Raw genomic sequence first — 71133 nt, forward strand, 5'->3', positions numbered from 1 at the left:
AAAAAACCCAGAACTAACAAACAAAAATAAGAAACCCAAATTCTATTATGACACAGCAGTGACCTCTCACACACTCATCCTACGACAGCATTGGTGGGGACCACAGAATTCCTATATAATGGCATGATCCAAATCCCACTGCAATCAATGAAACTTTTTCTCTTGTTTTACTTAATATTGAATCATCAGTAGGAATTGGTCTGAATTTAGCTAGGCATTGGCTGACAACAAGGTGTACTCTCATTTGCTTTCATTATTTGATGTAATAAGGTACACTGGAGGAAAAAAAAATCACAACACAAAAAAAAAAAGAAAAAACTTTACTAGATTTTTACATTTAGTAAACGGTACTTAAACTCCATGGACATGAAAGTAGTTTTAAACTTTACCTTTGAAATTTTACTTTTTTCAATATTTCATAGAAAAGAAACGCTCTAAGATACCGTTTCAGACCACAGAATTATTACAGAACATAAAGATTATATGCAAGGGCTTAATCCTTTTCCCAACAAAGATGGTGGCCAACACCATTTTAACTCCAAAGGGACAGGGGTCAGCTGAGGATGTGCCATGTTCCTAATTGGAAATCTCCTTTGTAATAAAAGAGTCTGGCATATACTTTGCCTTTGTAATTTGAATTCTATCAACAACTATTCCTAGCCACAAGAGAAATATTTTTAGGCAATATATTTGTATAGTTTCACAAAACTATGTTAAAGAGAGATGTGTGGGTGTTTGTGTGTGTGTGTGTGTGTATGTATTTATGTATGTATGTATACATATTTATGAGCTTGGGATGATATTCTTAAAATACTTAACTTCACTTACATTATATCTTACATTGCAAAATGTACAGACACCCAGTGTTCTTTTTAACAACATATACAGGTGAATTTATAGAGCCTTATAAAAGATTTTGTGATTCCAAATTAAAAACCATAGAAACATAATCAAAATAATGGAGAGTGGTTTATACCTCTGATAGTACATAGCGCTCATTCGGGTCATATTGACAGCTGCATCTTTGGCATTGAAAATTCCTTACAACTTTTTAGACAAAATGTTGTTGCTTACAGCTTTTTGCCTTTTTTTTTTTTTTTTTAAACAAGAAAAACAGGATCGACCAAAATACGAATTTTGAGGAAGTATTATTAAAGGTTTATTTTATTTTTGTTTTTAGCAAGGATAGCTTAGGAACCCTGAATTATCTTCTCGCTTTAGTGTATGGTGTAGACTGTATGAATCCATTTAAAAATCAACTAAGTTGTACCACGTTTTTCAGAAAATTATATATAATATAATATATATATATTTTATATTTATTTAGAAGCTTTGAAATAGTACAGTAAACACTTTGCAACACGGTGTATAAACTACAGAAATGTCTTTGATAATTTTGTGGGTCTTCAGATTAACAACATTTTTATGACCCACAGGTGAAAAGAACATGATCACAATCTCTCTTGTAAAGTTGGAATAGTTTGGGGAACACTTGATCACACAAAAATAATATAAAACAGTCAAGTTTAAAACAGTGATATTGCATTTATAATGCACATCTCTTTTATCTGTACGATTGGCTTTTTGTGGTGAATATAAACATCTAAAGGGCTCAGTGACATTTTGGAGAGAGAAAGATATATAGTGCTGTAAACAGGCACACACTGATCAGAGAGGCAAGATCAGTTGCCTCTGAAGTTTCTACAGTTCTACACATTTCAACTCATTTCTCAGGCCTGCTGAGAGGAATTAGGTCCTATTGTTGGCCAGGATGTCTCCAACAGCACACAAATCCTTCAGTTACACAGAACTGGATGGCCAAGATAATGAAGTTGAAAGCTGATGCTTTTTGTTGGTCGACTTTCTTTTGTGCAAATCATGCTGCTTCAGGTAAGTCCTGTAGAAGTGACTAGCATATCCTTTTCCGTGCTGCAGGAAAGAAAGAAAGACACTTCTGAGAGGAACAAAAATTAAAAAATCAGTCTCCAACAGTTGTTAGGTTTAGGATTTCTTAGGGTGTAGAGAAACAATCAAAACTTGTCACAAACTGACGCTGGAAATTCTTATTATAGCAAACAGTTTAATGTTGATTCACTTTTAAGAGAAAGCCTCCTTTTGAGGCTTGATAGCCTGAAACCAAATTTCATAGGCTGTTTTAGTATTCTGTCTAACATATCACGGCAAATATCCCAATGTGCCTGTACAGAATCAGTATAAGGCAAATATTCAGACTTACTGGTGAAATATTACTGAAATTTCACAGGCTAATTTTTTCCTAGTTCAGCTTGTTTTTTGAAGCAAGATCTAGAATTCCCCCTTAAATTCAGAAGCTGGTTTTCCTTCTCTTTCAAAGTGAACCATTATCCTCATCTCTAAATGACCCTTCAGTCTGGTTTGACAGATTAAAAAAATGGTGCATTAGTACTACAATTCAAATTCCAGCATTTACTGTCAGGCTGAAAAATAACTCATGTTACACAGATGAAGAAGGTCAATGCATTAGCAAAGCCATATCCTAATCCACCAGCTGCAGTAGCTGTATTACCTCAAGACTCTGGCTAATTTAACTGTAAGTGGGAGCAAAAGTAACAAATTATTTGTACCAGCATTCAGGAAGACCCCAAGTTAAATTCTGATCTCAATCACACATTAAAACAATGAACTTACTCACTTGCTCAAGTATTATAATTAGCATCAGCACTATTCCTATCTGGCAAAACTTAGCTTGATAAAATCAGGTGTTACCTTAGATCCAAATCAACTAAATCCCTACCTGCAATTCAGTCTGCTTCTCTGCAGAAGTTTTACAAGTGAAACAAAAAAGAATCTTAACTTCTGAATGAATCTTTGAATCACGTACAGGTTGATGCTTGCGTGGTGACACATAAACACATCCAGTCTCCGTTCCATTTAACATAAATATATACATTAGCCATACTTATTTCCTAGATATATATTCACTAGTAAAGGTATGAAATCTGGGTACTGTATCACAGGGAAGTTAGATTACTTACAGGAAAATGTTACTGTGGGTGTTGGATGTTTGTCTAATCTAGTCTGCCTATGCTACAGGGTGCACACAGAAAAATGTGAAATACATTTCTGTATAAGCTATCTGTTCAACATAGAGAAAATTGCCAGATGTGTTGTTAAAAATAAACATCTAATAGATGAGGTTTTCAATGTTTCAGTTCTGCAGCAAATTAGTAGCAGAATTAGAAAGAATTTTTAAAAGCTTCTGCAAGATGTTTTTTAAACAATGTTTTTAAGAATAATGAGATCAGAACCTTGAAGATATTTTGATGCAGTGCATGATCAGGTTAATCCAGTATCTAGACATCTTTTAAAGTATATTTTTTTACACTAAAAAAATAATCATTCCAATAATAGTAGTAAAAATAACAAGACTTATATTGGATCTTTAAATTTTTTTTCCCAAAGTTCAGTCATAATTTCAGTTCTCTTGTAAATATTTAGGCATAGATGTCTAGGTTGGTATCTGCCACTGAGGAACTCATGCTGCACTACAGATACAGTAGGACTTTGCTGGGAGAAAGATAAAAAGAGATGCAGCTGAGGCAATCACTGCTTTTACGCAGCACCACTGTCCGACTCCTGTCTGACACAGTGCCTTGGTGGTGGTACTGATGTGGCACCATCTTCCAGATAATGCAGAGACTGAGTTACTGGCTGTGTCTGGCCTTTTGCCATGCAAATTGATGGATTTTGAAATTTTTAATCTCCAGTTAACATGCTTATATTACAAAACAATCAAGCCCTTTTATAGCAATAACTAAATATTATGCATTAAAGTTGCAGAACTACTGCAACTCTCCCCACCTACAAAAACTGTTGTACCAAATCTTAAAATATCCTCTGCCAACATATAAAAAGCATTGAATTTTAAAAGCAACTTTTGTGCTGTATGTTTGTTTAGCTTTTTTTCTGGCTCTGCACAGAAATTTATGTGCAAGCAGATCTCTCCATTTCTACACCAGTTTCCGTCTTTTTACAGATGGGGAATATAAATCAGAGAGGTTAAATGGAAAGGAGGATGGACTCAACTTAAAAAAGCAGTGAAAGTTCTGACATCTGTTTCCAGTTCTCTGTGTGTGCATGCATGTGTGTTCATAAATAAACTTTTAAATAACAAACACTAAGCCTCTCTGTATCACAATTTCTCCATCTGTAAAATTGGAATAATATTGCTTACCTATCTCCTAGAGGTGCAGGAAGGTTTAAATCACTATTCTTTATAATCCACTTTGAGATCCAGAGATGGCAAGTGCTATAGAAATGGAAGTATCACAGTCAGTGTAAGAGCTGGAACAAGAACACCATAATTTCTGGTGCCTAATATCTCCTCTGAGATCACAGCTCTCTCTTTCATCCCTATTTTATCATCTGTTCCAAACTCTCAAACTAGTACACAGGGAACCTTCAAGTCTGTGTGAGTATGGGTAGTCAGAAAAAAAGCTTTAATCATAAGCAGTTCTAAAATTCTGATAATGTAATTTTACTAATATTATCTGAGGTGAACAAGATGATTAAAGATTCACAAGCATTACAATTAAAATTCTTAGGGTACAAGATTTGTGCTGTATTGATCCTTCCCGGAACAACAAATATTTTGAGTGTTACAGTAAGAGTACTTAATGCATACATTTTATATGAAATAAAATAAAATAAAACAAAATGAACTAAAAAAATAAGAACTCCCAAAAATATATTAAGATTCATTTGTTGCTCAATACACCCTAATAAGCCTCCCATCCACAGTGAGCTAATTCTGTGTAGACTGATAAGAGAAGACATGTAAAGACACCAGTGGTAGCTGAACAGAAAAATAAATTAAAAACACTAACACAATAAACAGGAAAGAGATAGTAAAGTATGCAGCAATTATTCCTAGTTCATGGATCAGAATTGAGCAGAAAATACTGTAAAGCCCTTGTCTCTTTAATAAATCTTCCTTTCACACAGTTGCAAATCATCCTATTGCATCCCAACTTGATGTTGGATTACTACTTTATAACTGTGAGTACAGGCAGGAGCATTTCCTCTTATGGAAAAGCCCAGAAGGGATTGCCTGTGCTTGGAACACCTTCAAACTCTCTGAATCAAATTTTGCTCCTGCTTAGCAGTGGTAGCTAATCTAAAGGGGACATAGAAAGGGCTCAGACACAGCTGGCAACCCAAGCAGTGAAAGAAAACCCATACTATAAACCCATCCCATACCTTTTATAACCATTGTCACTTTCCCTCTGGACTGTATTTAAGAGCTCCATAAGCTCCTGTAGCATTACTTCTCCTCTTAACAGAACAACTGCTGAGTCGCCCTAGAAGTGCCAACAGCCTAAAGATCCAAAGGAACTGCTAGATGATAAAATTTCCAAAGAATATAAAATACCAGGCATGCAGTTGCTGTTACAGATATACTCCTGATCCCCCTTCATTTAGGAGAAAGATGACCTAAACCCCTTTCTTTTAAATCAAAAAACCCCCGCAACAGCAGAACAGGGGTAAAGCCACTATGTAAACTCTTATCTTGTTTCAGATCTACATTCCTTAAGTTCAGGCAACATCCAAGCAATATTTGGCTTCACTCAGGCTTTCACAAATGGGCTTTTGTGCAAGCACTCAACTCACTGTCTTCTCTTGGGGGTCCCCTGTACAAATTGTGTGCCTCACCATGCCACCCAGATCAAGCTCTCCCCACAGAGCACAGCAAATGATGAAGGAACACAGGATGCTGTAACTTCCTGCATTTCATTCAGGAACAGCCCAGCTATTCTGGCTTCACTTGCAGTGAGCAATAATTTAAAAAGGAGTTAATTACTTCATATGCATTATGGCAAGGTTGGTTTTAAATCTGCATTGTTAATTTTAACTGTCCTTTATATTTTGCTGGTTTGCCTTACAGTCTACATGTTTAACTGTAGCATATGAATCATGGCTCTTTCACTAAGTCCCATCAGCTTCACCAGAGCCAGAAAATTATAATTCTGGTGACCAACCAACCAACCAGATTTCAAGTTCAGCACTCCTGCTCTACCTCTGCCCAAGCAAATAGAGAACAAGACCTAAGAAGTGGTAGAATGTATTCTGTCAGAAATAACCTGGCTGTTCCAGTCAGCTCAGAGTTCAGCAGCTCAGATATCAGCAACTATGTTTTCTGGAAAGAGGTCAACAAGTGAATGGGAATGCAGAGTAAACTACCATAGCTCCCTCACCCTTCGTAGTGGTGCATCCAGGTAAAGGGTGAGACACACGGCTGGGGCTGGGGCTGGGGGATGTAGGATGGGGATTACTCTGCTGCCACCCATGTTCTGTGGATAAAAAAGCATTCCAGTCACTGCAAGTGTCAATTCAGTATATTTTCAATCCATAAAGTGGTTTTTTTTTTCATTTAAAAGTGATCTATTACTTAAAGAAGTTTGCTAAAGCATTGCTAATAATCTTTTATTAATATTCCATTAATGGCATTATAAAAAGAGAGCGTCTTATCTAGGCCAATAAACTTTGGTACACAAATATAAAAATAGCATTTTACTCATATTTCTTTTCCTCATGAATTAGTTTAAGGGGAACTTTTTTCCTTTTCTTTCAAGGCTTTAGTGCAGAGATTTTATTCTTCAAATCTATATATTCTGTAGAGAACTCTTGGATAAAACACCTTGCATTCCAGATGCCCATGTTTAATTTTACACAATTTATGTGGGTTTTTAACTCTGAATTATATCAAATAGTTTGGGGGGGTGGGGGGGGGGGGGGGAAGGAAGATGGAACATACTTTTGCACTTGAAAATATAGATAAATAATTAAATAAGATCAAATCTCCCCTAATGCCAGTGAGTCTGCTGGCTTTGGTGATCACTGTGTGATTTAGGAGTGTGTCAGAAGGGTCCTGAAAGACACTAAAGGTGTTAGGTGACAATGAAACCACATTCTGCCTGTCAAATGCTGGCATGTGACAAGACAGGCAAGGCAGGAGAAGCTCCTGCACGTGAACCTGTCACTTGCCCCAGGGTAGAATTTTCCCCTAATAACAATATGGCACTCAGTATGGCTGAAATGTTCCTTCTGGCATCTGCAGAATCCAAGATATAAATATTTTTTCTAAAATAAACCGACAGCATTTGGACTAATGGGTACAATTACCCAGATTTCATGTGAAACAAGAAAACCAATTGTGTGCACTGGGTCTTCAGGCTGTGAATAAATTAGAATAGGCCAAAATGCAGAAATTTTTATTGCTGCACTGAAAGTTTTCTGGAAACAGGCTTGATTTTAGCTAAATAAAAAATCTCCACAGGCCACTAAAACCCTTCCTTCATTTGAGAGTATGTATTTACTTCTGGAACAAATATGATTATGCAAAAAAAATCCTGTCTTGTTTAAAGTAAACTATGTAACCACGTATATTGTGCTTTCCTTTCTCCTTTCATTGAGTGCATACATTTCCATGTCTATATACATTTATATCAATTCAAGAAAGAAGGATTCTCAACCATGCCAAAATTTGACAGTGCTGGATACTGCACTGACCACAATGCATTAAACCTGACAAGCAGTGCTACCTACTCCAGGAAAAGGGGGTGGAAGGTTTGTCCTTTGCACTTAAGCACAGAACTGCCACTTTTCAAATTTGAACATTTGAACAACAGATTATCATTATTTTTAGAAAACATTTTTAACCAAATTGCTGATTTACACATATTGCCACTTCTTTTAGCTTTGAGATTGGGAAATACATACTTAAAGAGTATTTAGGTATTTTCAATGTTTGGAACATGCAACTATTTTGATATGGCAAGTGAGATGCCTGATACAAATGTTGACACACATGACAGCCACTGAAATAATGTTTCTCTGGTGGTACTGGGTGCTCTGAGATTTATTTGCTACCTGGACTTCGCTAATCCTCTGGAAAAGAAAAAATAAAGTAAAAAAAAAAGCAAAATAAAAAAGCTTTTCAGTTCTTAAGAACAACTACTCAATTCCCAGTTCATTTAAGCAGTGACCTTAATCAACATGTGCTTTACATCAAGCACATGACTAAGAAGGATTGACTTTTGAATCAAGCCCTGGATTTTGTCATCAATGTTCTGTTGCACACAAGATACTTTAATGTGCATTTGATTTTCTGTTCTAAATGCAGAGAATTTTTCTTTTCCACCCCCAGCAACAGCCAGCAGCATAGTAGATGTCAGATTTGATTTATCTCTGGTTCTGATTATTTACTACCAAAACAATGCTTTTTAGTTACTACAACTCACCAGAGAAAAGTACTAAGCTGTATTCTATAATGTACCATAAAAACACAAAAGTCCATTTTTGCACAACATACAAGTGAGAATAAAGCTTCTGTCTTTCTGTACTATTATAACCACATTATGTACCTGAAAAGACTAAAGATAATACATGACCTCACCATTAAAGTCAGAGAAGCACAGAATATTTAAATTTGCAAGAGTTCTTATAAATATGTACTGTGTTAAGGCCTATTAAATAACTCCCAAATTAATCCTGATGTATGTCAAACTTACAGCACAGAGCATATTCCCTAAGAATATTTCCAAATTCTTTGTCAACAACTTATTTTAATTGCATACATGTTGTAGTATCAATTCACATTCTTTGCAATTCAATATAAGCTAATAATTCTGGTATCATCCTTAGTAAAACTCCTATTTGATTCCTTTCTTTAATTTTTTTAATAAAAATTGCTTATGTGTTTGTATGCAACAGTAATTTATTCTCCTCAATCTTCTTTTCTTTTTTCTCGATTTGTTTTTATTCTTTGTTTTTCAAAATTCACCACTTTTATTGCATTCTTACAAAATCTGCAGTACCCATTTCTTTCAGCTGACAAGTCTGAAAATGAACATTTCAGTTTGAGGGTTAACCAATGCAGAACACACTAAAGGCCAGCTACAATGTGACTTAAAATTTTCAGAGCCCTGGGGAGAAGAGGAGGGATATGAACCATTCCTCCTAAATTGCTCATAAGTGCCTCAGTTCCCTATAGATTCCAGGGAGAAGCAGACATGTAGATCACCATTTGGTGGCCTTCAGAGATGTCTAAATTATTCATGCAGGGTTTGGCCTGAAATAATTAAATTTACTTGTTCTAACATGAGGTAACATGCATTACAGCATTACCTCAGCATCACACTATGAATTCCTATCCAATTTATGTTTGCCATGATGTTTTTTTCCAATGGTCCTCTCTCCTAGCAGGGATTAGCTGGCATTATGACCTGACAAGTATGTTCCCATTCTTTTTCTGAATGTTTTATTCTCTGTTTCTAAAGCACACTGCTTGTCATGAGCAGCACACACTCTGATTTCAGGGAGCCTTTCCCAGTTTACCAAGATAACACACTTAAGGGTATCAAAGGCTTCTCACAAGCCTTTCAAAATTTCTCTTTTTCAAAATCACATGTTGGCTTGTTTCTATCCATAAATGAAGTGTACCCATCACCATTCTTTGTCACTTAAGACTACCAGAATGGAATGATTTATACCTACATTATTAAAATTCCTCAGCCATATCAAGCAATCTATGTGGGCCACAGCATGTGAACATATTCAATCTGCTTTCAGGAGTGGTCCCTGGCACCATGTCCCAGATGTTTTAGGGAAAAAAGCTGCTTGACACAGGCTAAAGGCAGGCTAGAGAGTGTGAGAGTACAGACCATGACATTCCAGCAGTGGAAAAGATCCTGTTTAATTCATCAGAGTAGCCATAAAGGAGTGTGGAAGTACAAAGCACACAGTCCTTTATCTCAAGTGGAGCAGAAAAAAAGTTATTACTGCATCTCATTTGTGAGGTAGAACTTTTTTAGATCTGAGTTCCTATCAATACACACAGCTGCGTGCAGCTCTATTCAATTGTCATCTAAACTCCAATTGAGCAGAGATGGATGTTAAATTAAAACCCAAATAGTCAACTAAAAAAGTCACAAAGTGACAGAAATTTACTCTGACAAAAGATGAATTCACACTATCAGCATCTATAAAATTCCTTATGAATAAAGAAAGCTTGCATTCAAGCAGTTTCATAATGGATCTTTTTCCAGGGCTGAATGCAGCTGTGATGCTGAAGGTAAAAAAGATAAAGTCAGAAGACTCAGCTCACTTGCAAAACCAGGAGTCTGTCATCCCTGTACTTCTTTGGGAGGATCTACTCTGCATCCTTTATTTTCCCTAAGCCACGCTGGTTCATCAGAATGACCTGTGAAAATGTCATGTAGAATAACACCCTTTACATATATGAAATAGGTTCATGTGTATGCAAAAAATGCAGATTTACTCTTGCAACTCATACAAAACAGGTGATTTTCAGGCAGAATCTAGGAACCAAGTTCTGAAAATTTGCTTCTCCATGTCCACTGCATTTTCTTCAACCAATAAAGACCATTATCCTAATAAAGAAATCAAATTACCTCAGAAGAGATTGGATTTTTAGTGAATCCACATCATATTTTGTTCTTCCAACAGGTAATGAAGGTAGGTATTAGGTATTGAAGTTAAAAATAATATTCTTATTGGATCTCCTACTTGCTCTCCAAAAAGGTACCCAATACCTATTTTTTCACTTTTCTGACCTCGCCATACTACGTTTCTAAAACAAATATACTCACAGCTACTTTCCAGCAGCAGTCATCAGACTACTAGCATGGAGATGTGGATTCTCAGTGGTTAATGCACAAATAAAGCTGTTTACAGGCTTTGCCAGACAAACAGCAACACAGATCCCTACAGCGTGCTTGTGCAAACATGATAAACAGATGCACTTCTCTATCTCACTGCTTATTTGCTGCATTTTAAAATGGTTTTCCCTATTTTTCCCACTTAGGTCAAGGTAAGAAAAAGTAAGAAAAAGAAAGGAAACCCTCTAAAAATTAAAGCACCGGAAATGACCATGGAAAATCACAGTTATTGTGTACAGCAAAAGACCCAAAGCAAGTATAATTGTCTCTGCTCTACAGGCCGAGGAGTTCCTTGTGCAGAGGCATGCAGAGAGGAAAAGATTTGCTGCACATGGACCCAGGATCAGGCACACATTCAATTCTCCAGCTCCTGACTGTCACAGCAAGGAGGTTTTGTACATTGAGGAACAGAATTTATTTATAATGAATACAATTTTGCCTATCAAAAATAAATAACTTCAGTGCCTTTGAAAATTTTAACTGCAAACATCTCCATGCTTCCCAGAGGGACTCATGTCCCTAAGTGGCTAAATTACTTTTGTCAGAAGATTTAAGTTGATGGGACAAAAGGCATTTTGGAATTTTAAACCAGCATAGCACACTAATCTTAAAAATTACTCTAAAGTTTCAAGCAATCTTTCTGCTAGGTTGTTCAGTCTTCTTCATACTCCACCGGTAAGAAGACAGAAAATGGTATCTCATAATTTAAAAAGAAAAATCTTCACACTTGGTATATCCACAGCACACATAAGCACTGCCAAAATTGACCTAAATGAATAAATATAGCCGCAGTCTGAGATAGCTAAGATACACAAGACTTCTATGCATTCCAGTCAGAACTGGCAAATACAGATTTTACAGCCATTAGAGGAAAAATAGCAGTTGAAATTCTCTATTTTTAAGACTAATTAAAAGTATAATTTTCTTTCAAATAAAACTCACTAATTTTTTTTTTACTTTTTCAATTATTTTCTTGCACGGTAGCTGGAAAGAACTTTAGAGTTATCTAAGATAAAAGATATTATGTAAACTCAAAGACAGGCACAATTTTTAATCAGTATTTTGTACAGAGCTGGGTACTGTTTTTTCCAAGACCACAGTTAACACAAACAGATTGAAGCAAATATCATTTAATAACTATCACCTGTGCTTTAAAATAAGAATGCATATTTCACTTTCATATATTCATTATTTCCACAAAAATTGATTAAAATAATGTGATTTATAGGCTTCATTGGGCTACAGCCAAGTTACCTCTAATTATTTATATATTCCTTTCTAATCTGGTATTCTGAACTATCCATTTCCTTTCTATTGCTGCAATAATGCTCTGTAAGTGTTCTTCCCCTTGAGCAGGAGCTGCAAGAGGAATACATTCCGAAGAAGAATGTAAACCAGTCGTGAATGTAAGATAAAAATACCTTTCAGAAGTTATGCAATAAACAGTGAACAGTTGAATCATCAGAGGGGGTTTACTCAAGATCATAAAGAACCTACTATTATGAGTAAAAGTACATCAGAGTCTTGCTCTCCTTCAATTATATTTTAATTAGCATACATGTTTAAGTGTTATCTCAGGTGTAGGGGGATTCTTGTAAGATTTATTTACCTAACAGGGATGATGTATCTGAAGTGGCAAACTTGAGATATGAGGAAATAAATCTCAGCATTTCAAATACAGCAAATATGGGAATGCTCTACTAGACTTTTTAGAAAAGAAAAAAATTCCCATTAGGTTTCTTAGCATTATTACATGGTGGCTTTTCAACTCATCCTCCATTTCTGCTGAGCAATTTTGCATGTGCAAAGCCATTCTCATCTGTGTAGATATCAGAGCTGTGGCCTGTCCCAGGGATAAACCCCTGAATATAAGTCAGGATTTTCTCTGTGACAGGATATGCAGGATATCCACATAGTTTTAACTCTCTTTTTGACCACAAAACTGTACTATTCACAAAGGAACAACTTTTTGACTATGCACGTATAACTTGTTTATTCATGCCAATAAAAATTTTGCTTCAGTATAACTTTTTTTAATCCAGCATTATGATGTTTTCTTCTTACACCAAGAACTGCACTATGCACATGCAATTTACTTGAGCCAATTTCTTCGGTTTTACTTCTGTGCCTTTTTACTTCAAGTGGGTGTGAAAATCACAAATTGAATTAAAAAACTATTAATGAAGGGATCAGACAGCTCACAAATTTATACCTGGAAATCACGTAGGCTAATTTTAAAAGCAAAAATGCAGGTAGGCCTCATTTTTTAAAATTAATCAAGTGTCCCATTCAAAAAAGCTGTTATTGATGTTTATTTAAATGGAATACTATTATGTCCATCACAGCTGTGATAAAACTACCCACAGGATTTCCAGAAATGAGATGTAGCTAAACAAATAAAAAATGAATGAAAATTCTTCTTCCATCATATTAACTGTACCAAACTGCAATTTCTTTTTTTTTTTTTTTTTTTTTTTTTTTTTGAAAGTTGTTTCAAGACAGTGAGGACTTCTTGCTTAAAACATCTCTTCAAATATTTACGTTAAACATCAGTAGAAAATGTTGTGCTACAAATCCTGGCATACAGAATTGGGCCTTTATGATCCAAACTAGATCAAAATACACAATAAATATTTACATGCACTTCTTTATTCCTTTGAAAAATAATCAAAGGATTAGGAGGCACTTCTTGTTCTGGTATAAATACACGAACATTTTTCTCCTCTAGGTCATTTATTCTGATCTAATTCAGGGATGTTGATAACTATAAGTTAAACTGTGCTTTGTGTCAGCTCTGTGGTAGATTATTTTAAATAAATTAATCATCCAATTCATAAATATTCAACTGTTAAATGGCTTTGAAAACTTTTAAATTCCATTTGTAAACCAATTCGAGTTGGATAGATCAAGTTGAGCAGGTGAAATAAATTTTGTAGAATGAAACCATCAGATTTCACAAATACTTTTACAGAAACACATGGACTTGTGCTGGGACCAAATCGTGTTCAGACCTTCCTGGCATCTCTGCTGCAGAGGGAGACAGTGGCACAGGCATGGGTTGAGGCCAAAGTTATATTTAATTTCTTTGGATGACACAAACAAGTTTCATCCAAATCCTCTGACTCTGCAAGTCCAGAACTATGTGCACCAATCAAAAGGAGTGCTGTTGTTTAGAAACCATGCCACACAAATCAAAATGTCCAAAGAAAGGACAAATGTCCACTCTTTTCCCCTTTCCAATTCACCTTGCTTAGACACCAGCTCTTTGAGTAAGAGACCAGCTTTTTTATCCTCTATGTCCTATCTAACATGATAAAATCCTGATTCATACATAAAATACGTTGATGCTGGTGGCAATACTTTCTATGATAATGATACCTTTTCATCAATGAGGATGAAAATGCCTGAGTGTATGAAGAAAATGTTGCAGAGCTAACGAGGGGGCTACTTTAGAACACAATTATTATTCCAGAATGTCTCCCTGTATAAACACTGTTATTTCATGCAGGAAATTGTGCCCTTATGTAGTTTATTTTAACCTGCTTTCAAAGGAGATTAAGAACTGCCAAAGTAATTTCTTTAGAGCAAAATAAGCACTTCTACATAGAAAGTTCAGATGTTATAGCAATTTTTAACTGGTTTTGTATATTGAGAAAATCCTTACCTTTTAATAGGAAGAAAAATTTTTCTGTCATTAATGTCAGTATGAAACTTCAGGAAAGCTCTAAAGCATTATAAAATTATTGCCCATCTAGAGTGAACCAAAAAATATATTTAAAAAAATGAAAGCTATTTCTTATTAATTATAGACCAAAATACTCCTGAGGTAGATTTAATGGTGCTGTTTCCACTGCTACCATCTCAGGACCTTGTTCAAAGCATCAGAAATAGAGCAGAATCAAACTGATCAGGTATTCATTGTGGAGATAGTCTCTGTTATATATCCTACAGAATATGGTCCAATAGAGTTTGGATCTTAGATAAGGGGTTGTGGTAACTATAGTAATATTATTTATAAAAATAACGGCTAATGTTACCACCACTGGAAGAAAAATTAGCTAGAAATGGTTAGAATTGAAAACATAGGAATTCTTTAAAAGCTACATTTTATTTTCCTCACCAGTGTTATTTCACTTATTTTATTTTCTCCAGTCAAGTTCAGAATTTCTTTCAAGTGTTATGAACATTCAAGTCATTATGAACATTTTCTGTCTGCAGAAATGCAGTGTTCAAACCACATGGATGAGCAATAAGTGTTGATTGCACAGTAAGAAGAATATATAAGTTAGGAGAATCCTGGAGTGACTCTATGAGAAAACTATTTTCAAAAATCCTACAATTTACTGATCCCATCATAACTTTCTAATTTTTACTCATAGTAATTACATAAAACTTACATAAATAAATATATTCTCCAAAATATATTATTTAAGTACATAGAAATCTACTTACATTTATTTCGTTCAGAATAATACATAGAATATGTATATTTATGTGGAAATTGGTGTATGAGTAAGTCGAATGGCTTAGACCAGCAAGGTGAAAATTTGATGATGGAAAAAAAGAAACTCTGTCAAGTGTGAGATGATGTATACTTTTCTACATAATAATTTGTAATACAGCTGCTGTTTTCACTTAACCAAGCAATGACCTAAACCTCCAAACACAAAGAACCAAATACCCAAATTCCTGCTACATTAAACCTTCATTTTCAATCACGCTGCACAAGTTCAACAGGTTACTGCAATTTATGCCAAATTGGTATCATTTCATGGAATGTGCATGATCTATGTGTATTTTATCAAATGTGTATGGTGTATGATCAAATGTGTATGATCAGTTCATGACCCTGTTGCCCTGCAGTTGTTTCTTTGCCTTGCTGCTCTCTTGCTGTTGAGCCCAGCAAACAAAAGCACACAGTTTACTTGCTCAGTTCTCATGCAGCCTCCTTCACTTCCTATCACAGCTTGCCTACATTAATTAGTACTAAGCTTTTGATATGACTTTGCACAGAGTTATTTTCAGTATTGTTGCTGCTATGCCATGTGTTTCTATGGAATGAATAGACTGTCTAGAGGAACACAGTGACACAATCCGTGTAGGGGTTTTGTAGCACTTTTTTTAGTGTATTTTCAATTCAATTCCTTTTTATAACCTGGTATTTTATTTCCCTCTTGCTGGCTTTGTGCATTGTGGGAAACTTCTCAGGGAGTTATTCCATGGTCTTTTTTTCTCAAGATTAATTCAAATTTCTCATGCTAATATGCATCACCTTCTCGATCTTTTCTAGGGTTCTGCACTGAATGCATACACTGGAGGAATCCCAGAACAGATATACTCCTGGGGTACCATGAAAGCTCCACCTAGAGCTACCAGCTAACCTCTAGAGCCATTGCCTAAGAGCACAGCTCCAGGGAGTGAGCTCCTCAGCATTCCCAGTGTGCTGACAGGGCTCTGCAGCTTTCCATTCCACAGCCAGGTCCCTGGGAAGCAGACGAGGTTTGCCCACACTTCACTGTGCATCAGGGGTATGTGCTACTTGAGAGCCAGTACACCCAAACCCCTTCATGACATCTGCAGACACTGCCCCCTTTTCCTGATTGCTGTTTCTTGATAATTCATTTTTTTTAAACTCCATGGATTTCTGCGTAAATGCCCGGGGGACTCCGATAATGCTGAAATATTCCATTTATCCTTATGATTTTTGCCTCTTAGGCACAGAGTCTGGTAATGCTTTGCCCTATGACAACACGTGATTATTTTAGGAGCTTCTTCTACTACACAGAAGCTGTGCTAAAGGGCTTTTTTGATAGTTCAAATACACTCTACTGAATAATTGTCACTTACTCTATCAAAATTCTAATAGATTGACAATCTTCCTGCATTACTTTCCTGGCCAGATGCCAGCTACTTTGTTCCTAAAACCCCTAAATTACAAATATATGTCCTATGCTGAGGCTTCTCATTGGTTTCTAATTTACACTGTTTTCTAGTACATTTTTAAGTGACAAACACAACTCCTGACGTTCTTTGGTTACTAGCTCTTGTTAGAAGCCAAAAATTAAAGAAACACAATTCACTTACTCCTTTCTATTTTGTTTAGTCAGTTTTTTCAACATCTTCTTCCATTTTTCACACATTTATTGAAAATGGTTCACTGGGAAGGGTGCCTTCCAAGATATGCCTGCCTATTTCTGTCCCTCTTCAGGTAAATATAAATGCAAAAAAAACAACTTAGAATCTCTGCCACATCCTTGTCCTCACTAACTGCAGCTCTAGAGACTCACCAATTCCCTCCTACCTTACTACACCTGGCATCTTGAAGTTGTCTATATTGTTTGCATGCCTTTGGCTATTTGCTCTAAGGTATCCCTCTTATGTTCACTAATTACTATCCTCAAAGTCACTATCTAGAATTTCTGCTCTTTTCTGATCATTTGGTTTAGAATTTTTTTTAAAAGACACCTTTTAAATTCGTTTTTGCATTCTGCAATACACTTTTTATTCTTTGCTACTAATTTTTCATGTGGCCATTTTCAAACATGCAAAGTGTTTTTTGTTTAATATGAGGGTTCTGTTTCATACATTTTAATTATTTCTTTTAAAAAGTCATTCTGCTGACAAACTGATTTTGACATGGTCTTCTGGGTTAAGAGGTTGAATTTAATTTTATTTTTAACTGCAATTACCCAGTGAATCAACTAAGGTTCCTTCCTAAATCAACTTCCTCATATACTTTTCTTACCTTATTAATTTAATACATTTTAATAATAAATTATTTACTCATTTCTACAACTAGTGCTCACTTTCTTTTTGTTGTTCCTGTTCTTTGCTATACAATTATAGTCTAAAATACCAAAAAAAAAAAAAAAAAAACAAAAAAAAAACAAAAAAAAAAAAAAAAAAAAAAAAAAAAAAAAAAAAAAAAACCCACCAAATAAGGGAAAATAAACCAGAGAAGCATTATTTTGTTTTGTAGAAATTTTAGTTTTGAGGTTCAAGGAAAAAAAGCAAAACTAAATCTGGATTCTCAAGTGCACCTTATGTAATAACACTCATTTATACTGGCTACTTCTGATATTTGACTTCCAACTGTTTATGTACCAGGAATGTGCAAAATGTAGATCAATGTCTCTGTGTAAAGACATTGTTCAACAAAACTATGTTTGTTAATGTTACAAAATTTAAAATCCCTAACCTATCAATAAAATAAGTATGTCATTGCTATTTGAAATTAAACTCCCAAGCCTAGAATAAATCGGAACAGAACTACCATTGTGGTGTCACCTGATAAAAATCATCATTGCAACATTGTGGATGAGGCCATCTAAAGATGCTACCAAACTTGTTAAATTAAAGTTAAATTTTTAACTGAGGTGACAGTGATGAAATCAATGCTGCTAGATTGTGCCCTAGTGCTGAAGAATGTTTCATAGAAATAAATGATGGAAGATCAGTTCAGGAAAGACTGAAAGTTGTTAGGCTGTACTGAAATTTCACACTGGTCATTAGAATATGACTGGATGATTGGCACATGACATTTTAGCCCATGCAAAATCAGCTGATTGTCTCAGGATAGGTTTTTAGGAATGGCTTTCAAAAATCAGAACTGGTAGTCAAGTTTAAAGTTGTCAGTAAAGTGAATCTAAAGAGTAAAGTGGTAAAAAGACCTCACCTAAATGAATGAAAATGCCAGGACAGCCAAATAAGAAGGGAGAACTGAGCTGTCTGTGCTAAGAATGATCTGTAACAAAGATCTGCACATATCAGGACTGTCAGCACACCACCCCTCAGAACAACTAAATGCTTTAGGAAAATAAATAAATTAATACCATTCAGAGAGATTTTTTTCTCTTTTACCCTCAATCTGCTGTCCTAAAAGACCTCTGTTGCTTTAAAAAAGGGTCGATATTGCAGTGTTAATGTCTCTGGCTTATTTGGATGAGACAAACATCATAAATTCTTGAAGTCAAGGAAATTACAGTCTCTAATAAAATACAGAATGCATCAAATAGAATAAAAAGACATATTAGATCAAAGTGCTATTCAAGGGTTCTGCAGCTGGTTTGACTCCAAAAGGAATTATGAAGGTCTTTCTGAGATCTATCACACTCTTTCACGCCACATAACCATAGTCAAAAGGTGACTAAAGAAAGAGGCAAGATTTTGGAATGAGATAGAAGGCACAGAGGAGCCTGACAAGAGTCAATACTGTGTAGGCTGAAAGATGATCAGACCGAAGGCTTCTTCCTTCCAAACTACGTAAACAGCTACTTCAAAATTATATACATACTGTTTATTCACAAGATACTTCTCAATTATGGAAAAAAGCTCCTAGGTCTGCTCTCTCAATTTAACTCTATATTTAGTAAACCCTAGCCTGGCAACATCAACATTTAAACCATCTACCGAAGAAAATTTTGAAAACAATCCAGCATCAGAAAACAAAACTGAGCAACTCCCCCACTAATATTAGCTAACACTTTTGTTGCTGACAATGATGTCACACTAAAAACAAGCAAGATTTTGTCTTTTTTAAAAAAACACTGGACAATGCCTTCTTCACTGGTGCCTGAATCCAAGAGAAGCTATTTCCCCCCCATTCCTAAGATTGTGTCTGTGTTATTCCTAGCATGAAAAGCAGAAAGAGCTACTTTTTGCTCCCGCAAAGGGAACGCTTCCATAGAGCTTTTTGAACAGTACTTACTCAAATATGGTGGTTTGTAAGGCGCTCGGGTATTAGACAGCAGTCCATCGAACTCCTTCCTTTCCAGACTGTTGTGAAGGGCCTTCTCTTTGCCAAAGGTGGAGAAAGACCTTTCTGCCCCGGGCTGGGCTTCTGGTGTTTCAAACACTTCAGTGTCTGGAACGGAGTCCATGCCAGGTACGTGCAGATTGCTGCGGTAATCTGCAGCTTGGCGTCCATCGGATGGAACAAAGGAAGGCATCCAGCACCGATCTGAGTGGCCCAGTGCTTTACATTCCTCTGTGCAATTGGAGAAGAGATCCATGCCTGCAAGCATGAAAGAAAAAGAAACTACAGATATAAGCTTCAGCATCATGAACAGCTGCTGACAGATAAGAAAGATTATGCCAAGGAAAGAGAAGCGGAAAGAGAAATGCAGTAAGAACTTCTTCCACTAGTTTCATTTCCTCAACAACAACATGAAAAAAAATCTAGCTGTCCAGTCTTCAGAAGCCAAAGACACCCTGTAACACGCCTAACTGAATTCCAGAATGTCACACACACACAAAAATACCACAAGAAGAGCATTGGAGGTTCTGTCTCATAAAATCACTTGCAGATCTCACTGTTTAGAACCCATTCATACAAGATTCAATCTGCTTGTAGTTTGATGTCTGTGGTTCACTGGTTGAAAATACCTGCTTAAGATCATGAAGGAATTGTTTCTACATAAATGTGTCTCTGACCAAAGAAATGAAAAGCCTGGATTTAGAAATCACAGATTTCATTTATGGAATGAAACATTAATGAGTCCTATAAAAGAACTACCTTTACATACATTGGTATAGCGATGGAGCCTATTGATATTAAAAGCAGATGTTACAAAGTAGGAACTGAACTTTCAAGCGACCAGGAGAGCTTATTCACTCATTACATCACTCCTTCACAGACCGTTTTCATTGCTGCTGCAGCAGTCCTTGCTATTAAGTCATCCAAGAAATGGGACAGAACCCTATAATAAAATACTGCAATTAGCAGTACAAAGGCAACTGTAGTCCAGTGTGATGTGGCTGTGGATACTACCGAAAAAATTGTTAATGCTTCCCCTATACAAGCAAGTAATTATCCATGCCAACACGAAACTGTTTGCTTACAAATCCTTTCATGCTTTTAAGATCTCAAATGACAAGTAATGCTGCTTTTGACTATTTTCAGATCAGCCTTCCAAAGGAGTATTTCCCGGCTAAGAGTCTCTAAGTCATTGGATTATACCTGAGAGGAATGGTGTAGGAAATCACAGGGACAGCGTAAAATAAACACCAGCATCTCCAAGTTGGTTTGTCCTGCTTTTGGGTGGGATAGAGTTCATTTTCTTCCTAATAGCCGGGACAGTGCTGTGTTTTGGATTTAATATGACAACAATGTTGGTAACACATTAATGTTTGGGTAGTCGTTCAGTATTGCTTACACTAAATCGGGGACATTTCAGTGTCCCATGCTCTACCAGTGAGGAGATGCACAAAAAGCTGAGAGGGAGCTTGGCCAGGACAGCTGATGTGAGCTGGCCAAAGGGCTATTCCACACCAGAGAGCATCATGCCCAGTATATAAACTGGGAGGTGGCAGGGAGGGGCTGATCACTGCTCAGGGCTGGGCTGAGCAGCAATCAGTGCCTGGTGAGCAAGTGTAGTGTACATAATTTCTGTTTTCAATTTCGATCCTCTCCCTTTCTCCATTTTGTTATTATTGCTATTATAATATTTATTTCCATTATTAAACTATTCTTATCTCAGCCCACAAGTTTTACTTTTTTCTGATACTCTTTCCCATCCCACTAGACCCAGGAGAATGAGCAAGCAACTGCGTGGTGTTTAGCTGCTGCTTGGGTTAAACCAACACAATCTTCAACACCATACTAAAAAGCAGAACAGTAAAAAAACAACCTCCTTTACTTGTATTTATAAAGAGAATTGAGCATCTTAGGTGTGTGTCAAAACTGAACTAAATCTGTTATAAACACTGCATTTACAAGCACTTCATTAGAATTACAAAAAACTAACACCACTCAGAAACAGGAAAAAATTTTCAAGAGCTGTAGTACAGGAGAAGAGGAACACAGTCTTAAGCTGTGCCAGGGGAGGTTTGGGTTGGACATTAGGAGGAATTTCCTCACAGAAAGGGTGACAGGGCATCGGAACAGGGAGGTGGTGGAGCCACTGTCCCTTGGAGGTGTTTAAGGAAAGACTCAAGGATGTGCCTTGAAGTTCAAGGATGTGGCACTCAGTGCCATGGTCTGGTTCACAAGGTGGTGCTAGGGCAGAGGTGGGACTCAATGATTTCAAAGAGCTTTTCCAACCTAGTTGATTCCATGGTTCTGTAATAAGATTCATGTAATGTAGCTCATTTACCAGGCAATATTGTAAAGAACTGAATTAGCACGATCTTCTGTGTGAGGATTAGTATTAAGAATTCTACACTTTTGAACTATAATTTGAATTATATTAATAATATTTATGCAATATCTCATACTACAAAAAAACAATCTCTTCAGAAAGGAGCAATGATTATGAGCTATCAACAAGTTATTGAGTAAGAAAGGCAATCATTTACACAGAAAGGAAATCATGAGGAAATGAGAAATAAAAGCTTTTGTCTCAGATTAATCTCACTTTATAATGACTTTTTAATTTTAAATTAAGCAATATACAATGCCAGGTCCAGTTTCGATTAGAAGCTTGCCTTGATAATTGGCATGCAGAAGCCTGAAAATATATTTCTGATCAGTGAACTGTGGAAGAATGCAAATGTGAACTGCAGATATGTTTAAGGAATCAGATAAAGATCATCAAGCAAGGAGAAAAATAGTGCAAATATAAATTCTGTAGTGGTAGTAGTTATCAAAATCTGAAAAGAAATATTTAGATGCAGGCTTCCCAGAACGAAATTAGTATCTAACAGTGTTTATAAAACCATATGTGTATGTGTGTGTGTGTGTGTGTGTATTTAATGTATTATCTGAAGAAAAATATTTTGCCTTTCCAAAACTTTAAGGGGAAATAAACACAAAATAGTTATTTCAGTTTTGCAGACTTCTTAGCAAAGCTATATGTAAAAAACAAATAGCCCTACATTTAATAAGAAAATGATTACAGTTCCATTTTGCTGATAATGCATCAGTGACCATATTCATTCAACCTTTCCTGAAAGACAGGAGGAGAAAAAAACTTAGGGGCAAATATTAAATTATATTCTTTAGTCTATGGGGAGGGAAAGATTAGAAAAATATTGTTTTAAGTATATGCATTCAAATATATACCCTTTTCTTCCCTTCATAAGCCTTTATTTCACCTGGAAAATTACCCTCCATTTTACTACTTTGTTCTCACATCAGCTGCTAAACTGCAAAATGTCTCTATCCAAATATTTTTTTTGTTCCCTTTTTAATACTGCTTGTCTACTGCACTGCACAGTATTATATAACAGCTTATTATAAAAGAGATGCTATAGCCACTATAAATCAGGATTTTGAATAAACAAAGTAATGAATGTAGGGGATATAAAACGTAAGCTTGTACTGCAAACTTTTTCTCTCTTTGAGAACTTGTAAAAAGAAAAAAATGTATATACATCAGAATTTAAATATACCCTGCTAGAACACATGGCTAAAGGCAAATGCTTGTTTAGAATGGGAATAAAATGTTCAGAGAGCCAAGGGTTAGGAATTGTTCCAGCTTGAAGCAGTCACAACAGTCTCTAAGAGTTTAACAGGTTCAGAACCAAGCCCTCGGGTTTAGTATTTTGACAGAAAAGAAATTCAAATTAGCAGCTTATTTTCAAAATCCCTGAGCAGCCATGCAATTTACACTGCCTGTGGTGTGAATGCTGGCTATTCTTCCCCACCTTTTTCCTGTGGGTCATAGTATAGAATTTTCTGCCTCTAATTGAAAAACCTTTAGCACACGGTTACATGTAAGGGCTATTTGCTGTTTTCCAAGAAGGAAGGACATATCATGGTAAAGAAGTAAGACACTCAGCACAGAACTCCTTCATACCCCAAGAATCATGTTCTTGATTTATAACAAAATGTTCAGTAGTTAGAACAAAATGTTCACTTCCATCTTATCTCCCTCATAAATTGAGTTATATATATATATATATATATATTTATAATCCTTCTGAACGAAACTATCCATCATAATTACAAGTACACATTAGAGAAAAATGCTTTGTGTTTTTTTTTCCCTTAGTTATGCTGTTAGACCATGCACATAAAGATAAATTGAAATTTTAAAGGTGACTCTGAATTAGGAATTTCAAATGCCCTTTGTGGATCCATACAGACAGTAGTAGAGTGCACCGAATTTCTGACAGTGATCATCATTTCACTATTCCAAATGCAGCATACATAGAACAGCTCATGGCAAAGGCCACTAGCTCACTCCTATTTTATTACCAGGGGGCCCAGTGGGAAATATGAGCCCTCCCACAATCTTGACTTTGCAGATTTTAAAGGAAAACAAATCCCTGCCTGTCCCTCAAAAGCTGCCAAGAACTAGGAAAGGTGTTAATTAAGTTTGATGTCTGAAGTACCTTAACTCAGGTATTTTGAATCACATACTTGGCAGCACTGCATTTTGGAAGTGTATTCCAAATTTGCTTCCTTTTCATATTTCAAAAGGAGAAAATCAAAATTTCTCTATGAGTTTTAATTGATTTGAAAGACTGTTTTGTCAAGGCAAAAAATTAGGTCTAAATCCATTTTTAAATAATGTGTTCTTTCTCAAATTAATTAAGGGAGAAGAACCATACACCAAGAGCAACAAGTGAACATGTTCATTACTCAGTAAAAGATGTAACAAAAATAAAAATACAAATTAAATGCTGATGAAGTATTTTTTGCAACACCATTATTGAGAGGGGTTTTCCCCCAGTGTGTGCAATTTTTTTTTCAGAACCTTGCCTTTTACTTGGAAATAAATAACATTTCTGTTTCTCCAGTGCTAGTTAGATGCAAGATAGGTGTGATGTAGGGAATCAGAGCTCCCATTCCCAGAACAACTATCCATTTGGTTATATTATCAATGAGCAAGTTACTCATTCCCCATGATTTATGCTTAGTATTGTTAAATAAGGATAATGATAGTTATCTACTGAAGAACTGGACTTTATAAAACAGAGTTATTAGCACTCTTGCTAAGTAAAAGGTGGGCTGCCTTGGATAAAACTGACTTCATCTGCATCAGAACATGAATAGGGACTCAAATATCTTGAATATTCAGCTCTTCAAAATCTTTGCTTCAAAGGCCTATCTTGACCACTGAGATGTGAACATCATTAAGCATGCAGGCCAAGGAAGAAGAGGGGGGGAAAAGCAACCAACAAAAAAAAAAAAAAAAAAAAAAAAAAAAAAAAAAAAAAAAAAAAATAGAAGTAGCACTTAGCTTCAGTCAAAGCACTTTTCTAAGCCATTTTCATGTTCACTCTCACTTTATCTGAGATAGACTTTTTGTCCAAGTGATCTTCAAAACAGGATTTAGCTGTCAGTCTGCATAGGTTGAGAGGAAATACTGGCTTTCTCTGTCCCTTTATCACTGAAATTCTTCTGACTTCTCTTATTTCTTCTCCTTACGGACACTGAAATATTGCAGCTCTTCTGCCATAATGAACCCTCTTGGCATTCAGCTAATCTGTACTGAAAAGGTGTGAGCCAATGTTTCACCCTGTGCCTTTGCATTAAACCCTTACAAGTTCCCTTTATAAAATCCAACAAGAAAAGCCTAATTTCAGGTTTCAGCTAGTCACCAATGTAAACTGTCTAAAAAGAGATCAAAAAATCTGATGCATTTTACAGGATATTTGAGGCAGTGCATCTACTTGGCTCCTCATCTTGGGCATTCCTCCCTGAAGTGCCTCTGAGATATTGTGCCAATTCCATGAAAAAAAGGGTAACACTGTGAAGGACTCTGCTTGGGAAAGCCAAGTAGCTAGTGAGCAACCATACAAAATAAATTGATGGCACAAGTCCAAATCTTACAGGACAGGTGTCTAATCATACAATTTAAATGTACACACATGCAGAGTATTAATTGGCACCCAAGCTGGCAGTTTCACAAGGGAGGCCAAGAAATTAATCAACCATGGGAAATAAACTAACCTCATGCTTGAGAATTACTCTTACAGAACACGGGTGAAATACAGCGTGTTAGTAAGAGACAGAAGTGTTGTGTGAGTTGTGTTCTACAACAAGTAGCAGCTTTTCCCTCAAACATTTTCAAAGAAGAGCTCAGGTCATTAGATCCCAGGGTTTGAGAAACCCCTCCTCTGTTTGCCAAAAGCCTCCTGCACTTCTTCACCTTCGTAAAGTAATTTTTTCAAAAAGCTCAGATTACTAACCCAGTCAATGAAATAAATATTCAATCCACAAAAAATTAGGGTCTTGAGCATCTCACTCCTTGCCATTCCTTGCCAAAAGCAGATGAAGTACTTTAGTACTTTGTCAGTGTTAAGACAGGTAAGAATGTGGATAATCTTGAGATATTTATGTGTTACTTTAACGGGAAAAATACAAATCCCTTAAATGCATTTCAGCACATTTAAAACATGATTAAATCACTTTTAAGAAAAAATATTTTGTGAAAAGGTGAACTTTGATCTAATTTCAAAACCCAAGAAAACATTTTATAATATGTAGAACAGCATAGTTCAGATTTTTCACTAAATTACTGTGCAAGATAAAGCTGTGGCAATGTGATGGATTTTCATCCTACACGTTTTTCTTCCCAGCTGATAACCGACCATGACACCACAGTTTGAATAGCAATGGACTTCTACAGAATAGCTACTTGTGTGCCACAGGACTGTTAACTAGTGACAGAGATCCTATGCTGAACAGCAAAAGGATGTTTTACCAGCAGAACATGCTGCTGACTAAGACTGGTAGGAAATGAGTTTTGTCTGCCAGTGTGAATTACCTACAAAATATTTTCAGATGCTTTTGAAAACAAATATGATGCTGCATAGTAACAGGTAGCATCTTGGAATAAAAACCAGCCCAAACTGCTGATATGTTATCAATCGGTGTGTTTTCTTTCAGTAATTTAGAAATAATTGATTATAGAGCATCAGAATGACCAAAGCAACTGAGAAGGCATTCCCTCTATATTTCCTCTAGCCATTCGAGACCAAACAAGATTTTTTCCCCATAAAATCCATCCCCAAAAGCTCATAGCAAGAGTGAAGATTTATGTCAAAGTATCTTATCCTCGCTGAGTTAAAAGGGTACATTCTCTGCATTAAGACAGCATGATTCAGCCCAAAACTTACAGGAAAAGTAGATAATATGTGTGAAAAAGATTAAAGCAGTTTCTACAGAGATTTGTATTGAAATATTTATTTGGGACTAGCATTAAAAAAAATGTTGCATGCAAATTATTCTCAAATCTCTGTACCAATATATGAAATTGGTGTATTCTGAGTTTTCAGTTCAAACTACTAATTGTGAGTAGACTAAGCCTAATTGTCAGCTTTCATTACTTATTACATGATCACCACTGAAGATACAGAAGTTCACAAATCATATCATGTTTTTAAATAATTTCAAAGCATTTAAGAATCTGGTGTGATTTGTGAAATTGTGAGTATTCTGAGTTTTCATTTCCAACTATTAATTGTGAGTAGACCAAGCCTAATTGTCAGCTTTCATTACTGACTATGTGATCACCACTGAAGATACAAAAGTTCACAAATCACATTGGATTCTTAAATTATTTGAAATAATTTAAAATCACAGAATAGTTTTTCTCCACTATTTGATAAATTAGAAATGAAGAAGAATTTTCCCCACTAAGGATCAATGCCAAATATGACAAGTATTCATAGTCTACTTCTAAAATGGAGGGAAAGCATAAAGAACAGAGGCACAACAATAACAGCACAGAATGCATCTAAAAGAAAATAGCTTTCAGTTGATGTGCAACTATATGATTATATTCCCACCATCAGTCAAATCCAGCCGCTTCTGCAGATGTTTATTCTTTTCTCTCCTGTTTGGTTATTATGGTTCATTATGTTGAAGGACTAAGCTGATTGAAATGTTCATGGAGATGACTGCTGCAGTAAAATGCGTAAAAGAAAAAAATAAAACAGGAATGCAGGGAGGGCAGGAGGAGAGAGAGCTTTTTATAACTCAGTAGCCCTGACTGCTGCATCAGAAACAGTGCAAAAGAAAGGGTGGGGGAGTCTAAATACATGGCTTTTTCAAACAATAATAAATCATACGCCATATATAGGCCAAAAATGAAAGAGGCTCTGTGTTCAGATGTAAACTTCTGGCAAGACCTGGTTTGTTGTCAGGTTCCCAGACACAAAATAGACACTCTGTTCACTTAGCATGTAGCCCTGCAAAAAGCAGGGAGCTCCAGAGACTCTTGGCTCTTCTCAAGTCTCATTAGGTCTGCATATTAATGACTTGCAGCAATAGAAAGAGGCCCTGTGGCAGCCTCCTCTTCCCCTGGTGCCTGGGTTTCCCATCGTTAAGGGCACAGTGACTACAGCAGCAAGAAAATAGGGGACATTAACAGAGCAGGCGGGTGAGGCAGCACTGCTGTGACAGCATGGGGTCCCCTGCCCTGGTGTCCCCTAATGTAGGGGTAGGGGAAAAAAAAAAGGAGAACTGACAGTATTTTGTATGACACGGTTGTAGCAAATCTTTATACATGACAGAGCATAAATGAAACAAGGGGAAAGACAGCACTGTGTTGCATAAAGATGTACCAGACCTGTGGAGGCTGTGGTAGGAAAGAAAGCACAGCATTTGTAGCTAAAATGCAGTGCGAGGGTGAGTGAGAATTCTAATGCACAGGCTCTGAACAAATGTTCCTTTCAGAAGCAAACTGACAGCATGAGAACCAAGACAGCAAGCCCTACATATGGGCATAACACTGCAATGTGTGTATTTCCTAAGTGATTCATAGTCCTTTAAAGCCTTTCTTTCCTCTGTCAAGAAAATGTATTTAATAATACCTTATTAACATGGAGACCACTTGCACTATATAGTGCCTCAATTTGAATTAGCAGACAATCCTCAGAAAATTCTAAGGTATTACACATTCAGAGCACCCAGTGTGTCTCCACTGATCCCCGGCAAAAAAAAACCCTCACAGTCTGGCTGTCATTCAGTCATTGGATTCATTCTTTCCCTTGGGAACTCCTCCTTCACTTCTCATTGCTGTGCCAGCTGAAGTGCCTACTAAACAGAATTGCTTAATGCTTTGAAATTCTCTAGATCTGCCACAGGAGAAAATGCACTATAAAATGTACCAATATCTTTGTTTTAATGTGCAGGAAGTTTTGCTACAGTGAATGATGCAGTATAACACACCAATGCCCATCCCCAACCAAATGAATAAAATAAGTTCTGCCCCGTGACCAAAAGAGGTTCAAAATTGCCTCCTTGTCCAGGCAACTGTAGCAGCAAGCTGATGTAAACCCAGCCTCCTAAAAAATAAATATGTTCGCCTTATTTATGCCTGTCTTGTATTATATTCCTATAAGTAACTGTTCTTTCTAGTCTCTCTACTTAAAGATCCAATATTTCCATTCTCTTATCAGACTTACCAGAGGATTGACCTCGATTAGTGGCATCATGATCACTGTCTCCTTGCTCACTGTCTCCATGACCACTGTCCTTAGAGCTTACTATGTCTGCTTCCTGGAATGCAGAACTAGACACAGAAACATCTTTACATTAGAATAAACATGAAAGAGGAACTCAGAAAACATTCTTCCGCCATCACATGGCCAAAAACGGTGCTGCATCCCTCCCCCCTCTCCCCCCCGCCACTCCTGCCTGCTGCACGGATTCCACCGAGGTGACCTGCCCACCATGAACAAAACGAGGAGGAGTTTTCAGACCTTGCAAGGGACAGCAAGGGTTATTACTCCTGGCTTTCATGTAGTCGGTAAAAGTAATTTGGTAGCATTTCCTTAAGTTGGTTAGATAAACTTTAACTCAGTGAGACAATGTTTTCTGGAAGACCCTACAGAAGCATATTATTAAGTATTTGAAGCACATTTTAAACAAATACAAACCGGGATTTTTTTCTTTCAGCCAGTTTTGAAAACAGCTTAGAAAAGCCATAATTCAAACTTATTTAGTGCATCTACATACATTTGACTTTCCACTGCTTTACTACCTTGTCACATCTGTAGTAAGTACATTTCTGCACACCATTCAGACTTGCTAAAGCATGCATGAGGAAACCAAGGCTATCCTACCTGTTTACTCGTCGGGGTCTGTCAACTAGATAACTGAGCTCAGCACGCTGATGCTTTGTCTAGGAGAAAAGAAATTATTGGGAGATACATAAACTATTGATATTTCTGTAACCAGAAGCAGAAAATATACAAGGGAGTAGCTCACAATATTCACTATAAATGGAAATGCTTAGCTGCAAGTAGGCCTGCAAAATCTGTTTCTAGAATGTAAGGGGGAGGGGGGGAATTAGCTCTTAGTCACACAGATGGGAAGGCACAAGGGATTTTTCTGGAGTTTTCTGAGAAAAGACTGATGTTTTCTCACTGTGCACACTGTTGAGCATCACAAGGACTCCCACAAAAAAATTAGCATAACTATTTCTAGAGTTGTGGACTACTTAGAAGGTACTGATATTGCACCACAAGGAAAAAAATACATTGAGATACCCTCAAGTCCTTAAAAAGACAGCAAAAGCCAAGAGTTTTGTAGACATTTTGAGGCAAGGTCAGTATTACAAATCAATATTAGAAATTTCACTGCAAAACTTAATGCCTTAGAACATACCATTCAAACTACCTTTGTCAGACTGGACAACATTCATGTTTTGGTAGGGTAAGAGAGAATGTGAGGTTTTCACTAGTGCACAGGTAGAGAGGTGCTGACAATATATATGAGTTAATCCAGCACAAAATGATTAATGGGGGAGTAATATGGCATGGTAAATGTTTTAGTAAAAATTCTCTACACACCAGGTAACACAACATAGGCAAGATTGCAGGGGACATTAAGTCTCAGCACACAGTTTTACAGAAACTCTTTCTTGCTGTTCTCCTTTGCAAACTTTGGGGTTATAAAGAGCTCTGCGCACAGAGCAAAGAAAAGTCAATTGTTAAACCCTAATTCACAGAGTAATTAAAGCTCCTGCTAACTACAGTGATTGTCACAGTCCCAAAGGGGGTTTCCCCCAAAGTCTTACTTGCACATGCAAAGATTTCAGGACGGAAAAAGACACGGGTTTAAAATGTTGCTTCAAAACACCCTGTGATTACACCCCACATCACTTCAGCCTTGCCAAGAGGAGAGATTCTGCAAAGAGCTGTAACTCCCGCCCCCCCCCCAATCTCTCAACCCACAGGCAGTCCACTCACAGCTACCGGTGCCTCGGGGGGATCTCTGCGCCCCGATGCTTTCCAGCCGGGGCTAGATTCCTTCAGAGGCACCGGGGGCAGGGGTGGGAGGGGGGACTCGGGGGAACACGCTTGGCTGCAACAGCTGCTCAGCCCGAGAGGGAGGGAGCCAGCGGTGAGCGAGTGCGTGTGCGTGTGTGTGTGTCTACCTTGCAATCGCCTCTGAGACCCCTGCCTGTCGCTAAAGCTTCCCAAAGAGGCGAGGGAAAAGAGGATGGATTACAGGGGAAATAAGCAGGATTGGGAATGCAAAACGCCTTTCTTGACAGGAGAGGAGGAGGAGCGGCAGCTTCTTTGAGAAGGATGCTTGGGGATGAAGTATGCGGGGGCTGGGGGGTGTGGGATGCCGGGGAGTGCCGGTCCTTACCTCGCTGGACAAAATGCTGCCGTTGGAGATGATGTCGGGCTGCTGGTCGGCGTAGCCGGTGACGATGGCCCCGCAGGGGTTGTGCTCGGCGTCGGTGCTGCGAGAGGGGCTACAGGGCTTGAGGAACATCAGGTCGGTCTTGGCGGACTCGGGGGTGAGGCAGACTTGGTAGCAGTAGTTCTGGTTGTGGTGGTGGGAGCCGAAGCTGCCCGACTCCTCCACCGGCACCTGCGCGGGGTTGCTCGGCACGTTGGAGCTCTGCACTAGCATGATGTCCGACTTGCTGAGCTTCTTCTTGCGCGCCCGCGCCTGCCGGCTGCAGCAGGGGCAGCAGCAACAGCAGCCCAGGCAGCAGTCGCTGGCCAGGCAGGTGTAGATATTGAGCTTCTTCTCCTTCTGGCAGCGCACTGCCAGGACGATCATGGCCAGAAGAAAGATGAAGGAGACCGAGCCCAAGGCGATGATGAGGATGAGGGTGAGGTCAAGCGAGTTATCCCCCCCGGAGCGGCTGGGGCGATGCTCGCCGGAGCCGCCGCCGCCGCCCCCCGCCCCGGCACCCGCGGCCGGGCCGCCGCCGGACCTCTCGCCCGCGCCGTCCACCAGCACCACCTGCACGGCGGCGGTGGAGGAGAGCGGTGGCTGCCCGTGGTCGCGCACCTCGATGACCAGCTCGTAGGGGCGCTGCGGGTCGCGCTTGGCCGGCACCCTGCGGGCCGTCCGCAGCTCCCCGGAGCGCCAGTCCATGCGGAACAGCCCGGCCTCGTTGCCCCGCGCGATGCTGTAGGTGAGGCGGGCGTTCTCCCCGTCGTCGGCGTCCACCGCCGCCACCCGGCTCACCAGGTATCCCGGCTCGGCGCCGCGGGGCAGCGCCTCCCGCGCCGGGGTGCCGTTGCGGCCGGGCAAGGGGCTGACGATGGCGGGGGCGTTGTCGTTCTGGTCCACCACGATGATGTGGACGGTGGCGTTGCCGGCCAGCGGCTGCGGCTCCTCGCCCGCGTCGCGGGCCTCTACCTGAAAGCTGAACTCTTTGAGCTGCTCGTAGTCGAAGGAGCGGAGGGCGTAGAGAAACCCGTTCTCGGAGTTGATGGAGACGTAGGTGAAGACGGACATGCCCTGGATCTGGCTCTCCAGGATGGAGTAGGCGAGGCGGGCGTTGGCGCCCTGGTCGCGGTCGGTGGCGCTGACGGCGTAGATGTAGGCGCCGGGCACGTTGTTCTCGCTCACGTACACCTGGTACACGGGCTGGCTGAAGCGCGGCGCGTTGTCGTTCACGTCGCTCACCCGCACCTGGATGGACTTGCTGGTGCTGAGCGGCGGCTCGCCGTGGTCCCGGGCCACCACGGTGAGCGTGTAGGCGTCGCCGCCCGGCTGCTCGCGGTCCAGCGGCCCCTCGGTGACGATGGTGTAGTAGTTCTTGAAGGAGCTCTTGAGGCGGAAGGGCGCGTCGCCCTGCAGCAGCTCGCACTGCACCTGTCCGTTCTCCTCCGAATCGCGGTCCGAGACGCTGAAAAGGGCCACCACGGTGCCCGGCGCCGCCGCCTCGCTCACCGCCTCCTTGACGGTGGAGAAGCTGATCTCGGGCGCATTGTCGTTGGCGTCCAGCACCCGCACCAGCACTTTGCAGTGGGCGGGCACGGCGTTGGGCCCCAGGTCCTTGGCTTGGACGTACACCTGGTACACGCTGCTCTCCTCGTAGTCCAGCTCGCCGCTCACCTCCAGGCGTCCGGTGCGCGGCGCGATGCCGAAGAGCTCCCGGGCGCGGGCCGAGATGTGGCTGCTGAAGGAGTAGATGATCTCGCCGTTCTGGCCCTCGTCGGGGTCCGTGGCGTTGAGCTGCAGCACCAGAGTGCCCGGCGGCGAGTTCTCCGGCAGCGACACGGTGTAGACGGGCTGCTCGAAGGCAGGGACGTTGTCGTTGGAGTCCAGCACCCTGACGGTGAGCAGGGCGGTACCGGTGCGCTGCTGGGGCTGCCCGCCGTCCACCGCCGTCAGCACGTAGCGGTGCACCGCCTGCTGCTCCCGGTCCAGCGGCTGGTCCAGCACCAGCTCGGCGAAGCGGTTCCCGTCCCCCTGCGTCTGCACGTCGAGGGAGAAGTAGCTGTTGGGGGTGATCTCGTAGGTGCGCAGGGAGTTGGTGCCCACGTCGGGGTCGAAGGCGCTCTCCAGCGGGAAGCGGGTGCCCGGCGTGGCGCTCTCAGAGATCTCCACGGTGAGGTCGGGCTCCGGGAAGGAGGGCGGGTTGTCGTTGATGTCCAGCACCTCGATCTCCACCCGGAACAGCTCGAGGGGGTTCTCCAGGAAGACCTCCAGGTGCAGCAGGCAGGAGGGGCTCTGCTTACAGATCTGCTCCCGGTCGATCTTCTCGTTCACGTAGAGTACCCCGGTTTCTAGGTTAAGCTCCAGGTAAGGGCTGCGGGAGTTGGGCGCCGTCTGGAAGCGCCGAGCCGAAAGTTTTGTAATGTCCAAGCCCAGGTCCTCGGCGATATTCCCCACGAACGTGCCATGCTCCTGCTCTTCCTGCACCGTGTAATGGAGCTGGCAAAAAGCCCCCTCCACCATCCAGAGCAAGGCAAAGAGGAATAGCACAACCATCTCCAGACGGAGAAAGAGATTCCCCCCTCCCCGACACCACCGCTGCCTCCTCTTCCAAAAGCCACCTCCTCCTCCGAAAATACACAGTACAGTGTGTGTGAGTGTGTGTGTGCGCGCGTCTGTGTGTGTCTGTGCGCGCGCGCGTGTCCGCGCCTGCAAGCGTGTGGAGAGAGAAAGAGAGGGATCGGGGGAAGAGGAGGGAGAGGTTGGTTTGGGGGGCTGGGGGGTGCTAGATACTATTTCTTCTGATTCATGTTAGGATTTTTTTTCTCCCCCATCTCCCTCCTTTTTGTTACGGGTATTATTGTTTCACACGCTGACCAAATGAAGAAGACAGGCGTCTCCACTTCATCTGTGATCTTCGAAATAAACGGCAAACTAAAATAGCTATTAGCCGGCCGTAGCTAGAGACACACTGTAGCCCTCTTTTATTTATTCCGAGAGTCTTGGCACTGCACCGCGGCAGCAGCAGTGGCGGCGGAGACAGCAGCAGCAGCAAATTCCAAGGAGGAAATTTTTGTATTTCAAGATTGTCCTCGGTTTGTCTTCCTGGTGGGAGCTGGTGGGTAGATGCTGCTGGAACAGCCGGTGGGCATGCCCTCTTTGGATGCAAGGAAAAGGCAGAAAACCGCGAAATTAAAAAAAAAAAAAAAAAAAAAAAAAAAAAAATTACCCGCAGAAAGATTTCATATTTAAAAAAAAAAAAAAAAAAAAAAAAGCAGCTTAGCTACCCAAAACTTTCATTCCCCGATGTCCCTCGTATTTCCTTTTCTCCTTTCTTTTTTAATTTAAAGATTTTAAATTTTTCTCTCGTCTGTCAAAGGTCTTTCCTTTTCTTCTCTTATTGCTATGAGTACGTTCATCATCATCATCACTCTGCTTTTACGGCGGTGCCGATCGCGGTGGGGATTTTTTTTCCTCTCTTGCTGCTTTCTCGCCTAGCCCCTGTGTCTGTGTGTGCTGCCGCTGCCGTGCTCCCGTCCCGGCTCCGCTCCCAGCCCGGCTCCTCAGATCTCTGCCAGCAGTTTCTGAGCGGGTAGCGCTCGGCTGCGCTGTTTTTGCGCAGCGCCCGGCTCCTGCCAACCAATCAGCGCCCAGCACCGCCCCCGGGGGCGGTGTCCCATTGGCCGCGTCGCGCGTCGAGTGCGCTGCGTCACGGCCGAGCCGAGCCGCGCGCGGGCTGGGTGGGCAAGGCGCGCAGCGCGCGCGCCGGCCGCCTCAGCGCTCCCTTCCCGCGGAGCGCCCGGGGATCCCTGCCTCGAACCCTGCCTTCTTCCCTCAGTCCCTGCCTCGCTCCCCTCCCCGGGCGATGGCTCTCCCGCCGCGGCCGCTGGATGGGGAGATCGCCGCTCGTCCCTGGCGCGCACAACACACACACACGCACTCGGGTAAACGTCAACAAGCCCCGCTCCTTGGAGAGGGAGTTTCCACCCAGCCGCCGCCAACTTTCCTTTCCAGTGGAGCTTTTGGAATAAAAGCATAAACAAAGGGAAACTTATGGTTGGTATTGTTGATGCTTTCCCCTTCCCCGCCCCTTGGTGTGTTCCACAGTGGAGAGAGCGCAACTTTCCGTCATTTATCCGTGCAGTGTTTGCAGCGCCGGCCAATTTAAAGTACCACGAGCCTGCGCCAGTATTTTCCTATTTCCATTTTGGAATTTCCGCTAGTGCAACAGGAGACCGTCAGGCACGATGGAAGAGAGAAAACGAGAAATATTGCCTGTCATTGGTTATTCAGGTGGTGGGGCGGATATCCCTGGAGTGGGGGTCTCTCAGGGATAACCAGAGGAATCCAAGGGAGACGCTCCGGTACCGGCTGCCGGTGCTGGCTAAGAGATCCGCTCCGCGCCGGTACGGCTACCGAATGAATTAAAAGTATAAAATACTTATAATTCCTGTGGGGGGGTTCTCCTCACACCACCCCCTCCCCAATGTTGCTGTTTTTTAAGAGCAGCACAAAGCAGGGACGTGCAGCTCCTGCTCTAACCCCATTACTAATCCATCACTCAGCAGCGGCTCCGTCCATACAGCTCAATGAACTACAGCTGCGTTTTTCCTGCGGAAACGCAGAAATCCATATTAGGATGCCGAGGCCCCGGCACAGGTTTCCCCGACAAGCTGTGGATGCCCCATCCTTGCAAGTGTTCAAGGCCAGCCTGCACAAGGCTTGTAGCAACCCGGTCTAGAGGAAGCCGTCCCTGCCCATGGCAGGAGGGGCTGGAAGCAGACGGCCTTCAGGCTCCCTTGCAATCCCAGCCATTCCGCGATGTCCAAGGCCGGGCCCCCCTGCGGGCTCCAGCGCCCGGAGGCGCGGGCGCGCCCCCGCCCCGCCCCTCCCCCGGCCCGGCCGCTGTCGCGGGCGGCGGGCGCCCCCCAGCGCCCCCAGCGCCGCACTGCGCCCGGCAGCGCCGCCGCCTCCGCCCCGCGGGGGACACAGCGCGCTCCGCTCCGCTCCGCGCCGGGACCCGCGCCCGGCCCCCGGCCCTGCCGTCCCTCTCTGCTCAGCCCTGCAGCGCCGTCTCGCCGCGGGCGGGGGTCACAGGGAAGCGGCAGCCGGCTCGGCGGGCAGGGAGATGCCCACTCTCCCCCAAATTGCATTCTGTTCTCCCCTTCAGGGTTGCTCCCTACCCGCCCCTGGGCTCCCTACCCACAGTCGGCGGGGCTATTCCGGTGGGTGTTTTCCAGAAAAATTGAAAAAATTCGTCAGAATGCCCCGTCTGCTCCTGCTGCCAACGGGCAGACGGCGGGGGGATGCGGACGGGGACCTCGCTGCCTTCCCTTCCCATGCAGAAGCGCCGCCGCTCACCTGCCCGTCCGCTGCCGCTAGCTCCAGGCGCGGGCAGCGGAGATCGTGCCTCTCCTGCCTGCGGGACCGGTGGATGTCCACAGGGAAGCGGCCGCTGCCCGGCACTGAACGAGACCCGGAGCAGCCTGGCTCTAGCCCTTCTCTCCCCGCCGCCGGAGCGCCCGGAGCGGCCACCTCTCCTGCCTTCGAGGAACGCGGGCGGCCCGGGCGCAGCGGGCGAAACCCGGGAGACCGAGCCCGCCCGTTTCAGTGTCCGTGCCCGTGCCCGTGCCCCTGTCCGCCTCTGCAGGCCGGAGGGAGCCCCCGAGGTAGAGGGGGGACACATCCCCGGGCTCGGTGCACTCCCCACACGCGCTCGAGGCGCGACACCCACGCGAGGCTCCTGCAGAGACGGCGTGATCCGGGGGGCAGCAGCCACGCGGGAACATACACATATTTATATCCATACACGTGTACAGGCGCGGGGGGAGCCGCCTCCCGCACTCCCCGGGGGCCTGCAGCCTGGGGATCCGATCTGGCCCCGCGATTCCAAGCTCAACCGGGTCTCCATTTTGGGTCTCCGAGCAGTGCCTGGGAAGCGGCAGGGATTCGCGGCCGCCCTCCCGCTAATGCCGAGTGACAAATCGCACTTAGCCGATACATGAACGATAAATGATTTATGGATTTTCACGACGGTCTGAGCCGATGAAGGCGACATGAATTATCCATCCTAATGTGCAATATATCATTTTCTAATAACACTGGGTTGGCCCTAACGCTGTGCACTGCTCCCTTCGATAACAGGTATCGATTCGGCACAGTCCGAGAGCCGGCTTTCCACCGGACACGTACCCCCTGCAGCACCAGCTGAGATCTGTGTATTTACCTCTTCCTAAAGCCCAGGGCTATGGACAGACCCCTGACACCGTGGCCTTTAGTTTTTTCCATCTGGTATAATTTAATTTGGCAATTACTTTGCCAAATGAAGAATAATCTTTCATATCACTGCGTTTCACTCTGTGCTGTGATTTGGAGATGGAAGGAGAGGATGCCAGGTTTGTAAATCCTCTGTGCTGATGGGCATGGCACCTGGGTGAGTCAAACCTTTCCCCCCTGACAAAATCCTCCTTGACACCCCGAGTACAACGGGGCACTTTCTAACAAGGAGAACAGATGATAAATCATACTTCTGCTCACACAGAGCTTCCCTGGCACCTCCATTTACCAAATCTCAAGGATTATTTTCAAGACGAAGTTTTTGCTTTTAACGCATGCATGGTAGGAAGGTGAAATCATCTACACACAAAACTGAATGCATGTGCATAAGAGGGGGAAGAGCTGCCAGATCTCGAGGGTGCTCAGCCCCAGGTCCAGCCTGTGCTGGTACCCCAAGGCCAGGGCATCCCCTCTGCCCCAGCCAAGTTCTTTTTCTCTTTCAACACAGAGTTGCAGTGAAGTCATGGTGACATAAGCTATGAACAATCCCAATTATTTATCCTAAATGGTTCCAAGTCTAAAATATCACTTTCACATTAAGAAGGACAAGCAAGTCCTGACCTTCCATGAGGCAAAAAAACAGAGATGGGGAAGATGGAGATAAAGGATTAATGCATTCATTTGGGGTAGGGGGTTAAATAAGTGATTACTGGGGAAGAGGTGAGGAAATGCTTCATTTCTCATTAGCCAAGTACAGCTTTTCCATTGCTCAGACACAAAAGGAGTCACATGTGTAAGGAAACATCCATATGCTGGGTTCTAGAATAAACAATCACTATCCTAACCTGCACAATTGTGTTTTAAGTTGTAGAAAGCTAATCCCCTTAGTTTAGTTGAGTCACCAAAATGATGTTCAGGTTCTATTCAAGGTTCATTCTTGGTTTCGGCCTGGGGAGCACTGTGGCCTCTTTACTATCTGGATGTTAAAAATACATCAAGAATTGGCCTCTCTTGTCCCTCAAATGTCCTAGATTGTTATTCCTTGTTTTAATGCAAATTATCTTGGTTAAAAAAAAAAAAAAAAATCCAGGTTTTCCCTCAAGGAAATGACAGCTAATGGTGAAGGAAAGATTACTGGAATCAGTGATAGGATTAGGATTGTAAATAAGAAACAAAAGATGCTATGGTTAGAAAAAGCTTGCTTCCTAAGAGGAAAATGTATATGTATTACTGTTGGGGCTTTAGGATGAAATCCTGCTTCAAAGTGAGGTCGATACAGAACAATTTCTCAAATTAACTAAGAGGCCTGGTTAAAGTATCAGAGGGGAAGGTTCACTGCCATCACTCCCTCAATGGATTTCTCTCTTAATTGCCAATGAGGAGACAGAACAGGAAGGCTAGACAATCTGGCTAATCAATAAAGAAAGCCTGTCTTCATGTTTGCCTCAGGAGCACTCTGTATGTCAGATCGATGTAGAAGCCACCAAAGATCTTGCAGGGGTCACCAGTGATTAAGACATTTTCTGATGGTTTTTAAACAACCCCAGAGACAAGCATCTGCCACGAGGTTGAAGATGTAAGCAGAACTAGAGATACAATGTTAATCATCACCTTCACACTTCTGGGAGTGCTCCTGGTGATGAAAACAGCTCGTTGTATTTATGACCTCAGACAGCTGTTTTAATACGCGATGTTCAAGTATGACTTCATTATATGCTCTGTATTACACTAGTCATCAGATATGATGGAGCCTCTCCTGGAGGTGCCAGGAGTCTAGAACAGAATGACAGGGGCTGCATCCTACAGGAGTTTCTTAAGGCCAGCTTCTGCCTCCTTTTCTTTGCCTGCCTCCAAATATTCAATACACATTTCAGGGAGACTACTCAAGCAGCAAGAAGCTGTTCAGCACAAAACAGTAGATTGGTACAGTCTGCTGCTATTATCCTGCCTTCTCCAGCTTTCAGAGTCTATCATAATGTTTATCACAAAGAGAAAAAAAATCCCAGCCTGTTTCAATGACTTGTGATTTTAGCTGATTCAAGTCTGCATTGAAATAAATAGAATAAAACTATTTTTTCCACAGTTAAGCTCTGAATATTTTCTATCAGTCAGGCCTTTTGCAGTGTCCAGATAGAGCAGCCAAGGTCCCGGTCACTTCAAAACAGTTGTTTCTGTATGCATGGCTTTACACTAACATTTGGCGTGATTCCTATAAGCTTGTCTCATGTCCCATTACTATTAATGTAATAGTCACAAATTTGGCAATTTTAAACTCCACTTTTATTGTCGTACTGCATATACATTATAAACAAATGAAAATGACTTTATACAAGGTGATCAGTCAAAAATACTGAATTTTAACTGTTTACTTGCAGAGGAGATGTGACATGTATCTAACATCACAGAAGATATTTCTTAACAAAAGACTCCAATAAGGCAAATTATTTACCATCTAGCTAGAATTTTCAGAAAGATAGTTTAATCCATATATAGAAACATGGTATGGAATCAGATGAAAAGCAAAATATGATCTCATTTTACAGGAGAGGCATCATATTTTTTTCTCTCTATAAATTTCTTTTTTTATGGTATTGCTCAATCAACTGCACCCATTTCCTTGAACTTCATCAAAATACAGTTGACCTGTATCTGAATTCAACCAATGTTGCTAAGCTTGAATGATTACCAGAGCAAATGAGGACAAAAACTACAGTGGAAAACTCCAGTTGTTTGAGACTCTGTTAAGCTTCTTATAATACACTCAAAGGCATAGGTAGATGTAGTTGTTCATGATAAAGAAAATTGCACTGTTGATTTTCTTTTCAGCAGCAAGTTCAAACCTTGAACTAAAGCACAATTTGTTTTGAGGTTCAGCTTAAAAACAGTAGTTCAAATACAAAACTTCTATTCTTAGACATAACACTCTAGTGCTTGACAGAATAAATACAAAAAAGCCCTAAATTCTAGATTGTTTGCCCGAATGAATTTGCATTCTTGGGCCTCCGTGTTCCATGTATATATAATTTCCAGCATAATTCTATCATCTGAGTCATCTTGCCAACTATGCAGCAGATAACAATAGCACCAACTAGGAAGGAAAAGGAACAAGATGACAAAAGTGATGTTATAATTATGTAGTCACTTTGGAAGAGTGTGCAAATCTGCATTTTTGTACCTATTCTAGGTGGAGCTACTTACACTACCAATATTCAAGACTGTATTTTTTGAGTCGTCCCTTGGTAAGATCATATGCTCAGGTGCTTACTTTTTCTCCTAAAATTGCATCTGTCTAGGGAAAACTTTTTCATAGTCTTATCCACCTCAATTTCAGTATTGAGGAAGTTCCACTTCAAAAGCAGTTTAGTCACTTATGAGGCAATGGACAATGATTTTTTTTTTTTTTTTTTTTTTTTTTTGTCTATGTTAAAAAAAATTGCAGTGCTCAATTCAAAATCTTACCACCTCCACACTTTGGAATAGTGACTTTAGCAGATGGAGGTCTCAGGAATATTTGTTGCCATTCTCAGGAAGAGATATCAAAGGGGTAAGTCCTCAAAATGTCTTCCACAGAAGCTGTTCCTTGAAACACTTCCACACTCAGAAATTTATAAGTTGGTCTTTGAAAAATCTGTGCTAGACACCTACTCTCATAACTGCTTAGTGGCTGGACTGTGACAGAAACTGGGCAAGTTCATATGTTCCACATAATTCCTGTGGAGGATGAACAGTTTTTCTCCGAATAATTATTTCCAGGGTTTTGCAGAGCTGGATGTAGATCTGAAGCATGTGAACACTTATCCATACACTTGCTACTCTAGATGGTTGTAAGGCAGCAGGAGAAAGTGGAAAAGGAAAAGCATCTTTATAGAACAACGTAGAATAGCAGAAAAAGGTGATCACAATTACTAAAGGATAGGGAAATAGCTATAAAAATATAACTGCAGCAAAACAAATGGTAAGAGAGAAAAATTTAAAAATAAAACAAAACAAAACCAAACAAAAAGCCCAAACAAACAAAAAAAAACCCCACCCACATTTAGACTTAAAAGCAAAAACAACTAGGCTATAACCACAAAGCTAAATACCCTACCAGATTTTTCAGCAGCTTCTGAAGTTCTTGCAGCCTAACAACAACAAAAGTTAGTTTCCTTTCCCTTTTCATTAGCAGGCTTTACATCTGCATATGGAAAAGCTCCTGTGAGCTGTTACTTAATTAGATGAAGTAGGAGTAGTCTGTGCTATAGATTTCCGTGGTCCACACTCTATTCATTATGCAAGTTGGGGCCTGGTGTTGCTACAATTACAGTTTTTCAATTAAAAATCAAACCAGAAGATTGTCTCCCTCACCAGAAGTCTGTGCAGCAGTGGGATCTCCAGAGGCTGAGCCAGCCTGGCTGCCGCTGCCTCAAGGAGCTGCAAGGTTGCTCTGATCAGCAGGATCTCACAGCTACAGGGCACAGGGACAATACACCTCACTCAGCAAAACTTTGGAAACATGATTAGCAAAGTATGCAAGTTGCATAAGCAGACTTGGGAAATGTTGGATTTCAGAGTTCCTGATGTTGTTGTTTCTGGTGAGTCTGTAATCACAGTGATCTATTACTAAAAGATCCCTCTTTGCTGTCTGTCATTCCTGCACTTTGTGCATTGGAATGAGGCACTCAAAAGGTACCCATGGGACGCTGTATTCTGGGACAAAATCTTTCCCAAGAGATCTTCTGTTTGATCAGTGCACACCATGAGCAGTGGTGCTGAATCAGAGCTGGTTCATACCTGCAGCACTTTGGCTTCTGGTACAGTATCCAGTGCAGAAGGAAGGAAAGGAAAGATCCTGCAGCTAAGGATGTTGAATGCCCTGTGTTTAACATGTGTGTTACGGTGTGTAACACGTGCCCCAATTCCTTGGTTTTAAGAAAGGCTGTAACAGTGTTGCCAAATGTATTTTGTCGTGAGTGGGGGAATACTTGGGAAGAACTTGGGCATTGTGAGAGGAGCTCCGGAGGTGATTATGATTTTAAAGGAAGTCGAGGGTTGGCACAATATGCTCTGAAGAAGTCTGCAGCCACATGTGACTGTCTCCTCACAACAAGCTATGCCCACAACAAGCTGCTGAATCACACCTGCTTCCTTTAATACTGGTTGTTTTCTCATTTTGCAGGCTTTACTATGCAAATATTTTTGAAACAAGACAAGCATATACAATCATATGCATATGCTTACATGTAATGACATGAACCTTGATGTCGAGCTTGGAGAGGAATGATAGTTCTGCAAGATGTGCAAGCGGGGAGAGAGGGGAATGTAGCTGCAACGAAGTTCAGCGGGAGCAATGGCCAGCACAAACCCGATCCTCTCTCTAGCGAAAGTCTTTTCAGTGCGCTCCTGAGCTCTCGGGAGAGGCTAATGAACTCAGCCACTCGAGACAGCAAAATGTTACCACCATGACTGGCAGGGTCACCCTGCTCAGCACAGAGCTGGATCGTGGCTGCTCCTCCCGGCTGCCAGGGAGCGGTGCAGGGCAGGGGTGCCGCGGGGAGAGAGAGCATCATTTCCCCAAGAGCAGCCTTTTGCGCTCACGGAAAGCTGCGAGCTGCAGCAGCTTCTGCTTGAGAAGGACTGGTCTGGCAAATCCTGCAGCTGTGCGTGGCAGCAGCTGGATTGCAAACAAGCCGTGTAATGTCCACGCAAAAAGAGGAGCTGTGCTTATTACACATCAAAGTAGAGGTGCAGCGTGCTGTCGTGCGGTAATGTGCGCTGCTGTGCAGTCAGGAGGGGAGTGTCTGTCTCCAGAAGGCTGAGAGCAGACTTAAAGAAGTGATCAGTTGGGAAAAAATATCACATGGGTGCTGTGAAAACTCTGTGTGAGCTAAGCATGAAGGTAATGAGATTTGCAGGAAAGGGAGGGGAAAGGAAGTGAAGACAGGAAGGACTCAAGTTGTGGGAAGTGTTAAATAGAAGAATGAGCCATGTAGATGTGATTTAGGGTAGAGTGGGAAGTTGTCAGAAATCTTGTAGGAAGGCTTGGATTTTCTTAGCTCTAAAAAGCATTTGAGAGTTTGCTGTCTTTCAGTGCTTCTCATAGATTTCCCTGTAATTGGGGGAAACTTGGTGAAAGAGGATCGTTGCTTCCTGTAAAAGGCAGTGTCAAGAGCAGAGTGGGAATATTTTGGAAGAACTTACTGCTTTTACTGGTCGGGCTCTACTGCTGGCTTGAATTGGAAAAGCTTTTCCTGGAAGGATGTATTAGGAAGTTGTCTGCAGCTCTCCCTTGCTGCTGTAATGCTGGGCAGTAGGGATCTGGGGAGCACTTGTGTCCCCCACTTTCCACCACTGTGTAGTTTCCAAGAACCTGGAGCTGACCAGGAAATGAGGTTATAACATTCAAATTGCTGGAAAGAAAGTATATAGACATTTGACCCTTTGCTGTATTTTCCTCAGCACAGAAAGGAACAAAAGCACAATTAGGAAGGAAGAAATAGCCTTTATGGCATGACCAAGGTGCTGATAAATAGCTTCAGAAATGCAGTTCTTATTGCAAGTCAAGATAGAAAATCCAAATAATAATTGTATACATTGATTTAACAATGTAGCTATATGGGTTTACAGGATTGTATTGAAGAATATTAAATGAAAATCCTTGACCAGAATTCAGAAAATTATAGCATCATCAGAAGTCCTTTATCTACAGAACTGCAATATATAAAACTGTAAATTTTAGTGCCCCTTTTAAGAATTTTCAGCAGGTAATAAATAACCACCTTGTGTTGTGGTCTCGGCAGGAAAAAGGAGAATAATCCTTGATTGGCACACTAATCTGAGAAATCATAAAAAATGGGGCTAGGAAAAAAATGTATATAACTGTATTTTTTTTCCTGCCAAAATGAGCTTTCTGGGTAATAAAGTGATACTGCAAATTTCTAGAGGTGATTGATGTAATAAAATGGGTTCCAGAGCTTATGCGCTTTTAGGGAATGACAGAAATTGTTGTTTGATGTAGTACCAATGTTAGAAGACAGGATTGTGCTCTTGCTTTGCTAGTGGTGGTGACTTAGAAGAACTGCCTTGGTCGTTATATGTGTATAATGGGCATAATATTTCTCCCCTATGAAAAAAAAGTGAATTAAGTCCATAAGAAAAAGATTCCATACAGGAATTGGACTTCATTATAGCACGTGAGCCTACTCTGAGAAAGTTTCTCTTTAAGCTTCCCTACTGAAATGGGATAGAAGCAGAAATGTGTGCTTTGGGCATCCTAAAAGCAGAAATTTGGGAGATTTTTGCAGTAACTCGGTGTGGTTTGGCAGTATGAAAAATGCAGTGTTAGAGCTTTCAGTGCTGCATCAAAAATTCTGTGGCCATGCCAAAATACAGCCTGATATAAACACATTTGGCTTCTTCAAATGTCTTCAGAATACAAAGAGAAATTGATTTTGTAGTGGCAGTTGCACTGCTCATTCCCTGTATACTGGATTGTAGCTGCCATCTGTCTTGAGGTGTAAGAAGTCAGTAGATATTCCATATTGCTTAATTTGCCTAATCTGCTAAGACTGTGACTGTCTGATAATCTGGAACCTGAAGCAGCTTGTCCAGTTTGTTATTGCTGGGTGCTGATATAGCATGTCTATGATCTATCTATCTATGTATGGAAGATGCTAATAATATCTTAGCCATCTAAAAAGCCTACAAAAAATTTATTGAAATATTTGTGAAGTTAGAATAGAGGTTTTCTTTGTACCATTTGGTTGCCAAGTGTGGCATTAAGCAATAATAGCTTTCAGTCTGTGAGAGTGGTAAAAAAAAATTATGTAGTGGTTTAACATTTTTGGCTATAAAAGCATTGAGACTTTGACATCTGTTCTAGTCCCAGTTAAATCACTGGAGTTTTTGACACAGTTTTTTTTTTTTTTTTTTTTTTTTTTTTTTTTTTGGTGTGTTTTTTTTGGGAGGGGATGATGAGCTTCTGCTTGTAGCCATGGCTTAATTTGTCCTACAAATCTCTGTGTGTTTGTCAGCCAGTTGACAACCGTTCTTTGATCATGACTTTTTGGGCTTTGTTTTTCATTTTTCTCATGAAAAATGAAAAACAGGGACCAAAAAAAAGTATTTTCTCTGTCACTCACAGCAAAACAATAGAAGCCTTGCCTGAAATTAGGAATGATCAGTATCCAAGCAGTATCCATTGTAGTTAAAATGTTCTGGAGTCATGTTTCTTGGTTTTAATGTTTGATGCTATATTCATTTTTTAGCCTTGGTCGACAGTGTAGGTACATGAACACACACACACACATGTGTACAAGTGGGAGTAAAACTCTCAGTTACAGAAGTCTGATCTTGCATTTTGTGAACATGTCAAATGATGATGAAAAGCCTGTAGGTAACTGGAACATGGACAAAATGCAGAACCGGGACTCTGGATCTGGCAACACAGAGAACATTTTCTGGAAACAAAAAGTGTGTCACATTCTCACCCCAATTTTTTGGCAAATAATTTTTGTTTCAGTATGAAACTGAGGGATAAAATAGTAGTTATTTTCACTGTGAATAATGATAAATCTCAGAATTGGAAACAACTTCTATGCCTTATCTTCATTTCACTTCCTCAAACCAAATTAATTTGATTATATTGTGGAGCAAAATGCTGAAAATGTCCTTTTTTAAAATATATGGGAAGTAAAGTAAATAGAAAGCAAGCATGTGTTCCTTTTATTGTATTTTTATGGAGGTTATAACCAGCATTATTTTCCTCCAGATTTAATCTGAGTTCTTATAAGCAGTAACTCTTATGGAGTCAGTATGGACCTGATTCAAAGTTGTTCAAGTAAAATAGCAAGATTTCCAGTGATTTCAGTGTTCTTTTGATCAGTCCCTTAATCTTTTAGAAAATGTTAAGCTTAACAGGACTATTGTATAAATGGTGCTGATGGAATTCTCTTTTGTGCCTAAAGGAGAAGAAGGTGGAGATTTACTAAGTGGTTGTCTGTAAGTACTGTTTTAGTTCATTGTCATTCTGTTCCCTTTCCAGCTGTTTTTGTATATAAAAAGTTAAAGTAAATCCCTTTTTAGAGGTTCACTATTGTGTTAAGGTACTTAAAGTTTAATGTCTTTGTGTCAAAGAGCTTTTATGAAAGAAGATTTATCCAGGCATATCCTGTAATAAACATCTGGAAACTGCAGGGATTGGCCTATGGTGGCTGTATAGCAAGAATACAGTTTAACTAGCTGGCTTTACATCAGCATTAATTTTCCCCTTGTTTTTTTGGGTTTGTTTTGTTTCTTTTTTTGGCTTTTGTTTGTTTTATTTTGTTTTGTTTTATTTTGTCTATTCATTTATTTATTTTTTTTAATCTGAATATATATGTCCTATCTTGGTCAAATGGTCTTAAATAGTCATCTGATTGATACATAGCAGAAATTTCCTCATCTGGGATTGATGCTGGGAGGCCTATATGAAAGCAGATTACATCTCTGCATGATATTCACTGATTAATTGTTTGAAGAGCAAAGTTTCTCATCTCTAAAGACAATTTCCTTTAGTACAAAATATATAGAAAAATGAGTATGTCTAGATTAGTCAAAAGAAATAGCTGCCACAGAGGTAATAGGCATCATTTGTATGTGGGCCAGAAGTTTAATTAGGATTTAGCAAAGCAAAACATTAGAGCTTTAGCCCATCTGATACAAACCAGAAGTGAAAGCCCTTAAACAGTGTGGGAGATGGGGAGAGGGAATTTCAGGTTTTTTACAAAATTGAAAGGGAAAGACAATGAATAGTTTCAGTAGTAATGATGAAGATGGGAAAAATTGCAGAAAATACCATGAAAGAATAAAGAAACAGAAGTTTGCAAAAGTCTCAGAGGGAAAATTCGGTAAGGGAAGTTCTAGCAAATAAGAAGTGGAATATGAAGTAGTAATTCCTTCACTACATTTACAGTCCTGTGAATGAACAAACAAAACCAAAATCCATATTTTGGATGTGATGATGCTGAACAGTAAGGATCTGTAATAGCAAGAGTCAACATCAAAGCTCTCAGATGACAATAGGAGGCTTTAGAAAATAATTTTAAGTGTATGACTTAATCGGTAATTCTTGGAGAATTATTATCACTGACAGTCCAGGAACAGATTAATTGAGTGGAGATCCAGAAACAGAGTTATCCTCTCCCCAGTTTAGCTGCACTTACCTAAAGTGCAGCTTGACTCTTCCAGACGAAATGGGGCTAGGTCAGTCAAGGTGAAAGTGAGCAGAGTGAGTCAGCCCTTCGACAGAGGCACAAACCTGGATTCACACTCAGAATCACAAGGTTGGAAGAGAGCTTTAAGATCATTGAGTCAAACCCATGCCCTAAAACCACCACAACTAAACCATGGCACTCAGTGCCACATCCAGTCTCTTTTTAAACACATCCAGGGATGGTGACTCCACCAATTCCTCAGGCAGACCATTCCAGAACTTTATCACCCTTTCTGTAAAAAACGTTCTCCTGATATCCAGCCTATATTTGCCTTGGCGCAGCTTAAGACTGGGTCCTCTTGCTCTGTCACTTGCTGCCTTCAAGCTTTTGAGCAATGGAAACAGTATTACCATGTGCCAGCAGTGTTTGCTGAAACAAAAAAAAAGGTTTACCAGAAGCACAGCACCACCAGGAGTACCATGGAGAAAATACTGACCAAGGACCCAGGGGAAGCTAGTTCACCTCCGGACCTCATTGTCTCTCACAACTCCCTCTGACTATTCCCCACAGGCCTTCCAGCAAAAGGAAGATTTTAAATGCTTTGAGGAAGAAGGAGAAAAATAAAGATGGAAATGAGAAATGCAAGTGCTTAGAGATACTTGCAGGTATTCACTGTAAGTGCCTTTGTTCAAAAAGTCCACAGCCCTATTTCAGTCTGAAGGAGGAAAAAATTAGCTTCTGACACATTTAAAATTAATTTTATTCTCATTTGTGTGAGAAGATAAATTGTGATGCTTATGAAACTATTTCATTTTAATTGTGTATGTGAAAATATGTTAAGCATACAGGATGGTTAGATTAATCCTTGGAAGTTTTATTTTATTACTCTGTGTATTTCACCTGTACTTCCAATCCATATAACACACATATGATGAAGCTGCTAACAAAGTCTCACTGTATTTCTCTGCTGTCTCACCTCTGTTTTTACTGAAGAGGCCTGCCTTAGGAGGCCATGCTTTCTAAGCCCATAGACTTATTAGCTCAAACTGCTAATAAAGCCAACTAATATTAATGATGGTGTTGGTATGTGGTTCACATTGGGAACAGCAGGATTACTCTTAGAAACAGAGTGGATGCAGTCTTTTGCAGCAGTATGAGCAGGTAGCGGGTTTTCCCAAGTAGGGGTCATCTATAAATAAAATTTCTCAGACCAGAACCATGCAGACTTGTGCATTTTGAAGTTAATCAGTGCTCACATGGAGCCTCTCTTCCCATCATCAATCTTCTAACAGAAAAGGGTGCAGGAAAAACCATGCACAGGCATCATCTAAGTTTTGGTTATGTTTACCCTGTCCAACTTATGGACTCATGCTTTTGTTTATATCCAGAGTCTATACTGGGAGAAGAGGCATTAACAATGCCCTTTTTCCTTTTTCCCAGCATAATTTAGATGGGATTAGGGGTATGCTCAGGTGACTTCCCTGGTCTGAGCATGTGGGGATCTGCCATAATACATGCCTCAGGCTTGATGACTCTAAGTATTTTGATTGCATAGATATATGCTGTAGGATCAAATTCTTAAAAGAATTTCATACTGAAAATCAATTGATCCAGACAACTATTTTCATTAAGGAAAAAAAAAACCCTAAAATACCTGTTTGAAACTGACTGAAACGAAATTTAGTTCTGGTTTTCATAGTTCCTGCAGTTATGTGAAATAGTGGAGTTCAGTTTAATTGATCACGCACAATGTGTTTGCACGTTGCTAATTTCAAAATCCAAGGCTTAATGTTAAAGTTAGAATTTGAATGACCTAAATAGATTAATACAAATTTTTTATATACACCAAATTTTTCACTTGCTATGATGCTAATGCTTAGACACCTTATTTAATGATAGTTAATACAGTGATACTGATTTTGTCCCTGCTGTGTTCATTATTAACCCTAGAAGGCAATAGAAATTTTATTAGAGGATAATATGTCAGTACTGGATATTAATACTGTGCCTGATGATGTTGTGAAAAAAAATGGAGAAGGAGCCTGCAAATATTTGTAAGTTAATTGCCTGACTTGGAAACCACTAACGTACATGAATAACATTTACTCACAGAGACTGTCTAGGTAAATTCAAAATCTGTCCAATGAGTAGTTGTGAAATAAAGCCATAAATCACACCTTTATGGCAAGTTTAAGAAATGTTAATGAGAAGGCACCCTCAAGGTATTATGGAAACTTGAGAAATTTTCATGAACAGTATTTTAAAATCATGTATCATTAAATAAAGGAGCTGGTCAAAGTTTGAAAATAAAGAACCAGAAGTTAAGGTTAGTTTGTCTGTATTAAAAGGAATAAATCTGGAGTGGCCATCAACTCATGGTAGCTATTTACATTCTACCTGATAACAACAGCCACGATGTCCATGTTCCTTCAAACCTGGTACACCAGACTCAGTGGCTGAGTTATACATGCCCACACATGGGTTTTCATTTATTTTTGTGTCTGGCCAGTGTTGGAGCAGAATCAGTGGGTGGGCAATCACCTGAGCCATGAAGGAGCCTGACAGTCAGTTTCATGTGGGAAGCAATGTGAGGACAAATGTTCTTGGGCCTGACTTATGGCTAGGTGAAAATTATCCACCAGGGTTTCAGCTGTGCTTTGTTTACCTGAACAGTGAATTGGGATAATGTCACTAGAGTGAGTAGCAGAAAATGACAATCTGATGGCCAAACAAAATTCCTGTCTCAGAGAAGGTGATTTCTTACATCACCTGCAGATGGTTATCAGTCCCTGTCTGGGGTGGTAAATTGGGGTGCATAGAAGGGGATGAATGTCCTTTGAGTAGGGTTAATTTCTCTTGTGACCTGAGGACCTCTCCAGCCCTATTCTGCATGCTCAAAGCCTTTCAGCACTAATTTCAGCACCTTCTTCGTAGCCAGCCAGGGAGGATGAGTTGAGGTGTGTAGGCAGGACCATCAGTGCAGCAGCCTGGGGTGCCCACTGGGGCTGCCCTGCTAATGCCGAAGCTAAATGTGGGTGAGGCTGTGTGGTGGCAGGTTCCATGCAGTCCTGTGTCCCATGGCATGATGTCACAGTGGAACACCCACAGCGACAGCTCCTGCTCCATACAGTGTCCCTGGACCACTGTCTCCGGAGAAGTCTGGGTGACACCAGGACTGCTGTCACCCGCATTCTGCCACGCAGGTCCTGTCCTGTTGCCAGGAGATGAAAGGAGGCTGTTGGCAGAGCATTGGAGACACTGCTTGAGAAGTGTTGAGGAGCAGGAGAGGAGCAGGGGGGTTTTGTTGCAGGAAAAGCACCTCTTCCCCAGCTGTTGCAGTGCAGCAGGGCAAAGATGCATAAGTACCTGCTTTATAACACTGTGGAGCCAGAGGAGTTCCCAGTCCTCAAGGAGCTCAGCACCATAGGTAAGACCCCAGGGGTCCCTTGCAGGAGCACTGTCAGTGCCAGGATCACATGGAGACAAGCTGTGGAAAGCCTGAAGCTGGAGCCATAGGTGGGACCCTTCTGGAGGGTACAGACTGCTGCAAGGAGAGAGCCCTGCTTTGTTGTGCCTTGGAGCTCAAAGGTGCCTTGGTAGCTGTGATGTCCCACCCTTAAGGAGAAGGCAACACCTAAGATTCATAGATGTGTGTGGTAGAAGTGATGTCTAAAGATCACTTGCTTTTTATATATTTTTTGTGTATAGGTAGGTCTATAGATTACTATTACACAGCTATATAGCTCCCTTTCTCTTAGATTTTAGAATAATAAATTAACCACATAACAGATTCCTGAAATACTGTTTAGTCTTATTTTCAAGAGAACCTAGAAGGACATTTTGTTTTCCAATCAGAATCTGAGAAGACACAACAAGAAGTGGAGCAAAGAAGCCCTGGACCAACTCTGATGGGGCAGTGTCCAAGGAAAAATTACATAACCAACTGCTCTTCTAATTGGACAAAGTTTGTTAGATATGATGATTTGCTAACCTTATAAAATGGTAGAAATCTGATGCCAGGTGTGTCCGTGACCACTGGGACACCTGGAAGCCTCCAAATAAAGGCCTGCTTTTTATTTAACTATTTTAACAGTGTTGCAAGGGTTTTTTTCTCTTATAATATCAGACAACAGCAGGAAACAACAAAAATCAGAGGGTCCACAAAACTCACCAAGTTGTATTTAAAAATTACAGAGTTGGCATGGAAATGTCTATGTTAGTCCCTGACTTACTGCTTTATAAGCACATGGATGTAAGTCCAGGGTCCTGGGGGCTCTGACCAGGCTTGGTAGGGGTACCTTTTATAGATAGGTTTCTTGCTTTCTACAGAAATTAGTTGAAAGAACATTTGCAGTCTGTTCTTTGAAAGAACATTTGCAGTCTGTTCTTTCACACCTTTCAGGAAATGGGTCAGAGGGCTTTGGGTGGTTTTGGTGGTCTTGATTCCCCCTATATCTATGCCCATTTCTTGACCTCTTTCCTGTTCTTGTGCTGTACTGTGTTGTGCTTATCTCCAGGATCTAGAACAAGGATGTTTGTCCCAGAAAAGTTATACTCTGCTTCCACATGGCCCCCTTCCTCTAGCCCCCTTTTTTCCTTCCTGCAGAGTGTTGATACCAACAAACCTTGGTTAGCTCCACAGCCATCCGGCTATTTATTTATTTATTTATTATGTAAATAAATAATATGTATTATATAAGTACATACTGTGTATGTGTTTAGACATACACATTATATCCATCCACAGTAGCCCAGGCCTCCAGGCACAGGTAGTGTCTAAAAGTGGAAATCACCTTTGCAAATTCAGCCTCCCTTTCCTCTCCAGGCCTGTCTTGGACACAGGGCAAGCTTTGAGCCTGAGGGCAGTCAAGAATAAAGCTGGGCAACCCCAGTCAGTGAGAATGCTTATTCACAGCAAGGGAGAGCTTGAGAGCACTCCACTGTCACCTACATGGATAGGAGCATGGGGGATGGTGGCCTGTGCTGACTTCGGAGCATGGTATGGCTTTCATTTGCTTTCCAGAAATCTGCAAAGTCTGGTCTAGAATGTCTTGGCACATCTACAGACAGCTCTTGAAGAAGAAGGTGAGTCTTGCCTCCTGCATGTGCCTCATCCTGCCCCTCTGGGGCTCCGGAGCAAGGCTCAAAGTGCCATCCCCAGCGTTATGCAAGTCATCTGGCAGCCTCCTTACCTTTGGCCAGCCCTGCCAACACTTGCTCTTGCTTGTGTTTTCAGGCAGTGGAGATTGGAGTTGGGAGTTTTGTGGTTGTCCCAACATTTGCCAGTGTGGGAGAGGGCAAAGTTTTGCCTGTTGAGAGGCCTATGTTCATTCTGAGCAAGACTCTGAAGATGTTTTACAACCTTGAGAGTGATGAAACCAAAACTCCTGGTGAGAAGATGGGAGCCTTTCCTTATACAGACCTTGCATTTTGACTCAGTGCCAACACCTCTAACATAGCAAAGACTCTTCCAACCTGCAAAGTACTGAGTGTGGGCACAGGTGTGATATGCCAGCACCCTGCTCCTCCCTGTGGAGCCAGTCTCATTTGCTCAGCTCCTGTGTGCTCCATCTGGTTGCTCACAGCAGGAGGCAGAGCTTTGCTTGGCCTTTCCTCCTGTCCACTCTGTCCATTCTGGAGATGCGGATGAAGCAGAAAGGGGGGCACTGTCTGGCAGTGTTGCCTGAGAGCTGGGTGCTGATGACCTCTAGCTTCTGAGTTGGCTGAAATGGTGGTGAGAGAGATGCCGTTACTTTGTATTTGTTCACTAGATGAGACACCTGTTGTTCAGCCAGACTTTGAAGAGATCACTGCAAACACCCACTTTCGCCAGGAAATTGTGGAGCAGTGTGTACAGGAGACCCTGCTTTGCTTTGCTGGAGCCCTCCGAGACAACAAAGAGGTGGAATTCACGTTCAGGGGCATCGGTATCCTTGCTGTGCGAACAAAAGTGGTCAGCATGACCTTCTTCGATAGCTGCCTACTGGAGATGGATACAACAGGAAACATGCTGAAAGCCCTTCTCGAGGTGAGCTTGTCATTTCTGTGGGATTCCTCCTCGCGGCTTTGTGGCAATGCGCTGTCAAAACATTCCAGCTGCCTTGTCTGGGCTGTTGTCACCTGCCTTGCCACTCAGCCTAGGCACACTCCTAGTGAGCTAGTCCAAGTCTCAGGAGTGCCTCAGCCCTTTTGAGGGAGGGGCTAATGACATCAAGGGAGAAGGTGTGTGAGGCTTTCTGAGAAGCAGCCTTTGTGTCTTTGTGCACCCAGGTGGTTTGCTGCCATTCTGAGCAACCAGCACATGTTCTGGATTTCTGCTGATCTACTGCTGTTCCCTTCCAGGACCCCAACATGATGACCATTGTTGCCTTTCCAGGCCAAAACAATTTTAGTCGGGTCAGTCAAGATGAGGTTGTCATGCTGCCAAGGTGAGCAGGATGGCTGCTACAACACTCACCTCGTCAAGCACCTGCTCAGACACTGTTTTGGGGCTACCCTCCTGCCAAGGCTCCTTTCCAAACTTGGAAGGCTCCTGCCAAACTTGGGCAAGTGCAGCCATTTTACAGGAGAGCTTCCCTCTCTACTGCTCACTCCTTCCTGGCTTTGGAGGTTGCAGACGAAGTGGCCATTCTGCTTTCAATGTGTCCCAAGAGAGGCAAGAGGGTCTGTGCAGGCAGCAAGGACAGCATGTGCATTCTGTGCTCCAAGGATTAGGCAGTACCCCCCCCAAAATGTGTGTCAGCCTCCAAGAAATCGTGCTGCCCCAGCTTTACTCAGCTGGTGCCTTCTTGTTTCCAGTTTTGTAGCCAAGACCCCGCACCAGCCATTGGCCCCGCTGGTTTCCCTGAAGCCCAGAAGAGAGTCAGCACCTTGGGGTGGGGGCTGTCGCAGAGGTATGTCCCAGCTGAGTGCTGGCAGGGATCATGTGTCGTCTGAGGTCACTGTAGGGGAATCTTTTCTGGAAGAGGCTTTGAGCTGTGGGGAGCACCTACAACCCAATTTCCCCAGCAGGCCCCTGGGATTCCTCAGTACCTCCCAGGTCTTCTCACTGGTGGGTCCCTTCTGCTGGAAAGGTATAAGAGGGAGATGAGAAAAACCATGCCCAGGGGCGGTGGGTGGCTTGGTGGGAGTTCAGTTCTGGAGCAAATCCAGTGTGGGCAAAAGAAAAGGGCCTGCCTGGAACTGTGACTCCTAGGAGTGGCAAGGATTTTCAGTAAGCCTTGTGTAGCATGACTATGCAGCTCTGCCACCCGTGCTGTCTCACATGACCTCAAAGATTGTGTGCTCTTCTCTTGCCTCCTGTTTGTAGTAAGTGTGCTGGATCCAGTGTTCCTGGCTCGGCGGAGGGTTTCTCAGGCCAGTCAGCAGTCGATGGACATGGATCACACTAGAGACAAGGAAGGTGGCCACGGCGGGTGAGCCTTGTAGAGGAGTGGTGTGGCTGAGGGCACATCCTCATTATCACTTGATAATGGGTGATGATTACCTTGTCTGGAGTGCGTGTGCTGATGCCAAACAACCCTGGAGATACTGTCCTGCTGGACACATGGTCCTTCTACTGAACTGCTGGATGGTGTCAGAGGACAGGCTGCAATCCCACAGATGCAAGCTCACACTTGGCTCCCACAAGCTCAGACTGCTGGCTGTCCTTTTTAGGTACCTGCCTGTAATCCAGGAGAAGACCCAGATGATGCTGAAGCACCCCATATCTGCAGTTCAGCAGGGGTTGAAGGTCTCTGCAAGTACTTCCCGGCCCTCAAAAGCGGTAGGTATATCCTAGGGTTTTACCAATCCTGTGTCATGGCTTGGGCTCTGGGCCAGGGCAGGAGAGGCAGCAAGAGCTGCACATGGTCCCAGCCCTCCTGCCCTGCCCAAGCTCGAGGTGGCTAACGCTGCATGTGTGGCATGGCCTTCAGAGGAGGCACCCCCTCTACACTGAGAAGGAAGAAAGAGAGCTCCAGCTGCTGCTGGTATCCAAGCGCCGTGAGGTGGAAGCTGAAGTGTATCGCAAATACTTTGGAAACCGAGCGATCGCTGAACGAGGACAGGTATGGCATGCCCCGCACAGCCCCCAGGAAAAGGACATTTTGCCTTTCTGCTCAGTGTCAGGGAAGCAGGGAAGGTGTCGTAGCACAGCAGTGGTGCCATGGCTGGGGGCTGGACAGGGGTCTTCTGTCTGCCCGCTACCCTGCAGGAGGAATTGTCCCTGAGGCTCCACGCTGGAGCGTGCAGCCAGCTGTGTCACGGGCTGTTTGCTTTGTGCCCTCTCTGCCTCATGAGCCCTGAGCCAGGCCTTGCAAGGCATGCACTTTGGCTGGAGCTTTGAGAGGAGCCCCAGCTATTGATGGCAGTGCTTTAGGGGAGCCTCATCTGCCTTTGCAGACCTCCTGCCCCTACGTGTTTGAGGATCCTTATTGCCCTTCCCACCTCTTGAGAAAGGCCTACGCCAAGAAGCTGAAGGAGATGGGGCAGAGCGTCTCGGAGGGGCAGGCAGAGTCTCAGTTCTCCAGGAAAGTACTGTAAGAGTAAGTGAGGTGGAGCCAGGGCCCACAACAGGCTCTCTAGAGCAGCGGGATGGCCTCGGCAGCACTGCCAGCGACTACCAGCCTGAGCCAGGCGTAGGGGCGTTGGGAGCCCTTCTGCCCAGCCACAGAACTGAGGGACTTTCTTCTGTTTCCTTCAGCAAGGGTGTGCAGATGGGTCTGTTGGAACGCTGAGGAGAAGGCCCAGCAACTGCCAGCCCTACCAAGAAGCTGCAAGCAGCCCTGAAGAGGCTGTTGTCACAGCATTCATCCTTTCCAACAGGAGAGCTGCCAGGAATGGGTGGCAGGGGCAAGAACTGCCTTAGCTAAGGAGCATGTGCCAAATAAAGGTTGCTGGCATCTGAGCTACGCTGGAGTGACCGTGCTGATGCCTTCATTGCCTTTCTTTGTAGCTAAGGGGCTGGGAGAGCCTCCTGCAGACCTGTGGTCAAAGAGCAAATGAGCTGCAGGTACCTGGCCCAGCCAAGCAATCATGACAGGCTGTGGGACTGAAAAAGTGGTGTCCTTTCCAGGGTAAAGAGCATGGGGGCTGCAGAGGCCTGTGGCTGGTCATGGGACTGTCAGGGCAGGTTTGATCTGGCAAAAGCAAACAGTGGGCTTGATGCTACTTGAAGAGCTACCCTTGCACAGAGAAATATGCTTCAGTGAAGACACTCCTTAGTTTAGTCCATGGCTGACCCTCAGGAACCATACAGTGGCCTTCTTAGGAGAAAGCTTATTCATTTCAGGAGGAGAGAAACTTTTGAAAGTGGGAAACTCCTTTTTTTTGTGGCAAGGTAAACTACAGCATGAACAAGGAAGCCACAACCTGGAAAGGTAAAAGAGCACTAGCAGCAGCATATGCAACTATGCCAGACCCTGTCAGACCCTGGGGTCTCCACTGGGACTGCTACTGCTGAATGTCATCTTTCTTAATACCATAGCTAGTGAGATTAAATGCAGCCTCAGCACATTTGCAGGTCTCTTGGGAGCAGGAGCCAGGCTGGCAGTTTTGGAGGTAGATCTTCACTCTGCAGACTTTATTACAGGACTTATCCAGGGACAGAGCAGACAGAAAACCTTTTTGGCTTCCTCTCCAGGTTCCCAGGCCTCCCAAAACATAATTTCCTGTCTCTGCTACTATCTGGCAGCATATCCACAGAAGCTGGTCTGTAGCTAGCAGTCTCTGGTGGCATTAGCAGCTGGCTTGACAGGGACAGAGGTGACACAGGGTTGTGAGGGCAGGCTTAGGTGTTTGAAGTCACATTGCATTTTGATTGCAAACATAGGTGATTAATTGGTTATGTGTGTCATTTTTCTTCTTTTTTTTTTTTTTTTTTTTTTAATTACCTGGGGCACCATTTCTGTTGAGAGGCTGAGGGGAGCAGGAGGTATTGGGCAGAGGTGAACTGCTTCAGCAAACAGAAGCTCAGAAAAAAAGCAGTGGGACTGGGGAGGTGAGAGCATTTTCCTAAACCTGCCCTGCCTTGCAGAGGGAGCTTGGCCCCCAGGCAGGATTCACTGGCACTGGAGAGAGGTGGCTTCCTGCCCTTCCCTGCCCTTCCCTGTCCTCTAGGAGTGCAAGCCACCAGTTGGGAAGAAGACCTGTAAAAGAGCACTGGCAGCAGCAGCTCCTCAGACCCACCTTTCATAGCTGAGGAAGGACACTTCAGTCGGGCCAGATCCCATTCATGAACCTCCATCAGCTATGTGGTCTTGTGTACCAGTCACAGCTGATTTACAATAGTGGTGTGAAAGACACCACTTGTGTTTGTGTTCAGCTAACACAAGCTGTTTCAGGTTTGTGTTCAGCTAAAATGATGGACAAGGTGTAAGGGCTGGCCATTTGCCTGCTGCTATCAGTAAGTGTGCTTTGTAGAGTTTTAAAGTGTAAAGATGGCCAGATTTGTCAGTTTGCTAAACCTTTTAGCATAGTGCACCCAAATTCCTCAAGTGATTTGTTGATATGTATTGTGTATATGTGATATGTATTAATTTTCAGCAAAGAGGAGCAGCCAGAAGGAGTAGAAGAAAGCTAGTGTATTTAGAGTTATTTTCACTCTTGTACCTTGAAAAAGAAATCTGTAGGACCATAAGAGTATCTTAGCTATCTTAGCCAGTTTTTGCTTGAAGATGCTGTGGATGATTTAAAGTAAGATAAAGGTGTGATATTTGACTGTCAAATTAAGGGCAAATACTTCAGCATTGTGGTTTAAAATTGATACCTGCTCCCACAAAACTGAGGCAGGGCTTTAAAGTGAGCTGTGTGTTTAGCCAGAAGTCCAAGAAGGACTAATAGCCTTTGGAATGCCTTGGGAAGGTACAACGCTCACTTTGGTGGAATTTAGTGTAGCAAGTTGCTGGTGAAACAGGTTTTGCTTTGATTAGCATTTTGTTTCTGATGATCAGCTCCTCGCTAGGGAGCACAGATTCTCAGACCTTGGCCTTTAAAATGTTGAACTGGCCTTTCAGAAAGGTGCATGCTCATATATTATTCTGCTTTCAAACAGCTAATGTATAATTAGCATGCTTACATTATTGGCTGTTGGCTTTTCATGTCAAGTGACTGAATTATTGCCTAAGAATGTTATGTGCTCACCTAAACAGAAGCCTTGTAGAGTTAAAAGGCAGGCATTCTTTCAAGATGTGATTGCATTTTTTAAAAAAGTAGTCCATTACCAATAGAATATGGAGCAGTAACCTTTGCTCCTAAACATAGACAGTAATCTAACCAGAGATGTAAAAACAGACTTCTTGAACAACTGGTGAAACTTCTAATCCTTCTGGGGAAATTATTGTGTGTTAATTAAGAGCCAGGATTCCATGAGGCTTATTAGCTGTCTAGCTGGATCTGAGAAGCAGAAGGTTGAGCAGAGTTGAACTAAAATTTAGAACTGTTAATTAGTCTGCTTTCTTTCTAGTCTCCTTTCTATTTTCCTGGTTTTGGTTTGTGTAGCACACTTTGAATGACCCGTGAGAAGCTACTGCTACTGTGCTTCTGACATGATAGCTCCCAATTGTAAATGCTGTGCTTTTCTAGCTGTGAAAGAATAAAGCTTTAAAAGAGCTTGGCTGCCCTTAGCTACAAGCTGGCTTGTTATGGATGAAGAAATGACAGAAAGTGGAAAAAGCAGGCTGGCTAATCTTGTTAAATTGGCTGAGTAATGTTGCATTCACAATATGTGAACTCCATGCTGCAAGGCACAGATGCTTTAATAAACTTCAGATGACCTGTCTTACTTTAGCACTCTTTACAGGGCTCAGAAAATATTTGATAGGTGCATGGAAACCTAAAAACGAAACCGCCTTCCTTACAGACCTCTGTTTTGGGAGTTACAGATATGGGACTTTGTGACTGTGCAAAGGTTGCGCTTCCCTGAGGCGTGCCTGGGCAAGATAAGGAGGGAAAGGTAAAACCTGAAACCTGTTTTATTAGGTTCAAAAGTTTGTTAAACAGCAATGTGAACTGTTTCCTGATTTTTTCACTTGGATATTATGAGTTGGTTTACATTTTGGTGGGGTGGGGTGAGGGGTACGCTAGCATACAGTGCAAAGCTTCCAGGGATTCTGATATGATGTGAGATGAACTGAACAAAACAGCTGCTATTTAACCTCAATAGCCCCTCAGAGCCCCAGTGAAACAATTTTGAGCCTGATGAGTAGGAATGATTTGAAGGTCTATTGTAACAGAATTCTACTGGAATTCTATCTGTTAATTTGTTAATTAGACTTGTCAGAGTCTGCTTTGTATTTCTTACAATGACTACCACTTCATTCTAGGGGTGTAGTTAAGCCCTTGAGCTAATTTGACTTCTGGCTTCAGTCCTTTTATATTTAATGTCCCACTTTTAGATGTTTTGTTGTTCTACTCACTGCAATGTTTGTATCTTCCTTTCAGTTTGTAGTGTGTCTCAACTAAGACATTTGCATCAATATAAATGCATTTGCCTAATACAGATGCACTGCAAAAGGGAATATGCATCAGAATGATTAATCCTGGTAACTTAAATGGGTTCACACCAGTAAGGTGTGCCTGTATTTTAGTTCAGAAATTTGGTGGGTAGAGGCCAAGTGAAAAAGGGTATTAAGTGTGATGTAGATAGCCCTCGAGTTATAAATGGAAATAGTACTTGGATCTGTAAAAATGTTCTAATCATGCAGATTAGAGTACTTGTGCTGTATGATTACAGCCATATTGTACCAAGCGTTTGAGGGTGATGGGTTTTTTTCTCATATCTTTAGTTATTTCCCCACTCCTTTAAAATATATGTTTGTTTGTTTGTTTGTTTGTTTTTATTAAGAGTAGCCTAAGAATATCTCTTAAATCTAAATTTGAGGAGCCCCTGAAACAATCAGATGCCTGGTCCTAAATGCAAGTGTATAGGTGTGCATTAGTAAGAATCCCAAAAGCTGTTACAGAGAGCACTTACTGTGTTATTCTTTTGGCAGTGTTTGAATTTTTCCACTACTAAATCTTGGGCTTGTTTCTTGTTACTACAGTAGCTTTTCTGTCAAATACACTGCACAGCATTCTGATCTGACACCCACTTGGCAAGAGTTGCTTGCTTGGAACTAAACTACATATCTCTAGTTTAATTTTGAAGTTAAAGGTTTGTTTTATAAAGGGTGATCCTTAGTCATATGCAGATAAGTGTCTTAAGTGGTGTTGTTTTGGACAACTAAATCCTCTTGTCTTTAATAGAGGAAGAAAACTACCTTTTAAAAATATTAGTGGACTTATAAGTCCAAGCATCTTTTAGTGATTGTGATTTGGAGAATATATCAGGATGGAAAGAGTTCAGCTCTAAGGCACCTCACCTAACCCTGTTTGCTTGACAAACATCTGTGCATGTATGCCCTACTGCTTACTTTGTAGGATCTTTTTTTGCTAACTTCCTGTTATGCTTTACCCTCTGAAAAACTGACACTGAACTTTCTGACATTTTCGATCTCAGGAGTTTCTCAGCATTGTTGGAATTGCCGGGATATAATTTATTCCCATTTTCCAGTTACAGGCTCTTTTATACAAAGTGTAACTGCAGGCAAAGGTACTGCATTGTTTAGAACTGATGCAGTGAGAACAGCACATTGGTAGGGGCAATGCATACTGACAAAGGTAGTTTTAAGACTACAGCTGGGTCAACAAATAAAGCTGCAATAAATTTTAATGTTTTGAAGAAACACCTTTATAGTGGTAACAGCTGAACTGTAGATCTTGGGAGGAAGCAGATGGTTAGTTTAAAAGATGGCAAAAAAAGATTATTTTAACACTGCAGGGGGAAAAAAAGTTATTTTTGAGAAAAATACTAATAACATGAATGCCTGGTATTGTAAGGCACCATTTAGAATGTGTACAGTTACTTACCAGAATGTAACAAGTGTAGACCTGAATATGGAATGGGTCTGTAAAACCTTTGGGATGATCTTGAGAAAGACAGAGTAGGTCAGTGTCTTGTTTTTCTGTTATTTTATAGTCCCCTACATTGCAGGATAAGCTTGGCAGCTCATTTGGGTGATAGCTGATGTACTTAGTGAAGAGCTATAGAAAACCATGCACATCTCTATAGATGGAGATACTGCTTCTGCAATCACAGAATCATATGGTAAAATGGTTTGGGTTGGGAAGGGTCTTAAATATCTTGTAATTCCAACCCCCTGCCATGGGCAGGAACACCTTGCACTGGACCAGGTTTCTCAGAGCACTATCCAACATGTCCTTGAACACTTCTAGAGATGGGGCATCCACAGCTTTTCTGGACAACCTGTTAAGAGCCTCAACAACCTCACAAGCAAAGAATTTCTTCCTAATAATTAATCTAAACCTACCCTTTTCCAGCTTTAAGCCATTCCCCCTTGTCCTGCCACTGCATGCCCTTGCAAAAAGTCCCTCCAGCTCTCTTAGCCTCTTTGGGTACTGGAAAGTGCTCTAAGATCTCCCCAGAGCCTTCTCTTCTCCAGGCTGAAAACTCACAACTCTGACTTCATTGGAGAGGTGCTCTGGCCTTGTGAGCATCTTGCTGTTGCAAACTTCCATTCTGCATTATTGCCTCCCTTTCCCTAATGTATGTGCTTGGGAGGAGTTTATGCCTGTTTGGCTGTAGGTCTAGCTGCAGACTATGCTTTGAACCATCTAATTATTTCTCAGTCTTCCTGAGGTTCCACTGCCTTCTCACTGCCCCATGCAGCTCAGCCACCTACAGATTCTCCACCTGGGCCCAACTTTGCAGGCAGGTTTGCTGCCTCTCCCTGCCCCAGGAAAAGGGTCTCAGTGAGGTCTGCTCTGTAGCCTCTCTCCTCTACAGCTCTCTCTGAGTGCAGGCATTGACCACAGGAAGGGTACATGGTACACATTTCCCCACTGCTTCAGCCACTCTGGGTGAGCTGGTCTGGAATTGGTGTCCCCCCTGCTCAGTGAAGCCCCTGTGTGCCCCCATCCCTGCCCTACTGTGGGACAGCCCTGCCCCAAAGCAGTTCACCTCAGCAAGGGACCAAATTCTGATTCCGCTCGAGGCTGAGCTTCCTTCAAGGATCTGGAAGGAGCCGTATCAAAAGAACACTATAAAACCAAACTCCTCTAGGTTAAAGTGGGTAAAGAAACATGAGGCTTGCTCTCCACACCTCTCTTACCCACTTTAGCTAACTGCAGTGGAAAAAAGTGTACCTTCAAAGAGGGTATTAGCACAAGAATCTAGACTGACTGTGAGTGTCCTATTCAAAAACTTGCCAAAGACACTGTGACCTTATTTCCGAAGCCTTGGTGTGTTATTAATTTGCTTGGGATTGTACCCTGTAATTCTCTCTGCTGAAGCAAGCTGAATTTCTGACTCTTTCCCAGCAAATTGAAAGTGCCCTTTCAGGATGTAAGGTAAGGATTGACCCTGTCTACTTTTCAGGCAGCAAAGAGAAAGACAATAAGTTTCATGAGGTAGCTTTTGAGTTTGGGTTGCAGCATTACCCATATGAAAACCCCATATTTATCTGAAGAGGTGGCCTCCGCTTTCTCAGTGTGGAACATAACAGTGTTGGGCGCCCCTCTGTCACATAGGGAGTATTTTAGAAATCTCTCTGCTAAAAGAAGGAGATTAGGACATGGAAGCACACCTTTGTGAACAGCTCTGTAGGGTGTAACCAAACTTAAAAATGCTCTTCCTGGAAAGAAAGCAGAGAAATCATTACAGGTTTGGTATTCAGAATAACTGAACCTGGGTGACCTAACACTTTTTTAACTCTTGCAAGCTGAAGTCAAATGAATTATAAACCTGGAAATCCTGTTAAGCTGTTTGCTTTCTAATGATTAAATGGCTTAAAGGTTTTAGAGAAATCAGGAATTTGTGAAGTACAAGTCCCCAGTGTTTTACACTGTAGTTAAAAAAGCTATATCTCTATCCCATTTCAGACCAGATGACAGATATATTTAGCCTTTGTGCCTTCATGCTAGTGCATATGAATGTGTATATAATATTCAAAATATGTGTCCAATAAAAATTGAATTTCAGTTAATATCTGCATTAAAATCATGGATCCATGATTGAAAAATTGTTCACCTTTCTTTCCTGTCCTAGAAGATGTACAGAAGAGAGCCAGTGATGATATGTTGTCAAGGTAAAATGACTTTGCTCAGAAAAGGGGAATATTCGGAGTTCCTATTTCAATGAATAACATCACTGGAATGTTCACCCCATCAGGCAGCTCTGGAAAACAAGATTTCAGAAGGTCATCAGCTCGTGTTTGTAACCTTGCTGCCATTTGTCTGGTAGGATCTCTCTTCCTTGTAAACCTGAATGCATTTATTAGGATTGCAAGGAAGAAAAAGTCTGAAGAGAATATTAAAATACTTGCTATTGTGCCAGGAAGAAATTATTTGTTTCGGCAAATAGTGGAGTCCACAGAGCTGTTGAAATGAAAGGTCATTTTTAGACTGTAGAAGCAATTAGGATATTCTTGTGAAAGAAAAGAGGAGAGATGTCTGTGTGGGGAAGTGAACATTGTTTCTGTTGTCCTTGCAAAGAATCAAAACATTTAAAAGTTAACTTTTAATTTATTTTTTTAACGTATAATAACCAAACACAGTGTTCAAGCAATCCTCCAGACAGACACAACTGGGGCTTTTTTAGCTGCAGTTTTTTTAGCTGAGTTTGGAGAAAGAGGCAGGATGAATGTAAATGCTCTTGTTTTATCTATCAAGTTGATATGAAGTTCACTAAGGCTATTTTTGACTGTGAGGGACTTCTCGAATTGAAGAAGATAAGACACCCCACTTGTACTCTGTTTTAGGACTAGAACTTAAAATTGCAGTGGAGAAAACAGATATAACTGTTGTGCCCAATTTACTTTAATAGGACTGTGCAGTTGTAGAAGTCTGGTCTTTTGCTGTCTGTGGCAGGAAAAATCTCAAAAATGTTCTTTGGAAAGTATTAAGTTTCCAAGGAAGAAATAAAACTTGGTTGTTCTTTTGGTTCACTTATTTTCTCATATATATTTATACGTTATTTCTAAGAGTGTAGGAAAAGTTTTTCAGATAAGAATTGTTGATTATAAATTGATGCTTTTAAGAGAGAGAAATGAAATTAATGCTATCCTTTTTCCCCATATAGGTGTATGAGGTATGCCTGTCCATATCAGGGGATTTGGGACAAGATGATCTTTAAGGTCCCTTCCAACCCAAACTGTTCAATGATATCTGACAGGAGCAACCATGGTTCTATAGAGAATATCTCACATATGTTTATTCTCCTAAAAGCCCCTTTTGGACCTAATTTCTTGTAATCTGCTTTTTATCAGTGAACAAGGGAGAAACGTGCCAGGAAACTCAACCAAAGCAAATTTCTTTCTCAACTTTGCAATGAAGTTCAAATTTAACAAGAGAATGGCCAAATGCTGTTCTAGTGTATATCACCTCTTTAAACAACAACAATTTGAGCCCATTAGAAAAGTCTTCTTAAGCTTATCTGGGGGAGCAGTGGGTGTCCCTAAAAAGGGTTCAAGATAGTGAAATTTGGCAGTTAGGCACCAAAATCTTCCTCTGAGAAATTTAGTGGTACACAGTGGTAGGGGATATGTTGACATCTGGTGTTGTTGATATATTCAAATTCAAAAGAACATGGGCAGAAATCAACGAGACTGTTGATTTCATTGTATTAATAGCACTTGCAGGAAAAAAAAAATCAATGAAATAAAAATGGATGCTAGTTGAAGCACTTCACTTCTTTGTTTATTCATCTGCAGGTGAACAACCTGCTGTTATATCTATTTCCTAGATGCTGTTGCCTTAGATTTATTGATACTCTCACAAAGGGGTATACCAGAAACCTTGTAATCTCGGAACAGTTTATGCTTGAGTCAAGTTTTATATGGATAAATGTGGGTGTTTGGGGTGGGAGAGACAAGTTTCATGAACAGTGCTGGGAAGGGTGGTTTCTGAAGGTGCTTGCATTGCCTCCATGGATATGGGTCATGTGGAATTAAGCAGTCTCACCCACACTCTGTGGAAGATCATCAGCAGCTTCTTTCTTTTCTTTGAAATGTAAATCATCAGTGTCTCAACCACCTGAATACTAAACCCTGCAGATCAAATGAGTGTAATGCTAGATTCTCTTTAAGTAACCTGTCTTCTGAAGAGTGCTGTTTTGTTTTATTTTCCTCACCATATACTACTCTTTCTGCTGTATCTTGATTTATCCTTTCCAAACTTGTGTTGGTGAAACCTGACAGTCCTGAAAAAGCTTTATTTTGTTAGTAGGTTTTTGTGGGCACACTATACACAAAGGTCAGTCAAACACAGATTTGCTGTTCTGCATTTCAGCTTGACACTGTGTGGGTTCCAGATTTTTTATGTAAATGGTGTTAGGATAGTATATTTATTTCCAGCGAAAAGGCAGCACAATCAATTTAAAAAAGCAAATGGTGCTGCACTTGATCACACACTTTCATGGCTAAAAATAGCAAATAAAATGCTGGGAGTTGCTGAATGCTTTCAATCCTCACTCGAAGGTAAAATTGCAAATTAGGAGTTTTTCCTAATTTAGATTTAACAATCTACTACTTTCTGGGCTTAAGTCTTTTGTTATATGATAAAATAGTTAAATCTCAATGCTCTGGAAATACTGGCTGAATATTTCTGAAATTAGCAGTGTATTTTAGAAAATAATTATAAGGTAAGATCACAGGAGCTCTTGTTCTTTCCAGAACTGTGTTTTTGTAACACCTGCTGAGCGAAACAGGATCTCTAGGTCTGTAATAGCCTTTAAACTCCAACCTTTTGGTATGTAAGAGAACCACCTGGCTAATCTAAAGACATTCTAGAATAAATAATGCATTTTCTCCTGTGGATTAGCAACAACCTTTATAGAGGTTGCACGCATACTTTCTCTTCAAGGTTATTATGCTAATTTAATTTTAACATTATTTTCCTCATACTATAAAAACACATAATAATCCCATTTATTTTGTTTATTTTAAAAGTACTGAAATGCTAACCACAGTATAAAAAGTGGAAAATACATTGCTTCCATCAGCTTCATTTTGTGTGCTAATGACAATGAATTTCAAGTTACCCATGCCAACTTTTCTTGGCTGTAAACTGCTAATAGAAAAAGGCAGTTGAAGCAGGATTGGTATTGCCTTGGAAGTAAAAGAACTGTAGGTGCTAGGGAGAAAGAAACATTGCATAGGCTTTTTTCCTCCTTAAATTAATATTTTTCTTTTATTATGCTTTCCTTTTAAAAATTAGCTGTGTTATCAGTAATGTGAATCTTAATTGAGTATTCTTTTGTCTGCCATGATAATTTTAGCATGCTGTAATATTGGATATACTGTTCTGAAGCTTGTTCTGACTTCAAGTCCTGAGTAAAAGAACTTCTTATGGAGGGCAAGATAACCTTCACATGTACCATAATTGTCCTTGGATTTCTATACGCCTTAAAACTCTCACTAGAGTAAGATTTTCTTTCCATCTGTCATTTTCATGGGGTTCTGTCAAGTTAAAACTTACAAACTGATTTTTTTCTTTTTTTAGTCTGTGAAAGAAAGCTCATGAAATGACTGCAGAGGTCCAGACACACAGGCCTTTCTTGTTTGGCCCCTGTAGCCTCCATCCTGAATCACTTGCCTGCCGCTTTCTCCAGTAAAGCTTTTTTTGGAGCTGGTCCTTAACTTATTCCTCTGTATTGTGGGCGAATTGCAAAATTACTTGTGCAATGTTATGGGTCTACACCAAACAGCTAGTGAAGATGGAATTTGGGTTCTGATGCTACGCACCTGTTCCCTTGAGATCTTCCAAGAGTGAAACAAGGTACTGAACTTTCAGAGTTAATTTTTCTTTTTCTTTGATTCTTAATATACTCTTAAAATCACCTTTTCAGAAAACCCATGCAGTTTCTTTCCCATCTTGTGTTCTTATATTAGTCTGAAACTTGCTTAACAATTCTAAGAGAAAACAGTGAAGGGAAGCAAAGCATAACATGGTGTTTGAACTGTGATGGCAAACACAAATCTCTATGAATATTCACGTGAAAGATACTTAGTCTCTTTTCCATTTAATGTTAATATTTTGTTTTTTTTTTTTCTTAATTTGACATTGTGTTGCTTATGAAAAGATCAGAATGAGTAAAAAGACTGTGTATTTATATGTATTTAAAATAAATTTGGGATGAAAATCTTATTTAAAATAATGTCAGGTATTACAATAGCAAAATTGAGGTGTGAAACTCTGATTATACCAGTTAAACAAAAGGTTGCTATCTTTATTTTTTTTTTTTTTAACCAACAGCATAATAGTGGCTCCTATTGATTTGTAGTCTGGTGCCAGGCATTATTACTGCTAAAATATAGTCCATGTAAAAATCAATGCATGCATACTATAGTACATTAATTACTGTATAGCCTTTGCTTCCCAGCTAGGTGCTTACTGATTCAATATTAGGTCTTCACATGATAGAGATCTAATGAACCTTTCTTATGTAATCCATTACATAAGAAAGTTCTGCATTCTGCGGATGCAGAACTCATTTGCTCACAAACTTTAAACTTTGTGGCAAGTTGTGTGATATTGTTGCCTCCCAGGTTTTGAAATTTTTCAGCTTGTTCAAAGACAAAATGTAAAATCCCAGAAAATAATCACTACAGGATCAGATGAGCAAGTGGAATGTACATGTGGCTGAAATGAGGAGCTACTAATATTTATCATTAAGAAAAATGCATTTGTTTGTATATTAAACTGTGCATATGCTTTTTCCTGTATCCATGCTCCATTATTAACTCCACCAGAAAGGAGTAGACAGTTATACAATTTACACGTTTTGGTTTTAAGTGAATGGCCTGCTTTTACAGAGTTCTCTTTGGAGAAATCATCTTGCATTAATTCTTGTTTCATAGATGAATCTGTAATACTTTTGAAGCAGTTTGTAGTGTTTCAAATGTGCATAAAAAGCAATTCATGAATGTACACAAACTGAAAACATGCATTAAAGAAGCAAAATCTCTTGCTTTCCTGTAAATAGCTACCCTCTCAAGAAGTCAGAAAATGTGTTGCTTAGGGTTACAGCTGGAGCTAAAACAAGTAATCAAAACATATTTTCCTTTTTCTGAAATAAATGTAGATGAAGGTGATTTTGACTTGGAAATAGCTGCAACTTAAAAACACTCTGCTGCACAGACCCTAAACCTGATGTGTTTCAATCTTGTTAAGCCCATTTTTTCTGATGTGAGTGCTTTGAAGCTCAACTTATACATTTTAAATTTTTTTGACTTAACTCTTTGAGCACCTTGCTCACTCACACATTTTATGTTACATGAAAATAGTTTGAATGATGCAGCACAGTTCATAATGTTCTTTGTGTACCCTGATGTGATTATTCAAGAACTAGATACTGAAAATGTTTTGTGAAGCCTTACTGAAGGATGCTTACTATGTTCAATTTGATATCAAATTTTTAAGAAGTAAAAATAATGGATTTTAGTTTAAGGAGTTTCACAGCTGTGTTTTCTCCATAATCCCAATATAAAACCTGTCTGATGTGCTCAGTTTGATATGGTGAAGGCACTCACTACCAGCATCAAATACTGAGTATTTCTGTTGTTGAGTTACTGCTATGGACCTTATGTTTTATCTTTCTGGTCCAGCTAATCTTGCTGGGGGTATATTTGTAGTAGATTTTGTTTGTGTCTTCCACTAATTGATGACTTAAGGTTAATATAAGTATGTTGGAGTTTTTTTGGCTTTGGCTTTGTGTTTTAGGGTTTTTTCAAGTCATGTCATAATTTTTTTTTCTCCCCTTCCCACTGGCTATAACTGAAATTCCCTACACTTGATTAACAAGTTACTAATCAAGACTTCATTAGGTTATCTTGTTTTGGGGGTTTTTGTACTAAGTTTAGAAAGAGCAGAGATGCAATTTCTAATGAGGAAAACTGACCTAGAATGACACTAAGACCTAGGTACTGCATATGTGATTCATCAGCACAATGTATTATTTTTCTTCTAGAGGTGCCTACACTTCTGCATTCATTTTCTCAAAGTCAGTGGCATTCTTAATAATGCCTTTAGTGCAAGCAACTTGTTAGCATTTTCCAACAAAAAAAGTTATCCTTTTAAACAGTTCTTAATTCTGAAAACCCATTTCATGGCTGGGTGATGACCAGTTATGTCCCTAAATAGATGCGTTAATTACTGTGTTGTCATATAACATAAAAGTAGCAAATGTATTTTTTCAGGACTAAAATTCAAACTACTTTGCTTGTATTTCAGTCCTTTCAAGCTGTTAGGGAATCAGGATTAATTTGCAAAGGGTATTTTCTCTGCAAGTCTCTCTGAGCCTAAAATCCTTCAGTCCCTACTTGCTCTTCAGGAATCATTGTATGAACAGGTTTCTTCACTCAAGGCCCTGAGTTTGGTCTTGGCAAAAAGGACAGGATCTTCGCTCCCACTTCATTAGACTAGTCTGTCATTAAGTCACACAAGGAAGGAACATGTGCTGTCAAATTCTCTTGAAAAAATAAAAAGAAGAGCAGGAATTACTGAAAGGCATCACATTAGTCCTTCCTTATTAGGCATGTAATGTGATGAAACTGCTCTATGAAAAGTAGTAAAGAGGGGAAGAATCTTTAAAGTACAGCTTTTAAAAAATATAATAATGTCTGTATTTTTCTTTTTAATTTATGGCTGATATCATTGAGTATATTCCCATACAAAATAAACTAGAAACTCACTTGAAATTTCATAGGAACATTTTTTTCAGCTAACATCAAGCCTTAAAAGGCTGAGTTTTGAGTTTTTAAAAATAAAAAAATAGAAAAAAAACCCCATAACATTTTGAAAAAGGTTTACAGATGAAATAGTTTCTTTATCCTTCACATAAGAGAGAGGGGTGGGAGGAACTGTGGTCATCTGAATCATGATTTCTCTGCAGTGCAGTTGTGTGTCCTCATAACAAGATCACAGATTCAGAGTATAAAATTATAGATTAGTTATGCATATTTGAAAGCTGTTTAAGAGACTTGCTAAGCTCTAAATTGTAGTGGAGCTGTTTCAACAATAATTCAGAATTAATTTGCAGAGTTTATGAAAACGGGGGTTGACACAGACACCATGAAAACAAAGTGCAGGTATCTGCAAATACCACAGTGTAGGACATTTTTAGTTGGAAGGTTTATAATTTTGACAGTGGATTTAGACTTTAAATCTACATTTTTCAGTGGTTTTCCATGGGTGTGTTTGTTCATCTCTACTTCAAATAAATATAGTCACTAAGTAGAGGTGAATTTATTCTAAGAGTAAGAATGAATTTTGGCTCTTTTTTCATCAATGGCAAATAGCAATTGGGGCTTTTTTTTAGAGGAGAATGAATTTGAAGACACTTCTATTATCTGATAAGAGTATAGTTTTGTGAATGGTATTAATCTCTCCACAGGTTCAATAT

The 71133-nt window shown here is 41.1% G+C and overlaps 2 protein-coding genes and 2 long non-coding RNA genes across 11 annotated transcripts in view; 2 read left to right on the plus strand and 2 right to left on the minus strand.

Moving 5' to 3' along the window:
* Positions 1-301: 301 nt before the first annotated feature.
* PCDH10 (protocadherin 10) lies at positions 302-35009 on the minus strand. Of its 6 annotated transcripts, none has more exons than XM_068187879.1 (7): positions 31213-35009; positions 29679-29737; positions 29019-29125; positions 19426-19755; positions 6234-6329; positions 4214-4288; positions 302-1929 (listed from the first exon to the last, which is right to left on the minus strand). In XM_068187879.1, exons 1-6 carry the CDS (start codon positions 33802-33804, stop codon positions 4254-4256), a joined length of 3219 nt encoding a protein of 1072 aa, XP_068043980.1. In that variant the 5' UTR covers positions 33805-35009; the 3' UTR covers positions 302-1929; positions 4214-4253. The 6 variants fall into 6 exon arrangements, with proteins under 6 accessions (XP_068043980.1, XP_068043981.1, XP_068043982.1 ...); XM_068187880.1 differs by having other exon boundaries at positions 19426-19731; positions 31213-35005; XM_068187881.1 differs by lacking the exon at positions 6234-6329 and having other exon boundaries at positions 31213-35007.
* Positions 35010-48628: 13619 nt separating this feature from the next.
* On the minus strand, positions 48629-50855 carry LOC137472601 (uncharacterized). The gene is made up of 3 exons (XR_010998295.1): positions 50620-50855; positions 49807-49873; positions 48629-48885 (listed from the first exon to the last, which is right to left on the minus strand). It is a non-coding gene; the product is annotated as an uncharacterized lncRNA (long non-coding RNA).
* A 182-nt stretch (positions 50856-51037) lies between these two features.
* On the plus strand, positions 51038-56583 carry LOC137472602 (coiled-coil domain-containing protein 81-like). 3 transcript variants are annotated; one of them, XM_068187885.1, is made up of 11 exons: positions 51038-51123; positions 52720-52781; positions 52933-53086; positions 53468-53724; positions 54039-54124; positions 54495-54589; positions 55006-55111; positions 55353-55461; positions 55613-55744; positions 56079-56221; positions 56380-56583. In XM_068187885.1, the coding sequence occupies exons 1-10, from the start codon at positions 51051-51053 to the stop codon at positions 56217-56219; spliced, it is 1215 nt and encodes a 404-aa protein (XP_068043986.1). In that variant the 5' UTR covers positions 51038-51050; the 3' UTR covers positions 56220-56221; positions 56380-56583. The 3 variants fall into 3 exon arrangements, with proteins under 3 accessions (XP_068043986.1, XP_068043987.1, XP_068043989.1); XM_068187886.1 differs by having other exon boundaries at positions 56384-56583; XM_068187888.1 differs by having other exon boundaries at positions 52933-53080; positions 53465-53724.
* Positions 56584-66417: 9834 nt separating this feature from the next.
* Positions 66418-71133, plus strand: part of LOC137473400 (uncharacterized) — an 8785-nt gene continuing 4069 nt past the window's right edge. Inside the window, exon 1 of the long non-coding RNA XR_010998767.1 lies at positions 66418-67340. This is a non-coding gene — a long non-coding RNA (uncharacterized lncRNA). The remainder of the gene's footprint in view (positions 67341-71133) is intronic.

This window comes from Anomalospiza imberbis, chromosome 4 (genome assembly GCF_031753505.1).
Source record: "Anomalospiza imberbis isolate Cuckoo-Finch-1a 21T00152 chromosome 4, ASM3175350v1, whole genome shotgun sequence".
Lineage (NCBI taxonomy): Eukaryota > Metazoa > Chordata > Aves > Passeriformes > Viduidae > Anomalospiza > Anomalospiza imberbis.

Excerpts from the sequence above, each read along its gene's own strand:
- PCDH10 (XM_068187879.1), bottom strand. The coding sequence starts at position 33,804 with ATGGTTGTGCTATTCCTCTTTGCCTTGCTCTGGATGGTGGAGGGGGCT. Across the intron at positions 29,738-31,212 it reads GCAGCATTTTGTCCAGCGAG|ACAAAGCATCAGCGTGCTGA; the intron begins GTAAGGACCGGC and ends CTTTTCTCCTAG. Across the intron at positions 19,756-29,018 it reads TAATCGAGGTCAATCCTCTG|TTTCTTTTTCTTTCATGCTT; the intron begins GTAAGTCTGATA and ends TTATATCTGTAG.
- LOC137472602 (XM_068187885.1), top strand. The coding sequence starts at position 51,051 with ATGCATAAGTACCTGCTTTATAACACTGTGGAGCCAGAGGAGTTCCCA. Across the intron at positions 54,125-54,494 it reads GAGGTTGTCATGCTGCCAAG|TTTTGTAGCCAAGACCCCGC; the intron begins GTGAGCAGGATG and ends TCTTGTTTCCAG. Across the intron at positions 55,112-55,352 it reads AAGGAAGGTGGCCACGGCGG|GTACCTGCCTGTAATCCAGG; the intron begins GTGAGCCTTGTA and ends TGTCCTTTTTAG.